The sequence below is a fragment of the Miscanthus floridulus genome, chromosome 15 (genome assembly GCF_019320115.1).
Source record: "Miscanthus floridulus cultivar M001 chromosome 15, ASM1932011v1, whole genome shotgun sequence".
Lineage (NCBI taxonomy): Eukaryota > Viridiplantae > Streptophyta > Magnoliopsida > Poales > Poaceae > Miscanthus > Miscanthus floridulus.
In genome coordinates, this window is record NC_089594.1 from 16,789,067 (window position 1) to 16,859,918 (window position 70,852).

General features: G+C 46.6%; 4 protein-coding genes and 2 non-coding genes across 7 annotated transcripts in view; 3 read left to right on the forward strand and 3 right to left on the reverse strand.

Annotated features, from left to right (window-relative positions):
- Window positions 1–4,826: 4,826 nt before the first annotated feature.
- Window positions 4,827–7,216, forward strand: LOC136508534 (uncharacterized). The gene is made up of 5 exons (XM_066503221.1): window positions 4,827–5,222; window positions 5,504–5,568; window positions 6,224–6,284; window positions 6,477–6,623; window positions 6,732–7,216. Exons 1-5 carry the CDS (start codon window positions 4,832–4,834, stop codon window positions 6,869–6,871), a joined length of 804 nt encoding a protein of 267 aa, XP_066359318.1. The 5' UTR covers window positions 4,827–4,831; the 3' UTR covers window positions 6,872–7,216.
- Window positions 7,217–14,600: 7,384 nt separating this feature from the next.
- Window positions 14,601–21,783, reverse strand: LOC136508176 (V-type proton ATPase subunit C-like). Of its 2 annotated transcripts, XM_066502803.1 has the most exons (11): window positions 21,517–21,781; window positions 21,324–21,392; window positions 21,068–21,195; window positions 20,810–20,909; window positions 20,089–20,156; window positions 19,704–19,845; window positions 19,334–19,450; window positions 15,835–15,960; window positions 15,223–15,306; window positions 15,064–15,143; window positions 14,601–14,972 (listed from the first exon to the last, which is right to left on the reverse strand). In XM_066502803.1, exons 1-11 carry the CDS (start codon window positions 21,637–21,639, stop codon window positions 14,876–14,878), a joined length of 1,134 nt encoding a protein of 377 aa, XP_066358900.1. In that variant the 5' UTR covers window positions 21,640–21,781; the 3' UTR covers window positions 14,601–14,875. The 2 variants fall into 2 exon arrangements, with proteins under 2 accessions (XP_066358900.1, XP_066358901.1); XM_066502804.1 differs by lacking the exon at window positions 15,835–15,960 and having other exon boundaries at window positions 21,517–21,783.
- Window positions 21,784–28,293: 6,510 nt separating this feature from the next.
- Window positions 28,294–29,008, reverse strand: LOC136508792 (small ribosomal subunit protein uS9-like). The gene has a single exon (XM_066503564.1). It carries the CDS (start codon window positions 28,911–28,913, stop codon window positions 28,464–28,466), a length of 450 nt encoding a protein of 149 aa, XP_066359661.1. The 5' UTR covers window positions 28,914–29,008; the 3' UTR covers window positions 28,294–28,463.
- A 1,847-nt stretch (window positions 29,009–30,855) lies between these two features.
- LOC136509751 (small nucleolar RNA snoR99) lies at window positions 30,856–30,956 on the forward strand. Its single transcript, XR_010772492.1, has one exon. It is a non-coding gene; the product is annotated as a small nucleolar RNA snoR99 (small nucleolar RNA).
- A 35,549-nt stretch (window positions 30,957–66,505) lies between these two features.
- LOC136509752 (small nucleolar RNA snoR99) lies at window positions 66,506–66,603 on the forward strand. Its single transcript, XR_010772493.1, has one exon. It is a non-coding gene; the product is annotated as a small nucleolar RNA snoR99 (small nucleolar RNA).
- A 1,729-nt stretch (window positions 66,604–68,332) lies between these two features.
- Window positions 68,333–70,852, reverse strand: part of LOC136508245 (probable arabinosyltransferase ARAD1) — a 3,031-nt gene continuing 511 nt past the window's right edge. The window contains exons 1-2 of the mRNA XM_066502886.1: window positions 70,317–70,852; window positions 68,333–69,091 (exon numbers count right to left, since the gene is read on the reverse strand). The exon at window positions 70,317–70,852 is cut by the window's right edge and continues 511 nt beyond it. Of these exons, the coding sequence (XP_066358983.1) occupies window positions 68,579–69,091; window positions 70,317–70,852 (1,049 nt within the window). The 3' untranslated portion in view covers window positions 68,333–68,578. The remainder of the gene's footprint in view (window positions 69,092–70,316) is intronic.

Consider the following 70,852-nt stretch of genomic DNA (forward strand, 5'->3'; position numbering starts at 1 on the left):
TGAATCACTGGATCGATCTGAAAACTTTGTAAAATGAAATAGAATGACATTTCACCTATTGGCCCTGTTCTGTTCGGCTGCTTGTAAGCACAGTGGCGGCTGCAAAGACCGGTTGCCGATCAGGCTCAATATCTTTAGGAGAAAAAATGAGTTACAGCGGCATATCATCGTAATTAATCAGCACATAAAACACTATTAGGCATCGTTTGGTGCAGCTCTGCTCTGGCTCCTCACTACAGTGCTCCTGTGCAACTACTGTAGCAGAGCCGGAGGATCCACTCCATCCTGGCCCCGCTGGCTCCTTGTCTATGTAGGTGCAGGAGCTGGAGCTCTTTTTATGCTACGGGGTTTATTGGTGCCCAACAGTATAGCTGTAGGAGGAGCCGGAGCTCTACGGAGCCTATCTTTTTTTTTTTGAGGGGCTATTAGTATCCACTTGCAACGCTATGTACCATGTTGATGTCCACATGTCATAAATAAATATTAAATAATACCAACAATTTTACGTCCAGTACTCCAGTTGCACAAGCACATTTTTAAAACCTTGCGCTACTTTCCTCGATGACTGGCACCACGCAAGTCTACATCTAACCCAAGTCTTTGCTCATGGCGGTTGGCGGGCGACAAGAGTCACATGCAAATTAATTGTCATGTTCGCTTGGCTGATAAATCATGGCTGAAAGTACTGTTAGCTAATTTATTATAAAAAAAAATAATATTCGTTGGCTAAAAAATATGGCTTATAAGCCAAACGAACAAGACGGATATTCGTGCATCAAGATAGGTGGGCGGGACATCTATTTTGCGCGATTAGCTGCATCCGGACCACATGGAACTACATTTCAGAATATGAAAGCAAAACATATGCCGGCCCACCATGTGCGTCGCCGTAGTCTTCGGCCCCCATATGGTAATAAAATTTTTTATCTACTACTAATAATTTGTAACTAAGAATCCAGCACATAAAGGATGTCACCAACTTATTATATCTTGTTTTGTTTTTCATCCCAAATTATATAATCTTTCTTATCATTTATATTCCCTCCGTACCAAAAAAAACAAGTTATTTTAGTTTTGTTTTAAGTCAAATTTAAAAAAAAAATAGAAAAGTAACAAAAAGGTATATTATAAAAATATATTTCATGATAAATGATAATACTTATTTGGCATAAAAAATGTTGGTACTTTTTTGTACAAACTTGCTCAAATTTTAAAAAATTTGACTCAGGATAAACCTAGAATGACTTTTTTTTTTCTTGGATAGAGTCAGTAACCTAGGAGAATATAGCTTATTATTGAATTATAATAGATTTTTTGAAAAAACAATGCGGGGCTACCCCACCTGAATAATTCGATTAATTGACCAGACACTGCTACTGGCCGGCTTTCCATCTTGAGCATTGGTACCGGCCAGAACAAGGCCCAGTACTAATGTGAGCATAAGTACCAGACCTAACGGTCACATTCCAAGAAGCATGTAGTACCGGTTGGTAATACGCTCGGGTCGGGTCAGCGTGGGGCAGGAAAAAAGACGTTACGTTTTTCTTGACGCGACACGGATCCAACGGCCGGATAATGACCAGGTCATAGTTGAATAGTTGATGCTCCCCGGAGAGGAGCAGTCGAGCAGATGACACAGCGGAAGAACAACTGGCTGTGAACTCTTTTACATGATGCGACAACAAAAGAGCAAGAGAGGTGATATATATAGAGAGAGAGAGAGGAGCTAGACTGTACTGCTAGACATGCAAGAGTCATTGGATTGATCTAAAAACTTCATCATAAAATGATGAATGAGAATGACATTTCACCTAGGGCCTTGTTTAGATTGCTGTTAGGAATCAGTATTTGGCACTGTAGTTCTTTCGTTTGTATTTGACAATTATTGTCCAATCATGGTCTAACTAGGCTTAAAAGATTCGTCTCATAATTTACAATCAAACTGTGTAATTAGTTATTTTTTTATCTACATTTAATACTCCATGCATATGTCCAAAGATTTGATGTGATAAAGAGAGAGCGAAAAAACTTGGAATCTAAACCAGGCCTAGGCCTTGTTCGGCTGCCTGTAAAAGCAGTTGCTGCTGGCTGTCAGCATAGTGGCGGCTGCAAAGACGAGCTACTGATCAGGCTTTTGGAGAAGAAATAAGTTAGAGTGGCATATCATCATAATTAATCAGCACAGAAAATATTGGCCCCGTTCGCTGCTCTGAACTTTGGCTGAAACTGGCTGAAAAACACTGTTCCGGCTGAATTGTTGTGAGAGAAAAACACTGTTCCGGCTGAAAAAACAAGCCGAACAAGCCAAATTTAAGACAAGCGAACGGGATTGTGTTTAGTTGGAGGGAAAGTTGGGATTTAGGGATTGTAGCACTTTCGTTTTTATTTGACAAATAGTGTTCAATCATGGACTAATTAGGCTCAAAACGTTCGTCTCGCGATTTCCAACCAAACTGTGCAATTAGTTTTTTTTCGTCTACATTTACTGCTCTATACACATAGCGCAAGATTTAATGTAATAGGTACTGTAGCACTTTTTTGGAAGTATTTTTGCAACTGAACACGCGCTTAGCATCCACTTGCAACCTTATGTGCATCAGTGCATGCAGCTGGGGTACGCTGGGCAGCCAGCAGGCAGACAGCACTGGAGGGCATGCATGTTCTGTCAAGGCATCAGGGCTCCGCGCTGGGAGATCGATCGATCATCAGGCAAGCAAACTCGAGCAATGCAAGAGGCCTGTTTATTGTTGGGACTCGTACCTGCTGGCTGCCCAGCGTACCCCAGCTGCATGCACAGCTACTACCCCACCTATAAAGCTGCGCGTCCACCTATAAAGCCGATGCATATGAGCCTCCTCTCTCTCTATTTTTGTTTATTTTTTCTTTTGTGTTCTATTGATACACGCCGAGACACTGCTCCTACCCCACCTATAAAGCTGCGCGTCCGTCCGTAGGTGCGGTGAGGTGCGCGGCAGCGCCCGCCACTGCTCTACTCCTGCAGCCGCTGCCCGGCCACTGCACCGCACCCACCACCCACCCCGTCTCCAGCCAGCCGCACACACGCAAGCACAGGCCGCACCTTGAGCAACTGCCCGCCGCAGCGATATCGGTGGCGCGGCAGATCCTATCATATTTTCGGTTAGAGTCTCGGTCGGCGCCACGTCATATCTCTCATCACGTCACTATGCATAGCGTGGCATAGATGTTTCGCTCCGTCAGGAAAATACGCGCGGCAAAAAAGTGTTAGATTTAGAAAAAAAAATTTAAACAGCATTAGATTTAGAAATAGTTTACAAAAAGTGTTAAAATTAAAAAAAAATCGCTGCAGCAGCCACAGCCGACAGAATTGCAGCAGAACACCGCAATTATAATAGCAGCAATTTTATTTAGCCTGTTCGGTTGGCTGGTTCGTGAAGAAGTACTGCTGGCTGGTTTGTGTGAGAGAAAAATACTGTTCTGGCTGAAAATTTACGATCGTTTACGATAAGCCGCAGCCAAACGAACAGGCCGATTACGTCCAGTTGCACGCTTTTACAATAATAGTGCACATAAATGTTACTAGTTTTTTTATAAACTTGGTCAAATTTTAAAAAACTGACTTTGGCCAGATCTAGAATTACTACTTTTTATATAGAGTAAGTAACCTAGGAGAATACTGTCTTTGTTCCTAAATAAATCAATTCGTAAAATCTGTGCTAGTCAAATTTTTTTAAGTTTGACTAATTTTATAGAAAAGAGTAACAACATGTATAACGTAAAAGAAGCACATTATGAAAATATATTCTATGGTACATCTAAGGATATTAGTTTGGTATCATAAATCTTAATGTTTTTTTCTATAAATTCAGTCAAAGTTTTAAAAGTTTGGCCTAAGATAATTTCGAAAATCTATTTATTCAAGGACAGAGATAGTATAGCTTATTGAATTATAATAATTTTTTTAATCAACATGGGAGGTCAGATATCCCACCTGAACAATTCAATTAATTGACCAGACACTGCTACAGAACTAGCTTTTTCATCTTGAGCATCGGTACCGGCCAGAACAAGGCCCGGTAATAAGACCCTGTTTGTTTTCATGGGAATAGAAACTAGAGACTAAATTTTATTCATTTTTAGTCTTTTTAACTAAATAGGAGAGACTAAAACAGGGACTAGAGACTAAAAGACAGAAATCCCTTAGGGTGAGGTTTATTGGGATTTATGGGGCCAAATTGACACCCTATACCTCTCTTCGGTCCCCACCTCTTTCCGTCCCCCACTTTGCATTAAGGGTATTTTAGTTTTTATTCAGCAGCTTTAATGTCTTTTTGTCCTCTCTAGTCCATTCAAACAAATATACGCCTTGTTCGTTTGGGCTTGTTTGACTGATAAGCCATGGCTGAAAGTGCTGTTGGCTGGTTTGGTGTGAGAGAAAAATACTATTAGTTGGCTGATAAGCCATGGCTTATAAGCCAAATACAATCAAACGAATAGACTGATAATTATGGACTACTGTTTAGCTCATGTTTTAGTCTCGGGTCCTGGGACTACCCTGATGTGAGCAGGCCTAACGGTCACGTTTCCAAGAAACACGTTAGTAGCAGTTGGTAATACGCTCGGGTCGGGTCGGGCGTGGGCCAGCAAAAACGACGTTACGTTTTTTTCTCGACCCGACACGGATCCAACGGCCCGGAAAATGACCAGGTCATAGTTGAAAAGTTGATGCTCACGTTGGGCCCCGGCGAGGAGCAGTCGAGCTCGAGGAGATGACAGAGCGGAACGACTGGCTGTGAGCCCAGCAGGATCGGATTGCGCCCACGTCGCGCCAAACAACCAAACCAACGACCTGATGGAACAAAACCAAGGCCACCGCAGCCGTTCTTCTCCGGCTCCGGTACATTCCCTTGGCCACCCTGCCTGCCCTGACCTGATGGAAGCAGCAGTGGTTGCCACCACCTCCTCCATGCTACTGGTCTCCGGCCCCAGGAGATCATCGCCAACAACAACCTTGCCTTCCCCCTCGTCGCTTCGGCCTCCCTGCAAGAGCTGCTACTCCTTCACAACCTCCACTGCAAGGCAGCAGCAGCATCTGGTTTGCTGCCTCGCAGCTCCGAGGCTAGGCAGCAAGGGGAGTAGCAGAAGCAGAAGCAGAAGCAGTGCGGGGTGGAGGTGTTCTTCTAGTGCCACTGGCGGCTCATCAACCGCCGTCTCGACAGAGAAATGGATACTTGACCCTGCAGGTCAGGTTTAAATTTTGCTGAATGTCTGAAACTCTGAATGCAGTACAGAGCCAACACGGCTCGTGCCATTTACTCACTCTATTATTCTCCTCGTATCATTTACGTACTACTCACTTTTATCATGTTATTAACTCATTATTCTTTAACAGCTAGCATGGTTAGTAGCACCACGTTTTGCTTTCAATAATTCGTATGCCCACTGCGGTGTGTCTATGGTGTGCTAAAATCTCGTTGCAAAGCGGAGCTCAGCAGCATTATGTTCTCGTGTTACCGATTTTCAGGTGATGGTGATTGGCGTCACATCGGCTGCAAAGTTGCACGGCCTGGTGCGATCGAGATAGTCTCAGTGAGTACTCTCATTCTCTCCATATGTCGATGTATATATCATGCATTGTGCTTTTATTCAGCATAGTAGCTATATCCTCAAACTGCTGCAGTGTGTGTGTACAATTCACATTATGAGCAGCTTGGCAGCCAAAGCATATGCCTTTATTATCTAAAAAATAGCATGTATATGCACTGTAACTGCAACATGATACAAGTCACCTTGAGAGTAAAGATTTTTATTTGGCGTCCAATATGTAGGATGCTGCCCTTGTTTGTTTCCTCCTCCTAAACTTTAGTCCTTATCATATCTGATGTTTGACATATGCATGGCGTATTAAATATAGGCTGAAAAAATAACTAATTGTACAGATTACGACTAATGTGCGAGACAAATTTTTTAAGCCTAATTAGTCCATGTGTTTGACAATGGTGGCGCTACAGTAACACATGTGCTAATGACGGATGAATTAGGCTTAATAAATTCGTCTCGCGGATTACTAAGGACTTATATAATTTGTTTTATTATTACTATCCGAACACACACCCCTAAACTTTAGCCCCTGGATTTAAACAAGCCGAGCTTGGCAGCGATAGCATATAAATACTGTACGCACTGTAACTACAAACACGTTACTAGTCACCTTTGACAGTTAGAATTTCGGTGTTCGTTTCAGGATGCGGTAACCGTTGGCCGAGTTGCTGACAAAGCTGACATCGTCCTCCCCGTTGCCACAGGTCAGTTGTTGCCAGAGTTCAGCCACTGACTCTGTTCGTACTCTGTCAATTCAGCATGGTGCCGATGATAAGCAACCGTGGATGTAACAACGCAATGGAAATACATGTAATGCCTTGCCAAGTTCCGTTCAGGAGCCAGGAGCCAGGGCCAAACAAGCAGCAATCTGATCATGTATATTGCACTGGCTGCAGTTTCAGGCACGCATGCTCGGCTGGAGAAGAAGGGCGGGAGCCTGCTGGTGACGGACCTGGACAGCACCAATGGCACCTACATCAACGAGCGCCGGCTCAACCCTGGCTTCCCCGTGCCCATCGACCCCGGCAGCCTACTCATCTTCGGTTTGGATCCAACGATTCCCGTCCAATTCATCAATTATGTGTGCTCGAGAAGTAGCTCGCTCTTGGTTGTGAACTGTGGAATTTGCATTCTGCATCGATATCTTGCAGGTGACATCCACTTGGCGATGTTCCGTGTAAGGAAGATGAGAGTTGAGGTGCCCACTCCCAACGAGGCCGAGGGAGCTGAACGAGAGACCAAGACCGAGGTAGTATCGGCTGCAGCAGTTGAAGATACTGCAGCAAGCTAGCTAGCAAGCTGTCTGTCTCTATCTGAACTTCTCGACTCAAGAGTTTCCACAATGCCCTCTGGCAGTGGAAACAGACCCAGAATGTTCAGAATAAGCGCACAAACGCTGTGGTGCTGTCTGTCAGGACGCAGGAGCGAGCTCCAAGAAGAGTGCCAGTCATCTGTAGCCAGGGGACAAGGCACAAATCTGGTTGGATGTAATAAAAACATACAATGGCATCAGCTACGGTTCCACCTGAAATGAAGCAAAGGAAATATATATAGAGTAACGCATCAATGAGCATGTGTCATTATCGAGTGAAAATGTCACAGAACGAATGAAATGTAACTAATGTTTTTCCCCCCATGTCTGATCCAATGGAAGGTAGAATGGTGTTGGGATCAGAAATGAGAAACTTTCGTTTGTTCTGACTTCTGAGTAGTATAAAATCAAACAAATGAATTGAATTTGATGACATGGGGTTTGTACTTAATATAGAATTAAATTGTCTTCTCTGTGAAATGTTACAGGGCGATTCAGCAGGTTTCAGGTAGGCTATCGATCCCTGGGCTATTCTGGATGGACCTCTGATTCGCCTACCAGACCAGCAACAGCCACCTTCGTTCGGAATTCCAATAAATACTGTAATTCAGATGTCGCAATAGTGAAAAGCAAGACCAAGATGTGACTTAACAACGCAATGACTGCAACTCAAAACACTTAAACTACCCATGGACATTGCCACAAAGCACCTCTAAGATGCTCCTTTCTTCTCTCTTTGTAGACGATGCAAAAGCAGCAGACTGGTGCAAGAGATAAGATCAGACAGGACATGAAAGATAGAGTAGACTTGACCAACACAGAGTCAAAAGACAGCAGAGCAAATTACCAGGAATGTATGGTGCCATGGTGGCAGACCATATCTAAGAATGCTCTCTACACAGATACGCACAGCACAGAAGTGCACCCAGGAACTGAATAACTACACAAAAAATAATTACAATCCTTTAGGGAACAGGTTCTTATAAAAAAAAACTTTTAGAAAAAAGGACCATCCTCCTTAACCCAGTCCTGGGTGTTAAATTTACAGGACCATCCAGCTCTACAGCTAGGACACAAGAACATAGATAAAACTAGTGCTGCTCATACCTTCGTTGGAGTTAGCCACTGCAACAGGCAAGAACTTAGTAGAAGAGAAGTTTAGGAAACACGTCCCAATGTTTCAGCAGCTGCCTGATCAGTGGCTCAGTGTAGGGTTCCTTTCACTGGATTTCACTAGCATTCGCTAGCACGAGATGGCTCTGGGGTGCCTCTCCATTTAACGTTGTTGCTGCACACAGGGGCATGCTCTGCAACAGTGATTACTGTTGCAGAACACCACCTGCTCTGTTGCAGCACTTAATGAACCTGTCCTTTGTTAGATAAGCCTAGCATCTATATTTAGCACTTGCATGTTTCCTTTCAGTTTCAGCACACGCACGAGCACCGACTTGTGGTTGCCGTGCGGATAGGAAGTGGTGGCCGAGAATAGCTTGCCATGAACACGGGCATGCAGCCATGGGCGACGTTCCCGGTGCGTGGGGATGGACGCGCAAGTTCCGCGTCGCGTGCGCCGTGGCTGTTATGCTTTGCATCGTTGTTTTCACTCAATAAATAGCAAAGAAGAACCCCCAGAAAAGCTGTTTTTCAGGCAGCACAAATATTCAGTGTCCAGTGTCTCGCGTGCGTTCACAGGTGTTCATCGCGTTCGAGCTCACCGTTCGTTCGCTGAGTCCTCGCCGCCGGCATTCGCCGCGGTCTAGAACTGACAAGTGGCATCAGAGCTAGGACGTAGGGACTCGCGGCCGCCATGTCGTCTCCATCCAAGCCTCGTGGCCGCTCACCCTCCAAGAAGAAGGACGGCTCTGGCGGCTCCGGCACCAAGACGCCGAGGCGCTCGCCATCTCCAAGTCGTTCTCCACCGCGCCGTTCACGCACCCGCGACCCACGCCGCTCGCGGACCCGCGACGCACGCCGTCCGCGGGAAATCGTGGTCGAGCGCATCGTCCGAGAGGGTGGCAGTTCCGGCACCTGGCCGCAGCTGACGCGCACCAACTACCATCAATGGTCGCTGCGGATGAAGTTGAGGCTGCAGGCTCGCCATCTCTGGGACGCCATCGAGTACCCCGACACCGCGGAGTACGACGTCGACCGGAGTGCCCTCGACGCCATCTGCAGCGCGGTACCAGAGGACATGGTGCCCGCGCTCGCCACCAAGGACACCGCCTACGACGCCTGGGAGGCCATCAAGACGTTCCGCATCAGCGACGACCGCGTGCGGAGATCAACCGCCCAAACCCTCCGGGCGGAGTACGAGAACATCACGCTCCACGCCGACAAGGCCATCGAGGAGTTCGCCCTGCGTCTCACCAACATCACGCAGCGGATGGCAGCCCTCGGTGATCCGGAGCCAGACCATCGCGTGGTGGCCAAGTACCTGCGCGTCGCTCGTCCGCGGTACAAGCAACTGGTAATCTCAATTGAGACACTCCTTGACTTTTCACAGTTGTCAATCGAAGAAGTCACCGGGAGGCTCAAGGCGGCCGACGACGTCGAGCCATCGCCGCCACAGAACGCGAGCGACAAGCTGCTTCTTACAGAGGAGCAGTGGATCGAAAAGTACAAGAAGAAGGGGCCAGAGTTCTCCCGCGGCGGCTCCAGCTCCGGTGGTCGCGGCAGAGGCCGGGGCAGAGGACGGGGGCGCGGCTCCGGCGAGCCTCGTCCGCCGCCGGACTCTCCCTGTCCGCGCTGTGGCAAGAAAGGCCACTGGGCCAGCGACTGTCGCAACAAGAAGAAGGAGGAGCCGGCCCATCAGGCCCACTTGGCCCAGGAGGAGGAGGAACACACCCTGATGCTCGCCTGCGACACGGCCCAGGAGGAGGTTATTCCCCTCTCACCACCGGCTCGTCCACCAGTGCAGATCACGCCGGCGCACTCTGCTCCACCGCCGCCGCCCGCTGAACTACACCTCATCGAGCGGAAGGTCGTCCCCAACCTTGACGACGAGGTGGACCGGGATCCGAAGCGATGGATCCTGGACACCGGAGCGTCAAATCACATGACGGGATCACGCGCCGCCTTCTCCGATCTCGACACCGCCGTCACGGGCTCGGTGCGATTCGGGGACGGTTCCGTAGCGCGGATCGAGGGCAGCGGGACAGTTCTGTTCTCCCTCAAGAATGGGGAACATCGCTCCTTCACCGGTGTCTACTACCTGCCACAACTCACCGCCAACATCATCTTCGTCGGGCAGCTGGATGAGGGCGGATTCCAGGTGCTCGTGGAGGACGGCGTCATGCGCATCCGTGACGAGGAGCGGCGCCTGCTGGCCAAGGTTCCTCGCGGGGCCGGATGACTGTACGTGCTCGACGTCACGCTGGCACGCCCAGTCTGCCTCGCAGCACGCACCGACGACGAAGCCTGGTGGTGGCACTCGCGCTTCGGGCATCTCCACTTTGCCGCCCTCCGCAAGATGGCGAGGGAGGAGCTTGTCCGCGGTCTGCCTCAGCTCACCCAGGTGGACCAAGTGTGCGAGGCCTGTCTCGCCGGCAAGCACCGGCGTGCCCCGTTCCCTCAGCAAGCCCAGCGGTGTTCCACCGAGGCGCTCCAGCTGCTGCACGGCGACATATGTGGGCCAATCACGCCGGCCACACCAAGCGGCAACCGCTACTTCCTTCTCCTCGTCGACGACTACTCCCGCTACATGTGGGTGTGTCTCCTTCCCACCAAGGACGCTGCTGCAGAAGCCATCAAGCGCGTCTAGGCGGCGGCGGAGAGGAAGACCGGCAAGAAGCTTCTGGCGCTTCGGACGGACCGGGGTGGCGAATTTGCCGCCACCGACTTCACCGAGTACTGCGCTCACCTCGGCGTCCGGCACGAGCTCACGGCGCCGTACACACCTCAACAGAATGGCATCGTCGAGCGTCGTAACCAGTCGGTCGTCGGCACCGCCCGGAGCATGCTGAAGGCGAAGGGGCTACCTGGGGTGTTCTGGGGAGAGGCGGTCACCACCGCTGTGTACCTCCTCAACCGTTCCTCTTCCAAGAGCATCCAAGGGAAGACACCGTACCAGCTCTGGACCGGCAGCGCCCCCAACGTGTCGCACCTTCGCACCTTCGGGTGCATCGCCCATGTCAAGGTAAACACGCCGCATCTCCGCAAGCTTGATGATCGCAGTCGCAAGATGGTGTTCGTGGGCTACAAGCCTAGATCAAAGGCGTACAGAGTCTATGATCCGACGACCCGGCGTGTGCACATAAGCCGGGACGTGGTGTTCGACGAGGCAACTCAGTGGACATGGTCCGCTAAGCATGACGGCGAGTCGAGGGACTTCACCATGGAGGACCAGGCACCAGTGGAGGCAGACGCGGTCAGCACCACCACAAGCACCACGCCGCTCACCACTTCGTCGACAACGACACGTTCTGCTTCACCAACATCGCCCGCAACTCCGCCGCCGAACGAGTACACGGCGGGAACACCAGCGCAGGGTTCAGCGCCCGCGACGTCGAGACCGGCCCCGTCACACGGGGTCGAATTTGCCTCTCCACCAGGCTCCTCCCTCAGTGAGCAGCTCGACAACGACCACGACAACGACGCCCCGCTCCGGTTTCGCCGCATCGACAACGTGATCGGCTCTGCACCGATACCCGGTCTCGTCGCACGGGACCTGGAGGAGCGTCTCCTACTCGCGAGCGACGTCGAGCCGACTACACTGGAAGAGGCGCTGCGTCATGAGTGCTGGAGGCACGCGATGCTGGACGAGATGACATCCATCGAGGCGAGCGGTACATGGGAGCTCGTCGAGCCGCCGCCGCGCATCAAGCCAATAGGCCTCAAGTGGGTCTACAAGACTAAGAAGGACGCGGCGGGCATCGTCACCAAGCACAAGGCGCGACTTGTGGCCAAGGGCTACGTTCAATGACAGGGCATCGACTTCGACGAAGTTTTTGCCCCTGTTGCCCGCCTGGAGTCCGTGCGCTTGCTCCTAGCGCACGCCGCCTGCGAGGGATGGGCAGTCCACCACATGGATGTCAAATCCGCGTTCCTCAACGGCGTGATCCAGGAGGAGGTCTACGTCGCGCAGCCGCCTGGGTTCGTCCTGCGTGGCCATGAACAGAAGGTGCTCCGCCTTGTAAAAGCCCTGTACGGTCTACGCCAAGCCCCCCGTGCCTGGTACTCCAAGCTGGACGAGTCCCTGCTCGCACTCGGCTTCAAGAGGAGCATGTCCGAGCATGCCGTCTACCTATGAGGCTCTGGTGCGCGGCGACTGGTGGTTGGGGTCTACGTCGATGACCTCATCATCGCCGGTGGCCATCAGGACGACATCGACACTTTCAAGCAGGAGATGCAGTCCACCTTCCAGATGAGCGATCTGGGACTCCTGCGCTACTACCTCGGCCTAGAGGTGACACAGACGGCGGAAGGCATCACTATGTGCCAGAGCGCGTACGTGGCCAAGATTCTGGAAATGGCGGGCCTCACCGGGTGCAAGCCTACCTGCACTCCCATGGAGCCACGCCTGAAACTCAGTAAGCAAAGCACATCCCCTGCTGTTGATTCAACTCGTTACAGAAGCATTGTGGGATCCCTGCGTTACCTCGTGAATTCGAGGCCGGACTTGGCATACTCAGTGGGGTTTGTGAGCCGATTCATGGAGAATCCGACCACTGAGCACTTAGCAGCTGTCAAGAGGATCCTCAGATACATCTCTGGGACCCTTGATCATGGCTGTCATTACCAGAGGAGGAAGAAGGAGCAGTCCCTGCTGATCGGTTACAGCGACAGCGACTTAGCAGGGGACGTGGACACTCGGAGGAGCACCACCGGCGTACTCTTCTTCCTTGGCAACAATCTGATCACCTGGCAATCCCAGAAGCAAAAAGTGGTGGCCCTCTCATCATGTGAGGCCGAGTACATGGCCGGTACCACTGCTGCGTGCCAGGGAATTTGGTTGGCGCGGCTGATTGCAGAGCTCAGAGGCGAGAAGACCGACGCCGCCAACTTGAAGATCGACAACCAGTCCGCCATCGCCCTCAGTCGCAACCCTGTCTTCCACGACCGCAGCAAACACATCGACGTCAGGTACCATTTTATTCGAGAGTGCGTCGAGGATGGCAGGGTGAAGATCGAGTTCATCAGGACAGAGGAGCAGCTGGCGGACATCGCAACCAAGGCTCTGACGCGGGAACGCTTCTGTGAGTTGCGCTTAGGAGGAGATTTGTTAGATAAGCCTAGCATCTATATTTAGCACTTGCATGTTTCCTTTCAGTTTCAGCACACGCACGAGCACCGACTTGTGGTTGCCGTGCGGATAGGAAGTGGTGGCCGAGAATAGCTTGCCATGAACACTGGCATGCAGCCATGGGCGACGTTCGCGGTGCGTGGGGATGGACGCGCAAGTTCCGCGTCGTGTGCGCCGTGGCTGTTATGCTTTGCATCGTTGTTTTCACTCAATAAATAGCAAAGAAGAACACCTAGAAAAGCTGTTTTTCAAGCAGCACAAATATTCAGTGTCCAGTGTCTCGCGTGCGTTCACAGGTGTTCATCGCGTTCGAGCTCACCGTTCGTTCGCTGAGTCCTCGCCGCCAGCATTCGCCGCGGTCTAGAACTGACATCCTTCAGTGCAGCCTTGACCCTTGAGTGCACTTGATGAACCCATTGTGTGTGGAAGGCCATCGTCTCTCAGGCATGCAACACCCTAGTCCATGACGACCGGAGATACCCTGTAGATCGAGTATTGTCTAATCTGACCACGACGCATGCGAATCGAGTTATCACCAAGCAATGTCTTGAGCTCTGAATCCTTCACCTTCTGCATAATATACAGCAGATTATTCATCAACAATATGTTCTGCAGGGCTTCATCCTCATACAGCCTCGATTTCTCATCAATCTTGCACTGTAGGTGTGTGATCAGCATGAGCATGCAATGCCCCAATGGAGTCATGTTTTGACTATCAACCACAGTCAGCTCAGTATCCCATATTCTAGAAGGTTATTTAGCGAGCCATTGTAATCCGCAAGCAGCCGCACATAGTTCATGACATAGCGGGTAGAAATCTAGTGGGTGGAGTATTTCATCTCTAATGAGACGCTCAATTCTTCCCCTCAAAATATGGCTCAAACGACAGTGCCATAATTTCGATGAAGTCTCATTATCATTTCTCTCACGCTCGTACTGACATTTGTAGATGAGGATGGATCAACATTATTCACTGCATCACTTTGGGAAGTAAGATAAAGTTTGCCTTGTCCTAGGCTCAAGCTTTATCCCCGAGCCATCTTTCCTCGGTTGGAGCCCCCAAGCTATGAAGGACCAGCTTTCCTCGATTGGAGCCCCTGATGGAGGCTTAAGCCCCGAGGGTTTCGATCGGTATTCGACGGGGATGCACGAGTGCACCCACCGGATGTAGCCCAAGCCCTTGGCTGATTCAGTCTGAGGTTAATCACACTGTGAAGGTGCTAAGTAAAGGATTCATGTAACCCTTGTATTAGGTATTCATCAACATATATCCTATATGTGCTTTTGGTTATCCTAACGTTTTGGGTTTGATTAAAATATTTGAGAAATCCTAGAATTTTTTTTTCATTCAAAATCATTCTTGAAATTCTTGGACACGGTAACCTGGACACGCATGATTCGAAACTTTGGGAAGCCATTTAGAGAAAGCCTCGATGGTTAAAATCCAAATCTCAGTGACCAACGATCTGAATTATTTGACATGGCTTTATTAGAATAACAATAGCCCAATGTTACGAGAACAAGTATTACATGGTGATCGATCTATTTCAGTTCTCTCAAAAGCTACATTATTGATCGGCTTATCTATCCAATAGAAATTACATGATAAGATAAAAGTGACAAATAAAGAAAGAATTGGCGTATCACTAGTAATATACAGAACCATTCGATTGTTTTGATTGCTCGAGGTAATAGTTGCTCCAAAATATTGGCAAGCCACAGACATTGGGGACACACTAGACTTAGACAAAGTTTACGGTGAATGAGACGTAAGGATGGACCTCTGATTCACCTCCCAGACCAGCAACAGCCACATCATCTTCGACTTTCCAATAAATACTGTAATTCAAATGTTGCATTTTATTAGTGGAAAACAAGACATAAGATGTGACTTAATAACGTAACTACTACACTCCAAACACTGAATTACCTATGGGCATTGCCACAAAGCTCCTCTAAGATGCTCCTTACTTGCTTCTCGCCCTTTGTAGATGGAGCAAGAACGGCAGACTAATGCAATAGAAAAATCAGACAAGACATGCAAGATAGAGTTGAGCATCACAAAGAATCAGACAGCAGAGCAAATTACCAAGAATGATGGTGGCAGACCATATCTAAGAATGCTCTCTACAAAGATACGCACAGCACAGAAGTGCATCCAGGAACTGAATACCTGCACAAAAATAATTACAACCCTTTAGGGAACAGGTCCTTATGAAAGAACTTTTAGGCAAAAGGGACTTAATCCAGTCAAACACAGGTGGAGTTGTTGTCAGGCAAGCAAGATAAGCATGAGAAAGAAACCAAATCAAATATTAGCATATTGTATAACCACAACAACAAAGCATTTGATCCTCAATAATTTGGTCATTTTACTCAAGCAACCATCTAAAAAAATCAAGTGCACAAGCAAATATCTAAAATCTAGCCAAGGCCACAGGCCCAGTAGTGAGCATTTTTGTATGATGAAAAATAGGAGTTTCATAGACCTAAACCCATAAATCAGGACACATTCAGTGTCTAGTGACACCAAATATTAACATAATGGCTTTCAATATAAACATATGGTCTAAAATCAAATTCCCATTCAACGTTTCAGACATTCACAAGGAAAACAAAACCAGTTGCATTTGTAAGGAAAGAAATGATATTGTGGGTAGGATCATAGGACCACTGGAATATGTTGGGAAAGGCTAAGTACCTCGCTGTAGCTGGCATAGCACCATTGCAGAAGCGAGGTCCTCATAGCTTCCTGGTCTTGCAGTAACTTCTCCATCTCCTGCTTTCTACTTTCTTGTGCTTCAGGACTATACTCAAAATCACGAATCTGGAACAACAACAACAACAACAACAAAGCCTTTAAGTTCCAAACAAGTTGGGGTAGGCTAGAGTTGAAACCCAACAGAAGCCATCAAGGTTCAGGCACGTGAATAGCTGTCTTCCAAGCACTCCTATCTAAGGCTAAGTCTTTGGGTATATTCCATCCTTTCAAGTCTCCTTTTATTGCCTCTACCCAAGTCAACTTCGGTCTTCCTCTGCCTCTCTTCACGTTACTATCCTGACTTAGGATTCCACTACGCACCGGTGCATCTGGAGGTCTCCGTTGCACATGTCCAAACCATCTCAACCGGTGTTGGACAAGCTTTTCTTCAATTGGCGCTACCCCTAATCTCTCACGTATATCATCGTTCCGAACTCGATCCCTTCTTGTATGACCGCAAATCCAACGCAACATACGCATTTCCGCGACACTTAGCTGTTGAATATGTCGTCTTTTCGTAGGCCAACATTCTGCACCATACAACATAGCAGGTCTAATCGTCGTCCTATAAAACTTGCCTTTTAGCTTCTGTGGTACCCTTTTGTCACATAGGACACCAGACGCTTGCCGCCACTTCATCCACCCTGCTTTGATTCTATGGCTAACATCTTCATCAATATCCCCGTCCCTTTATAGCATTGATCCTAAATATCGAAAGGTATCCCTCCTAGGCACTACTTGACCTTCCAAACTAACATCTTCCTCCTCCCGAGTAGTAGTGCCGAAGTCACATCTCATATACTCAGTTTTAGTTCTAATAAGTCTAAAATCTTTGGACTCCAAAGTCTCCCGCCATAACTCCAGTTTCTGATTCACTCCTGTCCGGCTTTCATCAACTAGCACTACATCGTCCGCGAAAAGCATACACCAAGGGATGTCCCCTTGTATGTCCCTTGTGACCTCATCCATCACTAAAGCAAACAAATAAGGGCTCAAAGCTGACCCTTGATGTAGTCCTATCCTAATCGGGAAGTCATCCATGTCTCCATCACTTGTTCGAACTCTAGTCACAACATTGTTGTACATGTCCTTAATGAGCCCGACGTACTTCGTTGGGACTTTATGTTTGTCCAAAGCCCACCACATAACATTCCTTGGTATTTTATCATAAGCCTTCTCCAAGTCAATAAAAACCATGTGTATGTCCTTCTTCTTCTCCCTATACCGCTCCATAACTTGTCTTATTAAGAAAATGGCTTCCATGGTTGACCTTCCGGGCATGAAACCAAATTGGTTCATAGAGACCCGCGTTATTGCTCTCAAGCGATGCTCGATAACTCTCTCCCATAGCTTCATAGTATGGCTCATCAACTTAATTCCTCGGTAATTTGTACAACTTTGAATATCCCCTTTATTCTTGTAGATCGGTACCAATATACTTCTCCACTCATCAGGCATCTTGTTCGATCAAAAAATATGGTTGAACAGCTTGGTTAACCATACTACAGCTATGTCCCCGAGGCATCTCCACACCTCGATTGGGATACCATCCGGTCCCATCGCCTTACCTCCTTTCATCCTTTTCAACGTCTCTCTGACCTCAGATTCTTGGATTCTCCGCACAAAGCGCCTATTGGTGTCATCAAAAGAGTCATCCAACTGAAAGGTTGTGTCCATATTCTCACCATTGAACAATTTGTCAAAATACTCTTGCCATCGATGTCGGATCTCATCCTCCTTTACCAAGAGATGCTCCCTTTCATCCTTAATGCACTTAACTTGGTTCAAGTCCCGTGTCTTTCTCTCACGAACCCTAGCCATCCTATAAATGTCATTCTCTCCTTCCTTCGTACTCAAATGTTGGTAAAGATCCTCGTACGCTCTACCCTTTGCCACACTTACAGCTCGCTTTGCAGTCTTCTTTGCCACCTTGTACTTCTCTATGTTGTCCACACTCCTGTCTTGGTACAAGCGTCTATAGCATTCTTTCTTCTCCTTAATAGCCCTTTAGACTTCCTCGTTCCACCACCAAGTATCTTTAGCCTCGCGTCCCCTTCCTTTGGTTACTCCACACACCTCTGAGGCTACCTTCCAAATGTTGGTTGCCATCTTGTCCCACATATTGTTTATGTCGTCTTCCTCCTTCCAAGAGCCCTCTTTGATAACCATTTTCTCTAAATACCTCTGACGTCTCCCCTTTCAGTTTCCACCACTTTGTTCTTTTAATTTTAGCTTGTTTATCCCTACGGGCACGCACCTGAAAACGAAAATCTGCCACCAAAAGCTTATGTTGAGAAACAACACACTCCCCTGGTATCACCTTGCAATCCAAGCATGCTCGTTTGTCCTTTCTTCTTGCGAGGACAAAGTCAATCTGGCTACAGTGTTGTCCGCTACTGAAGGTCACTAGATGAGATCCTCTCTTTCTAAAGAAAGTGTTGGTTATCATCAGGTCAAAAGCTACCGCAAAGTCCAGAACTTCCTCCCCCTCCTGATTCCTACTACCATACCCAAAACCTCCATGAACTGCCTCGAAACCTGCGCTTGTAGTACCTACATGCCCATTAAGATCTCCTCCTATAAAAAGCTTCTCACTACTAGGTATAGCTCTAACCAGGTCATCTAAGTCTTTCCAGAACTGTCTCTTAGCACTCTCGTCGAGGCCTACTTGGGGGGCATACGCACTAATTACGTTCAAGACCATATCACCAACGACAAGCTTGACTAAGATAATCCTATCTCCTTGTCTTCTCACTCCCACCACACCATTCTTGAGGCTCTTATCAATCAAAACTCCTACTCCATTTCTATTCGCGACTGTCCCTGTGTACCAAAGCTTGAAACCTGTATTGTCCACCTCTTTCGCCTTCTGACCCTTCCATTTAGTCTCTTGAACGCATAATATATTTACACGTCTCCTAGTCGCGGTATCAACTAATTCTCTTAACTTACCTGTAAGTGACCCTACATTCCAACTACCTAAACGGATCCTAGTTGGTTCGACTAGCTTCCTTACCCTTCGCACTCGTCGACTCTGATGCGAAGACCCTTGCTCATTTTTCACTACACCCGGGCGCCGATGTAGCGCGCCACTAAGGAAGCGACGACCCGATCCTTGGTTACTTGACACCATGCCCAGATCACGACACGGCGCGTCACGGGGGTGACGACCCGGCCCTTGCCCATTTAACACCATACCCGGGTTCCGATATGGCGCGTCGCTAAGAGGGTTACGCCCCAACGATTTTCTTTCGGGTTTCATCTCCATTTAAGTGGCTAAGTTTTTACATTGGCTCGCCACGCCTAACACAACCCTCCTCCTTTACCAGGGCTTGGGACCTGCTATGCTGGGACACCTAAAACTTAGTGAATGACAAAAGACTAAAGATGGGTTGCCAGATTAATGTTAAAAAGCATAAGGCGTTTAAGGAAACCTTACCTGAAAACCCTTCTCGCGAGCATGAACCTTAAAGTTGTCAACAACCTTAGCAAAAAGTGTTACAGTGTAGAGGGCATACTCATTGTCTTCATAGAGCTGTTTAGATGACCTGGGTACCTATAAAATCATGTTCAGCTCAGAATGAAAGGGGTGCTGAATACTAAATATGAATATACACAATGAAATAAGGGATACAGTTTAGAGCAACTTGACAGCTTTTTTATGAAAGTAAGATCCTCCTAAGGGCAGATTAAAACAGTATTCAATTCCTATTTTAAATGAAAGTTTGAAGGAAAACTTGCCAATTTAGGAGGTTATAAAACAGGCTGAAAATCATCATAAATGAAGCACAACAGAAAATTAACATTACCACAAATGTGTCGAGTGACTCATAGCTTGACAACCATTCTTTTTGGGAGTACTTTGGAACAATAGCAAGAAGTGTTACTAGATGCTCTGAGCTGATCATGTCCTCTGGTTTTACCAGATTGGAAAGATCACGAACTGCTACGCTGTCACAGAAGAAAAGGCAAATTAATCAGTGCATAACAAGAAACAGTTTACCTCACTCTGCTTTCCCATTTGCATTACTTAAAACAACAAAGGAATTGAATAATGGTTGGGATCACAGCTAACATAAGCATATATATATATATATATATATATATATATATATATATATATATATATATATATATATATATATATATATATATAAATCCTCCAAAAAGCTAGTGATAAAAGTATGGCAATACCTCCCACTTTGCTTTCTGTTGATTGCACTAAGCTGGCTCCTTACATTGTTATATTCCGCTGCTCGAACCTAGAAAATAGAATATTTTTTAGTCATTGTAAATTCAGTTTCCAGCCAACAATATTACAAAAACCATCATCGTGTAATACCACAATGAAATGAAGGTCATAACTTGAGACCAAACCCCATGTGGGAATACAGCTGATAATGAGCAGGGAAAAATAAGAATCGTAGATAGAGATGGGAAGGACTAATCACAGGCAGATAGATATTCAAGGGGTAAGTTATACATGGGTTTGCTTTATCCTGAGAAAATCTGGCATCAATTTCTCATTACTTTGGACAGTAGTTGTGATCTGTAAGTTTGAATAGGAGTGTGTCGACTGAATGCTAGTAAAAGGAGAAGTAGAGTTAATGGTCGAGTAACTAGCGATGCATCATTTAGGCACCTACTCCGTATTATGGGAAACAAAAAAACACATGAAACCACAGAATGCTCCAGTAACAGCACAGGGCTCCTTTTAATTAAATCTAGATATATAAAACTACAGAAGTCCGCGGTGAATTATAAAAAGCAACCTTAGTCTGTATCCAATAGCATGCTAAACAGATGCAGTGAAGTGGTGCGCACAAGTCTGATCATTATGTGAGGTTAATATTGGTGGATCTTTACAGAACATTCTGACTCAGCATCAGAGTTGTATTACTAGAAACAAACCAACCTTCATGTCATCCTCGATCTTGGCGACCTGCGACTGGATGCTGCCGACGATCTCCTTGAGCGGCGACATTGTGGGGTACTTGCCCTCGTCCCACACGAACCTGCACGCACGCACAAGCACAACCCAAACAAACAAGCTAGCTTTTGAGCCACACACACGTTGGGGCAACAAACAAACCACCCATCCGAATCCGATCGGCGGGCTGGACAGACAGGACAGGACAGGACAGGACAGTAGGCAGGTAGCAGCAGACCTGACCTGGTGAGGTAGGTGTCGACGGGGACGCCATCGACGGTGAGGGCCCCGCTGTCGACGCCTCCGGCGCGCTCGAGGTCCTCGATCTGCCTCCGGATCTTGTGCGACACGCCCTCGACGAACACGTTGGACTGGCGAAGGCGAGGGAGGGCAAGTGAGGCAGAGTGCCATGGAACTAGTCTAATGCTCGGGGCAGCAGCGAACTATAGAAGAGAGGGGAGATGCAATCGAAGGGGCTGGGCGGCCCAAGCATACATACCTTGACGAGGTCGTCGCTGAGCGCGAGGAGGGAATCGAGCGTGCCGACGCGGAGGTCCGGGACGTTGAACTGCGCGGCCAGAGCGGGAGGAGGTCAGGTCAGGTCAGGTCAGGCGAGGCGAGGTGTGTATTCTAGATGATTCGTTTCCGGCGAGGGAGGGGAGTGAAGGAGGGAGGGAAAGCGACAGGATTACCCGGTACAGCGGGGTGTCGAAGGAGTGGCGGGAGATGCCGTCCTGCAGGCTCGACCAGAGCGAGGTCGCGGTGGCGCCGGGAGTCTGCACGGGGAGAGAGACGATCCAGTAGCGGGTCGCCATCGCCACCACCGCCGTGGATCACCTGGTCTGGTCTGCGATTCTGATGGTGGCGATGGATCTCGTCGTCTCGGCGAGGCGAGGAGGGAAGCGGCCGGGCCCTCCTGTTGGAGGGAACGCAGGCCGGGCCCGGTATTTAGCAACGTGTCCGTTCGATGGCCGAGCTCGTTGTCGGCAGGAGCACGGGTCGGAAATACCTGATGCACCGCATGGCTGTGTCTGGAATCAAGATGGAGAAGGACGTTTTTTTTCTATAAAAACTCGTAAATATTAAACAATAAAACCAAATACAAACATTTGGAAGCTCCCATCCCAAGAACTAACTTGTATAGCTCCGAAGTTACGACAAGAGAGTCAAGGTAATGGCTCTCACAAGTTACAATGAGCTCATTGGTAAAGGTACACATTGGCGAGCTTATATAGGAAAAAGGACATCATAAAATTGTTAATGCAAACATAAGGCTATCCGTACTCGTCGACCTCTATTTCCATCTCTAAAAAAAATATTTTATTCTAGTCATCGAGATTCTCTACTCTATATTCATTTCTCCGCACCCGTATTATCTCTATCCCATACTCTATACCCACTATTTCCTATTTTATTTCCCTCACTCCCCTTTTCTCTCTCCCTAACTCTCTTTCTTTCTCTTGCTACAGTGTTTAGCGCTGTACGGACTGACCGCTGCCTGCAGCGGTGCGCTGTGCTGCCGGAACGCGCGACAGCGTTTGCAGGCACGTTTGCAGGGCTGCGGTGCAGCTGTCGAGACGCGCGCGCGTTTGCAGACGCTTTTACCGCTCTGCGGTGCGGACAGCCTAAGTGACGAATCCAACGAGGGCACTGAGCCACAAGAGACAAATGGCCACTGTAAAGATATCGAGGATCCTTCTTGTCACACTGCAATAGTACAACAGGTGCTTCTCTCGATATTTAATAATATTGATCTAGGCCTGGTTTAGATCATAAATTTTTGCAACCTAGATATTGTAGCATGTTTCGTTTGTATTTCACAAACTTTGTCTGATCATGGACTAACTAGGCTCAAAAGATCCATCTCGTGATTTACAACTAAATTGTGTAATTAGTTATTTTTTTTACCTACATTTAATACTCCATGCATGCGTCCAAAAATTGATGTGATAGAGAGAGAGTGAAAAAACTTGGAATTTGGAGGTGATCTAAACAAGGCCCTATTGTCTTTAAGGATTTGATATCTTTGAGTTGAAGATATAAATGAGCTTTACTGAACTCAAAAAACTGACATCACGACTACCTTCGTTAAATCTGAGGACCAGATGCGACCTGCGACAAATGTCAGAGACCAACCCGAATGATAAGAGACGCATCGCCACTTTCATGTCTACTAACAATTAAAAGAGCAGAGCTTTGAAGAACCTTGTATACTCCATTCGTCATTTCGTCTTGAAGAGAGTTCCCGGCTTAACAGGTGTGCGTTGGATCAAAGTATATCTGGCACCTCTATGGACAGAAGCAAGAGTACTGAAACGACCAACTGACACGCCTTGCTCGGTTGATGGTTTTTGCGGCTGATAAGCCGGCTGATGCTGTTTTATTGTGAGAGAAAAATAATGTACCATGACTGTGACTGTTAAGCAGTTCAAGCGAACATGGCGTCAGACTCTGGAGGCTTAGGTGGGTCCCGCAAGCAAGTACACCCCAAGGCGTAATACTCTGGAAGTGTATGATCAATGGCCCTGTATTATTGAAGTGAGGACATAAATTCTCAGAGGTAAAATCTTTAGATTTGAAAACTGTTGGATGTTGCATGATGGGTTCTTACCACTGGTTGAGCAGTGCTGGTCTACTTCTCCAAACATCCAAGATCAAGCAAAAATTTTGACAGCCAAATTTAAGAGTCTGAGAGGTACTTTAAGATCTTGGCAGAAGCAACTCTCCAACCTGAAAGCTCTAATCTCTTCTGTCAAGCTGGTTCTTTCTTTTCTTGAGTTGTTGGAGGAATGGAGGGATCTTACAATTATGGAATGGAACTTTTAGAAGCTTCTTTGTGATAAATTGGTCAATCTCCAGCATCAACAGAGGATATATTGGAAGCAAAGAGGTGCTATTAAATGGATCAAATTAGGTGATGAGAACACTAGTTTCTTTCATGCCAATGCCTCTATAAAGCATAGAAAGAATCTAATTACTTCTCTTCAAGATCCCACTGGCAACCTTGTTCAAGATCATCATCCGAAGGCCGACATTCTCTGGAAAAGTTTCAAAGATAGGCTTGGTGCCACAGAATTCCATGAAATGTTCTTTGACCTCCCTTCTCTCTTTGGCCCTGGTCCTAATCTTCACTCATTAGTGCAGCCCTTTACCAATTAGGACATTGTCAGCATTGTTCAAGCCCTGCCCTCAGATAAATCTCCTGGGCCTAATGGGTTTAATAACAATTTTATCAAAAAGTGTTGGAGAATCATTAAGCATGACTTCTACAAGCTCTGCATGGATTTCTATTAGGGTAATCTCTGTCTTAGAAGCATTAACAGTTCTTTCATCACCCTGATCCCCAAAGTCGATGGGAACATTTCTGTAAATGACATTAGACCCATTTCCCCTCCTAAATTCCTCTGTCAAAATCATCACCAAGCTGTTGGCTAATAGATTCCAACCTCACATAACCAGCTTAGTCCACAAAAATCAATATGGTTTTATAAAGACCAGGTCCATCCAGGATTGTCTGGCCTGGTCTTTCGAGTACCTCCATTTATGTCATAAGTCCAAGAAGGAATTGGTTATTCTCAAGTTAGATTTTGAGAAAGCCTTCGATAAGATTGAGCATGAAGCTATCATTCAGATCATAGAGGCAAAGGGATTTGGGGATAAATGGATTGAATGGATGAGACTGATTTTCAGTTCTGGTACCTCTGTTGTCCTGTTAAATGGGGTGCCTGGTAAAGTGTTTCATTGCAAAAGGGGTGTGAGGCAAGGAGATCCTCTTTCCCCATTGTTATTTGTGCTGGCTGCAGATCTACTCCAGTCTATAATTAACAGAGCTAAAGAACAGGGTCTTCTCAAGTTGCCAGTTCCTCTGCAGTATACATCAGATTTACCTATATTGCAATATGCAGATGACACATTAATAATTCTCGAAGGTTGTGGCAGGCAGATCTTTGTCTTGAAGGCTCTTCTCAATTCCTTTGCTCTTTCAACTGGGTTAAAAGTTAACTTTTAGAAGTCAATAATGGTCCCTATAAATACAAGCCTTGAGAAGCTAAAGCATCTTTGCCCTCACCTTTGGATGTTCTACTGGAAGTCTGCCTTTTACCTATCTTGGCTTGCCATTGGGCTCCACCAAGCCAAGGATTGATGACTACCTGCCCCTAATCTCAAGATGTGAAAAAAGACTGGTTAGCAACTCCCTTTTCCTTTCTCATGATGGGAGGCTTTAGATCACAAATTTTGTTTTCACTGCTCTTCCTACCTTTTTCATGTGCACCTTTGCACTGCAAGGCACTGTGATAGAGCAGATTGATAAATATAGGAAAAGCTGCCTTTGGAGAGGTAATGACGGTAATAACAGAGTGAATTCCAAAGCTGCTTGGACCTTAGTCACTAAACCTAAGGAGCTTGGAGGTCTGGGAGTTCTTGATATCATGACACAAAATGATGCTTTATTAATCAAGAACCTACATAAATTCTTTAACAAAATGGATATTCCATGGGTGCACTTGGTTTGGGAGAAATACTACTCCAATGGCAGACTACCCAATCATATTAGAAAGGGATCCTTTTGGTGGAGAGATCTCTTGAAGGTGCTGGACAAATTCAAAGGTATGGCTTCAGTTAATGTTGCAAGTGGGAATAGCTGTCTACTTTGGGATGATTTGTGGACAGGAAATGTTCCAAAGCTGGAATTTCTAGAGCTGCACTCCTTTGCCAAGAAGCCAAATATCTCTTTTGTTCAGGCCAGAGCTCAGATGGATTTGGCTTCCCTCTTTAGCTTACCTCTCTCTGTTCAAGCCTTTGATTAGTGGGCACTGCTGGAGTCTATCATTCAGAATTTGCCAGAAACTGAAGACAGTGATGTCTGGAACTACATCTGGGGTTCTAATGCTTATTCTTCTTCAAAAGCCTACAAACACTTAATGGGAACCTGCAATGTTCATCTAATTTTTAAGTATATTTGGAAATCTTGCTGTCAACACAAACATAAAGTCTTCTTTTGGCTTTTGGTTCAAGATAGGTTAAGTACAAGGAATATTCTAAAAAGGAAGAATATGCAACTCCAATCTTTTGACTGTGTTCTCTGTGATGAGTCTTGTGAGGAGACTGTGGAGCATCTATTTTTGAAATGCAGGTTTGCTAGATCCTGCCGGAATTACATTGGGGTGATTGTTTCAAGTTCACTGAATCTTAGTTGGGAGGCTCCTTCATGGAGATAATGTTGGAGTATCTGGACTGTCAGGAATAATCTCATCTTTAGAGGTGAAGCTGCCTCCTTAGAGCGCTCCAAGTTTCTGTTCAAAGAGAACTTCGGCTTGGTTATTCTTTGCGCGAAGAAAAAATATCTTCCTTTCATTTCCTTATGGCTAGAGCAGCTTGTGTAATCTGTCCCATTTTCTTTGTTTCTTTTTTTGTATTTTAATTCTCTTTTACTGCTGCTCTCGACCTGTCTCCTGAAACTTTGTTCTTCGCTTTAATTTTTTCCGGTAGGGATCGGACTTCGATCCCTCCTGTTCTCTCTCTCAAAAAAAAAGTACACCCCAACGCAGGCATGGTCCGACGAACTCGCTGAGGTGAGGTGTCGGCAGTCGACGACCTGCCGGCTGCCGTGGTGGAGGCAGTGTGCCCGACGCTGGGGAGGTCGGCCATACCGGGGCCCCGGCCCGCACCACAGCCGTCTGGATTCAGTCTTACGTTTCCTTTTGAAGTATATACTACTCATTTTAGAAATCAGATTCAATCTTCTTGTTTGGGTGTAAATGGAAATCTTCCTGTTTGGGTGTAAATGGAACTATTTTTCTCGGAATCAATCTCAGTTGCCGTCTGCATGAATGAATTGGAATTAAATCTCGAAAGATAGTTCTCTAAGCATCTTCTCTGCCATACAGAAATGACGAAGCTCACATGATGCATCAGCTTCGTCAAATCTCTCCACCAGTAACTCAGAAATAAGCCCGTACACAGGAGTCCAGTGCAAATGCATGTGACGGGAACACTTTGCAGACAATCAGAATGAATTAGGTTTCACACATTATATTAGCATTGCAGGCTTAGAATCACAGTATATCCACAAAATAAACTCATTCAGGAATAAATTACAGCTCAACATGGTCCAACTCATTCAGGACTGAATTACAGCTCAACATGATGCAACTCACTCAGGAATGAATTACAGCTCAAGATGATGCCTTCATTTTTGTGTTAATATAAGCCAGCTTTAGCTCCAACTAGCAGAATGAGCTATCAGATAACACATAAACCAAGCATTGGGCATTTCAAACTACAAAAGTTACAAAAGGCTAGAATTGAATCAAAATGCTCAATCACCCACATGCAAGAACCGATCCACCAGCAAGAGCATCACTAGGCAATGCAGGCAATCAATAAATCCAATGAAACAGGATTAAATAGACACAATTCCATGTCCACTATTTAGTCTAGCAAAAGATAAATTACATACAGGCTTGCAGCCATTTTCCCTATCTCAGCAACATGGTTCGATGAATATGTTACAAATAAAGCCTCACACATTTTTTATCGTATCATATATGATACAACAAAATCCTAATCATATGTGATACACCAAAATCCTAAACACATCAACACATCAACAGATATGAATTGTGTCACAATAGAGCAAATCAATCAAACAAAGGAAAGATGCCTGACCAATCAGAATGTAACCATTTGGCAATTCAAAATGCATTACATTACATGCCACATTCATAACAGAAGGGCATTTGTTAAAAGGCATCATCTAATCAAAATGAAACCATTTGGCAAATCAAAACATTGATACTTTACGATTTCTTTACTATCCATTTTCAGTGTAACTTCACATGGGCCGCAGGAGTACAAATTTGTTAAAAGGCATCATATAATCAAAATGAAACCATTTGGCAAATCAAGCATTGATACTTTATGATTTCTTTACTGTAAATTTTCGGTGTAACTTCACATGGGCCGCAGGAGTACAAACTAAGGCTCCATCGATACAGATTCCTAAACAGTTAATACCAGATGGACTAGTGTGTGAAGGATTAACATTTCCTACCTATATCCAACATGATCCAAACATCACTTAAACTAAGAATCACTCATCTAGCAAATATGAAGACAAACAAGCAAACCACACCAATCATGCTGTCCATCCATAAATAACACATGAATTAGATAAGAATCCAAGTAAACTTTAAACACTACTCTTGCCCTTAAATAGCATAAATATAAACAAAACAAAAATAAGGCCTGAGACACCTACAAATTGCCAATCATGCCAACAGAGTTATGTGAAGTCATATCGTCTAATCAAGTCAGCTAAACATTAACACAACCAATCAGCACAAATGAGCATAAGAACAAGAATGCATGCTGCAAAACTGAAAGGCAACCAGTACATAACATAAATTTATGATAAATATATTATAAATTCCTTAACACATGTAACAAGCAAAACAAAACTTCAGAGGTAGTCTTCAAAATTTCTCACATTTCATATCACAATGTCAAAAACGTTTTTGCCAAGGCTTAAAAAGTCTAAAGATGAAGGTAACACAGCATCTAATATAGATCATAGGCAGCGAGGTGGCATGTTGGGACAACACAGGCAACGGTCCGGCAAGCGCGGGCAAGCAAGCGCTCAACGGTAGGACTTCTGGAACCTGGCGCGGGCGCCGCGACCACCGAACTTCTTGGGCTCGCAGCGCCTGGGGTCGGCGACGAGGAGGGTGCGGTCGTAGCGTGCGAAGATGTCCTTGACCTCCTTCTTGGCGGCCTCGTCGACGTACTTCTGGTAGTACGCGACGAGCCCCTTGGCGACGGCCTGGCGGATGGCGTAGATCTGCGACGTCTTCCCGCCGCCGCGGACGCGGATCCGCATGTCGATGTCCTTGAACCTGGACCGCCCCGCCAGCAGGATGGGTTCGAAGGCCTTGAGGCGGAGCATCTCCGGCCGGATGAGCTCGATCGGGACGCCGTTCACCTTGATCAGCCCGCGCCCCGGCTTGGTGTAGGCCACGGCCACGGCCGTCTTCTTGCGGCCGAAGCACTGGACCGTGCCCGCGGCCGGGCGCTGCAGCACGGTAGCCATGGTTGCGGGGATCGCAGCGGCGGCGCGCTAGGGCTGCGGCGGCTCGGGGAGGTGGCGGCGGATTAGGGGGAGCGAAAGGAGGGGAACGCTTTTATAGCTTGGATTAGAAGCGTTAGGGTTTTGTGGGATCGCCGCCGCTCGGAGAATGACATGTGGGGCCGAAGGGTTTAGTTTATGGTGTCTGGGCCTGTGTAGTTCTTGGGGGCCCATTATATGGTGAGGACTTGTTGGGTTGGGCCTTGGAAGGGAAACTGGTGACTTGTGAGGCCCAAGTTTTCGTTCTGATAAAAGGCCAAGGGGGGAGGACGAAGAAGCTAGGGTTTCGGCCCTCACGAACACTACTTGATCTTATCCGAGCGCGCCGTCCGGCGGCGCCGCGGCGGCCGGAGTCGCCTCCCCGTGGCCGTGTTGCCCTCGCCGACCTGCAAGGGTTAGTGGGTTGGTGGCGCGGTACGTCGGAAAGAGGCGGCCCGGGCACCCGTGGTTGCTGCCGGCGACGAGCGATGACGACTACCCGCGGTCGGAGCGCGCGCGATGATGGCCGCGCGGGTTCACTCCAAAACACAAAACAATTCGTGATGTTCTGCTTTCCTTTGATCTGTTCTTTTTCGAAAAGTTAGAAGTATTTTTATTTAAAAATATTTTTTTTGTCTCTTGAATGGCTTCTGTCTTCTGTTTGTGCTTAATCGTTTTATTAGTGGGGTCTGATTCTATATCACCTTCGCGTCATTGGCAAAAGTGATGTGATATTTGCCTTGTACTTTTCCTCGGTTTAGTCGATTCTGTTATTGCGGGTGGCCTTGGATGATTGGATCCTTGTTCGTTTTAGTCGGCTCTGTTATTGGGGGTGCCTTTGGATCCTTGTTCGCGATGAGCGAATCTTATGTTCTGGTTCGTAATGAGTCAATCTTATGTTCTGGTTGCTTTGTTGCGTTCTGCTGTACTACTGTGAGATGGTGGATGTTAAGCTACGTTTGCATAAAGATTTTACTGATGTAAACGTCTGCATATCATTAAATTTGTCTACCAGCATCAATAGTTATTGCACTTGCTTAATAAGATTAGCTTCTACCACCTGTTGCAATCCTCTGCACATCTGAAATTAATTCATACTGTTGCATTGATGGTTATCCTCATGGTTAAACATTTAGAATGCACTTGTGGCCATGTGTATCGCGATGAATTTGCTCAATGTATGATGTATGATGTTTGGCTGCCTTTGCTCATATTAGGTGCTACACTGCCAATCAATCAATTCAGGTGTCTGTTAGCTAGCATAGAAAAGCAGCTAATAGCTTTTTGTTGGTAAGGCTATTAGCTAATCTATTAGTTTGGTCCTGTTTGTATTCTCTGTCTAATTGTTAGTGGTGTTTAGCCTGGTACTTAGCTAACCTTTAATTAGCTAGGTAGTTCATTTTGAGCTATTAGTTATGGATCTAAACAGGCCCTAAAGGAACTCGGCCTTGCTTGACAAGTTGACATGATTATGCATGTTTTGTGGTCATGAGGATCATATGATGAACCACCTTTGGTCCAGTGTTGATTTAGCGGCTGGCATTAATATGGTATTGAGCTCCATCCTCAATTTTGGATTAGCGAGGTGGAAGTTTTGGGTACAATGTAGAACTTATGTTTGGGACTTTACGTCTACCCCACTGGCAATTGCATAGTGCCTGTGGGATGATACCATATTCACTGTGAGCTGATATTATGTTTTCCGCTAATCATTAAGATAAGGATCGGAAATTTTCATACATAGTTTTATGTGCCATGATTCAATCTGTACTGATCATTTGCTTGCTGCAGTTTTTGTGATTCTTAAGATGGAACACAAAATTGCTTATTTAACCACCTTTGCTTCTAACTTGTCCATTAGGCTTTAAGTTTATCCTGACATTTCATATATTTGGGACTTTTAAGTTGCCCCTATGGCTTTTATGCTGTGCCTGTGGGATGAACATGTCCCAACATTTACTCCATTTTTTCACTTTGTCAGCTAGTAGCCATACATGTTTATAGCTGATCATTAAGAATGGGAAATGTACATTCTCCATATTATCCTGGTTATATATGTTCTGTTTACCTGCTTGAACACAGCTTGTTGAAGTGTCATGTGTTTTGGAGTAATACGCTGCCCTGATGGCAACAACAGTGGCTGTGGGGTGAGCAGGTCCCAATGTTTACCACCATTTGTCCCACTTAGTTGCCATCCATACATTATTAGCTGATTGTGAAATGGAAAAGTTAACAAATTTATTATGCTAGGTTGTCAGATGCATATTCTTTTGTTTAAACTTTGTTGAACAATTGGATCATAATTTGTCCTGCAACTTGCAAGTAATGTGCCCTATCGTTTATTTGTAGCCTTCTGTTTTCCCAGTTTTGTACCTTGAAAATGTGATTTCATGGTGGCTGATTTGTGCCCTTGTGATTGTCGCCTCGGAGTCCTATGGGTCAACAGCAAGCCTGTGCTTGGTTATAAAGCTACAAAGAGGATAATATGTTGAACTTATTTGCCTTGGTAATATTTTAGGCTTACAGGTCCACTTGCTGCTGCTGTGATTCTGATGCTAATTGACTTGATGGCTCTCAATGAAGCAGAAAGATGTTGCTGCCTTGCAGAATGAAGTTGGAGTTAAATACATGGAATGGATATTTGGTATTGTTATCCTGTAGCTGCAAAATTTAGAAGCTGTTAACAAATTGTTATTATTTCTCTGGGTGATATGGCCCCTGCTGTATTTTTAATTCTGACTGATTCGGGTGATATGGCGCCTGCTGTATTTTTTAATTCTGACTGATTCCTCTTTCCCAAGTGCAGATTCAGTGTGATAGTGGTGGCATTCTGCTGCTATGTTAACATGTTCACTGTAAACAAATTGCTTGCTGGAATGAGTTAGAATGTCTGTTGCTATCTGTGTACATGTGAACAAATCGATTTTCATGATTGTCAAAACTAATTAAAGCTAAGCAAGAACGAAGGGCTTTTATATATTTATATGCTGTGCCTGTGCGCTTTGTCTGAAACATGTAGGTGAAGCCTTAACCAACATGCTCCTTTCCCCCTCTTTGAACTTGGAATGAACTTGGTGTATTGGCTTGTAGCATAATGAGTTGATGACATGTGAGTGCCCAAACTTGTGAGTGCAATATAATGTTTCAATAGGAAACATGTATCAACAGAACTTCAAAGTCTTCAACTCGTCCCGTCGTCCACTGCACCGCTCGGTCGGACACGGCCTTGTGCTCCGCCACCACACCAGCTCAGGAATTATTCGCCCTGGTAGTTAGGACTCGCTTGGAAGATTTTGCAGCAACCGGCAGTTAACCGCAACATGTTTAATAATGTGATCCAAAAATTCAGAATGTTCACTGTAAGGAAAGTTGTATCTTCATCTTCATGTTCACTGTAAGGAATGTCAATGTCAAAGGGTTGAAACATGGGGAAGATGTTAATTATCAATTAATCTCTAGAACCTAATAGCTTGAGAAAACAAACATAAAACAAGAGTCTTTCCGACATAGAGAAGATTGAGGAAGCCTGTGTAAACCTCAGTGAAGATTATCAAATTACACAAACTTCATCCGGTGGTTCAACTTTCAAGCGTTAAAACAAGGAAATGGATATAGATTAATCAAGAAAGGGACTTATGCATAGTTGAACCACCTACTACCTATATAAGATTCCAAAAGTACAAACACCAGAACCTATATCCATTTTAGTTGAGAAAAAAACATTTGGTGCATAGGTACATAATAAGTTTATGTTACTAGTAACTAGATGTATCAACACCGACTAGCCAAAGTTTAACAGTAGTAACCTGTGCTATCAAACACATCAACATTTGAACTCACAATTACATCAGGATTCATGAACACGCTATGTTCATTGATTCCCTCTCTACTGATCATTCACTTGCCATTGTAATCATATAATTCTTAAGATGGAACACAATTGCTTATTTAACCACCTTTGCTTCCAGTTTGTCCATCAGGTTCAGTTAACCTGACATATCATATATATTTGGTACTTTTAAGTTGCTCATTGTCGACGAAATATGGTCGGCAGTCTACCTAGGGGTATGCCCAAGGTAGTAGATTGTCGGCAGACAGATGCGCAAGCCACAAACAAGACGGTGACGCAAGACAGACACGAGGTTTTATCCAAGTTCGGCCGCCGCGAAAGCGTAATACCTACGTCATGCGTCTGATTGTATTGTTGTATGTCAATGAGAGGTTTTTTAGAGGGGTCCCCTGCCCGCCTTATATAGTCCGGGGGGCAGGGTTACAGATCTAGAAACTAATCCTAGCCAGTTACAATTGTCATAGGTGGCCGGATAAGAACTCCTATTCTAACCGATCAGGATCTTGCTTGATCTCCAAATCTGTCTTGATTCATTGCGCGGGATTCCGAACAGGTTGACTGGGCCGCGCGTCGTCTTCTAGTGGACCGGACCCCCTGATCCGGGCCGGCCCAAGCCTAGCCGTAAGGGTATAGGGGTTAATACCCCCACAGCTAGTCCCCGAGCACCATGTATTATGCTGCGACACGCCATTTGATCTCCTTCGACTAATGCAATCCGTCTTCATGTCGTCTTCAACTGATTGAAACATTGACCAATCAAATGCGCCAGCATTCTGATCAGAACAGAGAGCAGTAGACCACGATTATAGCCGAAGATTCCGGTTGTCCGAAGAATGCATGGTGCTCTTAAAGAAAAAAGAAAAAAGATTTCTTTCCTTATCAAGTGTGCCCACTTGTATTTCCGATAAGAAATGTAAGTGACCCTTGTACAGTAGTAATCCTGACAATCAGTCAAAGCGTAGGGGTCGATTAAATAAACACATTCACCGTAAGGTGAAGTGTGCCCACTTAGTCCCCGAGCCTGGTAGTAGGTGACGCAGGCACGTGGTGCCAGGGTCTAAAAAGAATTTCTACTGAAGTTAAGAATCCAATCGTCGTACAATCAATACGAGATGCACCGGCAGGTACATCGTATCGATGTAGTCCCCGGGCTTGCTGGAAGGCGAAGTATAAGCCTTGTAGCAAGGTCCAAATAAATGCCTCTCAACTGTATGTGAGTACACATCACATGTAGCCGAGGAGAGCAGTCGCCGAGCATTGTTCAGAACAGTCCCCGAGCATGGTAGTGGTCGGAGCAGTCCCCGAGCACGACAGTGGTCTGGACAGTCCCCGAGCACGGTAGTGGTCTGGGCAGTCCCCAAGCACGGTAGTGGTCTGGGCAGTCCCCGAGCACGACAGTGGTCTGGGCAGTCCTTGAGCACGAGACATGCGGCGAAGAAACGAACGCCACTTGTACTATTATTTGGTGTATTTATTTATCTTCTTACTCTGTCAAGTCCAATCTGACACGTCGGGTCACAAAAAATAGACGGGTATAGCATGTCATACTGCCCTCTTGTCCTTTCAAGCAAACAGTCACTTGGCACCTGTATGGAGGTGCGTCGGTGTGGGCCCTCTCACACTGGCAACGAAGAGGCGCATACACTGATAATGAAGAGGCACATATATTGGCATAGATCTCGAGGTTGTGAAAACAACCGTCTACGACGCGTGCGCATGTCTCCTAAGAATCTCGGATAGGCGAAATGGCAGAACTCTTGGTTATTTATAATATAGAATTGGTAAGTTACTTTTTACCGAACCCCATTACCATTCGCCGTCGCAGCCTTCTTCTTCCTCTTGCCAACCCTAATACCTCCGAAATCATCACCAATCACCCCTCCACCGTATCCACCTTCATCAGCAAGGGCGGATTCATGGCGAAGAGTGACGCCCAGAAGAAAGCTGGAGTCATGGCGAAGGAGTGGTGGAAGTCAAGAAGCAACGAGCAGACCATCGAAGACCTCGTCATCATGGGAGTACTCCACAACAAGGAACTCGTAGGATGGCACGCGCCGGAAGGCGAGGGGTACCCTGATCCACAACCAGGTGAGATTGTGGTTTTCAAAGATTTCTTCAAGCGGGGTTTTGGGATTCCAGTGCACCCTTTCCTTCAGTGGCTCTGTTTGTATTACGAGATTGGGATTTGCAATCTGCATCCCAACTCGATTCTTCTTGTATCCACCTTCATTCATCTTTGCGAAGCATATGGTGGCTTCCAGCCCCATTTCGACTTCTTTCGCCATCTCTTCTGTCTGCGGAAGAAAGGAAGCGGTGGCTCGAAGATAGCTGGAGGTGTGTACCTCAATCTATGTGATGGGATGAAGGCCCAGTACTTGCACTGCCCTTGGAACACGTCGCTGGACGACTGGTACAAGAAGTGGTTATACATCCACGAAGAGCCGAACACGATCACACTGTGCGACGTGGGGTTCATTCTGGAGAAGAAGAACAGCTGGTCAGAAAAGCCCGAGCACCTAGAACAGATCCAAGAACTACTTGGGATGATCCCGTGGAGGAAACTGGATGGTCCGAGCGTGGTCGGTGTAACACCCCGGTGTTATGCCAGCATTTAGGCACTGCAAATCATGCATATCATGCATCATCAAGCATCCTAATCATACATGCCTAATCATGTAAATAACAACTGAAACACTGCTTCGAAACATACGAAACATGTTCGTGAAACGTAAATGTTGCATACCCTTGTTTAGAGTGGTTTTGCCCTGATTATGCTTGCTAGGTTAGTAGAACTTGTTTGGTTATGATTGTGAATCATCTAGAATTGTTTAGCACAATTTTTGGAGCAAGGTTTGTATTTAAATTATTGCCAAATTTTGCTTTTAAAAATAATTCTCCAAAATTAGGGTTTTGAGTTAAAATTGACTTTAATTTTAGAATTCAAAATCTATCAAGAATTTGGCTTTGGTCATAAAAGCAAAGTTGTAGAGAATTACATTCTAATCAATTTTCATTTTTGGTACATTTTCAAAAGATGTCATTTTCTTGCTCAAAATGATATTTGAAAGCTGGTATTTAAAAATTTCTTGAAAATATAAATTGAAAAAGGCTTTTCTCATTTCGCGGGCCGCCGCCTCGTTTCCGGCCCACGACCGAAGCCGGCCCAGCAAGCCTGCCACGCCGTGCGCCTTGCCTTGGCCTAGCCCAGCCCAGCGCTGCGCCTGGCCTGCCTCCGTGCTCGCCCGCTCGCTGACGCGCCGCGCCACGTCCCGACCAGCGGCAGAGCACGCCCGCCGCGTGGCGGCCATGCGCTGTCGACGTCGCCGCGCGTCGCAGCCGGCCTGCGTCCGCTCCCACGCGCCCGCCTACATTTGCTGAAGCCGCTACGCTCGCCTTCACTCTCCCGCGTTGCCTCTCTTCTCCGCCCGCGCCGAGCTCGCTCTCTCTCCCTCGCCACGGCCACCGCGCCATTCCCGCAACCGCCGGGCGAATTCGCCGCCCCTCCTCCACCTCGGCCAGCAATCAAGCACCAGCAGCTCCGCCTCGCTCTCCGGCACTTGGTGCTCGCGATTGTGCCGTCTGATTGAGCCCAGGTAGCGCGATCTCACGACTCGCCACCGTCGGCCATGTCGCCACCATGCTCAGCCGCCATGGAACTCCCTCTTCCTTCCCTTCTCCACCCTACCTAGCTACCTGCCCACATTCGCCAACTCCTCGCGAACCTCATGCACTCGCCTACTTGCCCTGACCCGGCCGGAAATGGCCGCCGGCCCCGCTGACCGAGCCGCGCCGCCGTGAGGTCTCGGCGCCGGCGTGGCCTTCGCCTCGGCCGAGCTGGGCCAAGAGGCCATGGGCCGAAGCCCCTGCCAGGCCGCCTCTCTTTCCCTTCGCTTGGGCCGCGCAGGCCGAGTGTGGTCGTGGGCCAGCTGATTCCCGCTGGCCGGCCCAGTAGCAATAGGATGATTCGTTTTCAATTTTTCTTTATTATTTGAAAAGAGAAGTGATTTGGAAAATGTTTGGAAACTCAAAATTGCTCTAAATCTGTTGAAATAAATTTTGCTAGGTTCCTTATCACCAGATCTACTTGGGAAAATTATTGCATGTCGTTTTTGAGATACTTTTCTGTAAGACTTTATTTAATCATGTATATTGCTGATAACTTGAAAAATGTGTAGAAAAACCTATAAGCTTCAGAAAAATATGATTTCCAAGATTGTTAACCTTCTTATGTAATGTACTTCCTAGGAAAAATATGTGTCATGCATGTGCTGTAGAAAAATTTTGAGGTGTAGTTCAAGTACCTTTAATGGCTGATTTTTGTTATTTTTGCTAGAGAGCAAACTTTGTATAAAACATGCATGTAATAATTTTTGTACAGTGATTGTATGCTATGAAGATCATAGGAAAAATACTAACTCTGTTGTTTGACACTTTTCACAGTACAAAGTATTTTCATGTTCATAATCATGCCATAGCTTGTTATTTTTGTATAGGCTAATCCACTCATTCAAATACCATGAAAATCTGATAGTAGACTACTTAGGGTAGTACTGTGCTATGGTAATTTTCTAAGATTTTTCTAAGCAATAAAAATAGATATTGCTATTCAAACCTATTATTAATTAGGGTTTAATCAAGTGTTGCTTTAAGTATGATTAAGAAATTAGTGAAGCTTTGGTGTATCTTTGAAGCATTTAATAAGATGTGTTGATTTAGCATAGTAGTAGTAGAAGAGAATGCAGTAGATGACATGTGCTTGTAGTATATGTTCTTGGATGATGTTGACTACCTTGCATTCAAATATATATCCATTGTATTCATCTCATTCGATGCACCGATTGCATAAGCGCTTACGCAAATTGCATCATACAGGATCGCAAACCGAGAACCCAGTCATCATACCTGAGGAGCCCGAGGAGCAGCTCGAGGTGCAGCCGCAGGAAGTGCCCGAAGCCGATGAGGAGAACGTTGAGGAACTTCCAGAGTGCCCCGATCACCGCCCGAGCTCCTTCGAGAGAGGCAAGCCCCGGAGCATTTTCTCCCGGTTTGCAATTTTTAATTAAATACTTTACTTTAATTGATGCATTACGTTCAGGAGTTGTTTGCAACCGTTGCTGCATTATACCTTGTTTACCTTTGTTATACTATAACCTTGTTACCCTGGTATCCGCAGTCGAGTCAATGCTTAGCTGGCTTAGACCGGTAGAAGTCGGGTGATTTCCTGTCACCTGCGAGCTATAGGTGGTTACCTGGATCTGCTTGGATGACTATGAAGTCATGGTATAACTAAGTGTTAAATGAAGTTGAGACCGGATGGAGACTTGCAGAGTTTTGGACTGTAGTGCTTTCCGTCTGTGTCGATTAAGGACCGACCATTGTTGGGCCTCGAGTCATGTTTAACGCATGCCTTACATTTAGCTGGCCGGATAAAGTACCTTCCGACCGCGAAGCTGGGAGATTATTCGGGCCGAGTAGATTGCCCGCAGCGCACTGTGCCGGAGCAGGTGTGGTAGGACACGGGGGCGAGATGATAAGACCAAAGTGCAGTCGGTCGGCCCACGGGTACATGTGGTTCCTAGCAAACTCGAGATTCCTGGATAGTTGACTCGGTGATCAATATCTCACTTTAGCGGGTGAGTGAGGTTTGTGTAAGGAATAAATCACCAGCTGGTTAGGAATCGATTCGAATCGCCATCGCTCCTGGACAGTGAGCACTTGACTTGAGTTACTTTATCGTAGTAATGTTGATGGAACACTTGGACAGTTATAATGAATATGACATTATGGAAGTTGTTTAATGATCACTGGTTATCATTATCTGCTTAATCACATGTTTGCTCTAGTATAGGTGCAAATCTAGTCGACGGGTTAATAACAATTAACTTGACAATAATGCTTTTGAAAAGGGTCTTGAAATGCTAAAAATGCTTCTTTTTGCAAATGAGTCAGCTACCCTACTATAAAGCCCTTCATAATCCTTGGTGTCACTTATTTTCAGTTCTGTCGGGTAAGTCTAGCTGAGTACCTTCTCGTACTCAGGGTTTTATTCCCACTTATTGCAGATGGGCAGATGTATTACGGCTACTGTATCAACTGCCTTTATCCTGCGATGGGTGATGCTTAGGACCATGGGCATGGTCATTCCTTACGTCTCATCTGATGCTTTTGTTGGAGATGATCATTCGCTGGCACTGTATTTGAACTCCGTGTGAGTATGTGTGTGGTTTGAACAAATGGCTTCCGCTACTTTTATTCGAACTTGTTTTGTAATAACTATGTTTAAACTCTGATATATCTAAGATGCAAACTTTTATGTAATATGTGATGGTGACCGCTAAACTAATTACGATCTTGGCTGGAATGGAAGTTGGTTTGAAATCCTTCATGATTTCATGGACTACCGGGTTATACGGGCTTAAGTTTGCTAAATCGTCTACTCTGGCGGATGATTTTCTTACTTAATTTCGTATAATTGGTCAGTTCTGTTACATCTGGCATCAGAGCATGGTTTAGCGTGTTACTGTTCACAAGTGTATTTAAAACAAAAAGGCATTTGGAAAACATGATTTTCAAACTATAAAGTGTGCCAGTGGTCATATCCTTTATGCCCAGTTAAGGACTTTAGGTGGCTTAATTAAGTACTGACTTGGGGTTCTTGCATCATATTTCTCTTTCGTCGCTCATACGGCGTGCTATTGTATGAGTGCCACTTGTTTGAGTGGTAATGTATGGATCAATTGCCTCTACGCCTCGGTAAGTGTGAGTTGTGAGAGCATGATCGGATACACCGCCGATCTAGGGTGAATGCTTATATGATGCTGGAGTAATTACATGTTCTACGCATGTTTTACAAAGGTATCTCATGTGTGGGTCTTCCATCTGTTGAGGCGATGCCATCAATAGGATGATGGTTCGGGTAGTTACTACCGTTGTACACTTATCTGGGGATTCGTGTAGAGCGGGTAGATAAAAAAAAATTACTGCTTTTATGCATTCATTGGGAATTGGGCTGAAATGAATCTTCTACAGGTACATAACAACGCTATCGTGTAGAACGTATTAGCTACATATTTGAGAGATCGTTTGTTTGCCACCAAATTCGTCGTTAGAAATTATTTATTTCCTAAGTTTGTGAGAACGTACGGCACGTACATACATCATATTACTTGTGCATTTCATTCATGTCATGCATTCCTCCCCTTATAAATTGATTATCTCCTTTTGATAAAAGTTGTATCACCTAAAATATGTTTTCCCCGGGGTAATGAAAGAACTTTTGCTACAGATGGTCTGTACGAAGCAGACCGCCCGTAAGTCCACCGGAGGAAGAGCACCTCGATGTCCGTTGGCCCTGAGGGAGCACCGCACCACGGACACCTTCTTGAGCGAGTTTGGCATGCCGACTTTGCTTTGGAGAGTGCTCCATGATGTGGGGTACCCAGAGGGTCAAGAGCCAGTGTACTCCTAGAATGAGAGCCAGTTAGCAGAGGATGGACTTGCAGTGGTAGAGATCACGGTTCCTGCTCTCGGTGATGCTCCAGATTGGGATGGTTGGCATTTGGAGTTTGAGGGTCGCACTCCCACTGAGGGTGCAGAGGGAGCAGCCTTCCATGTCATCAGGGATATTATGAGCAGATTTCCCAGTGAGCTTGCAGCAGCTCTAGCTGGCACCTTTCCTAGGGTTGATCCTTGTGATGCCATTTGGGTTCAGCCTCAGGGAAGTGCCTTGGTTAGAGGTCCAGCTAAGGGACAGGCTAGCAACAACCATTCTATGAGTGCTATGTTCACCGCCATCAGAGCGTATGAGGGTCTCGAGAGTACCTACTGGACTTTGATTGGCTTGCGTGGTCAGGATAAGCTCAAGGGGAGAAAGCAGAAGAAGAGACAGGCACGTGCTATAGCTAGTTTGTAGGAGCAGTTGGCTGATATGAACTTACAGCGAGACCAGGCGGTTGAGAGAGGTGATAGAGCTATGCAGCGGGTGCATACGTTGACTCAAGCCAACAACAATGCAGACCGCATGATTGGACAGTTGGTTCAAGAAAGGAATGAAGCCAAGGACGAGAGGGACCTTCTGCTACAGAGGGTCGATGAGCTAGAGGAATACAACGGCAACCTGCACGAGGAGTTTCACGCGCTCTACAATGGGGTTGGCCCATATGCTCCACCAGACGCCGCTGGCATGGACATCGACGACGACAATGAGGACGAGCCTGTAGTTTCACTTGGGGGCGATGGTGACGTCTTCGATCCCGACGATGGCCCCAAGGAGTAGGCTAGTTGCCTTGTGCTAGTATCTAGGTCCTGTCACGATGACCTTTCTTTTGTTGGCATGTAACCTAATGTGTTTTGCTTCGAACTTATGAGACTTGGCATGTGGTTGGAACTTGATTACAAATGCGATATCTGAACGCATAAAAGTCCAGTGTATGTATGCTGGCAATTTGGTTGTATGGACGCGATGTTTGCCGTTGAAGTAATTTGATTAAGTGCTGTTGTTTTAATTGGGATGCGATTGTTGCGCCTTTGTTTTATTGTATAAATTTATTCTCTCCAGTAAATTCAGTACGGCATAATTTTTCCTTCACTCGTAATTATTACAGCCTCACTCAATCATTACTTGTTGTTGAAATATGCAGATGACAAACACTCGCCGAACCACGTATGAGGCCGCTGAGACCGGTGCTAACAGTGCGGGGACCGATGGTGGTGGTGGAAACCACGGCAACAACAATGAGCCTCCCCATGAACCGCATTTGCCACCTCCTCCCCCGTTTACCCCTGAAATGTTCCTCGCACAGTTGCTCAGGAGTCAGCGCAACGCGGAACAATCCCAGAAGAACATGGAGGATTTTCTGCGTACCATCGCCAACAACGTTCAACGTGGTAATAATCAGGGTGGTGGCCTTGGGGTGAACCAATATAGCAGCTTCAAAGATTTTATGGACACCAGGCCGCCAGTATTCAAGGAAGCAACAGAGCCACTCGATGCTGAGGAATGGATCAACACTATGGAAGATAAATTCCGTGTGTTGAGGATGACTGAGGTGTTGAAAACGGAGTATGCTGCACTTCAGTTGCAAGGACCAGCGGGAATGTGGTGGAAGCACCATCGCACCACCTTCCCTCCAAATGCTCAGATTTCGTGGAGAGAGTTTGCTGAGGCCTTCCGTGGAGTTTATATTCCACCCGGGCTGACCGAGATGAAGTTGGGAGAATTGTTGGCGTTAAATCAGGGCACCAAGACCGTGACGCAATATCTGCATGCCTTCAACAACTTATGTCGCTATGCTCCTGACATGGTTGACACCGATGCTAAGAGAATAGCCAGTTTTAAGAGGGGACTCAATCCAAAAATGATGAAGCATGTTGGTACCAACAACCGTGTCAGATTCAATGACTTCATCAGCAACTGTCTGAAGCAGGAGAAGAATAACAACGCCAGCACCGCAGCCAAGACACACAAGAGAGCCCTTGAAGGTGGTCCGTCCCAAGCTAGAGGACCTACAGGAGGTCATCCTCCATATCGTCCATCGGCACCTGGCGCTAGGTTCAGGCCACCTCAGCAAAGAAGTCAGAATTTCCGTGGACCCCAGAAGCCTTACAAGATGGCAGTACAGCCCAACAAGGCAGCCGCAACTGTAGTACAAGGCAGTTCCAAGGGAGCTGTGGGATCTATCGGGACAGTGAGGGGACCCTGCTATAACTGTGATCAACCCGGCCATTTCTCGAGGTTTTGTCCATATCTGCCCAAGAAGAAGCAGCAGACTTATAATGCTAGGGTGCATAGTACGACTGTGGATGAAATTCATGAGGGAGAGCCCATCACTGCTGGTAAGTTTCCTGTCAACGAAAACCTTGCAGTTGTTCTATTTGATTCTGGATCATCGCATTCTTTTATGAGTCAAGCATTTGCACAGAAACATGAACAACTATGCACAGAATTGGGTTATGGTTACCGTATAAGTTCAGCAGGGGCTGATGTTTTGAGCAATCGGATGGTTCGAGGGGCAACCCTTGAATTAGGTAGCAGGAAGTTCCGAGTAAACTTGATAGTTATGCCTGGACTAGTTTTGGATGTCATTATAGGGATGAATTGGATGAAGGATTGGGGAGCAGTCATAGATACTGGAAGTCGAGTACTTACCCTTAAGGATCCCCTGGGTGAGGGTACTTTCCAAGTACCATTGCCTCGGAGAACAGACCTTATAAGTGTTACATGTGCTACGGCAGTCATTCTTATTCATCAGATTCTGGTAGTGTGTGAGTTTCCAGATGTATTCCCGGATGAGCTACCTGGTCTTCCGCCGGATAGGGAGATTGAGTTTGGAATTGAGTTAACCCCCGGAACAGCTCCGATTTCAAGGAGACTGTCGATGCGGGGCCCATAAGGTTCCCCATGGAGAAGAGAGAAGAAAACCTAGTCCAAATAGGATTCTCTACATGTAATCCTATTAGGACTAGTTACAAGTAATCCTACTAGGATCTCTACTTTGTAACCGACTAGGACTCCCGCCTCTCCTGGACTATATAAAGGAGGGCTTAGATCCCTAGATCGGCAGAGAAGATAAGATACACATAACCGACACATAACCGACAGAACTCACAACCACAACATACCTCGCAACACAACAAATAGCGCAGGGCACAATATACTATCCACACCAGACTGGACGTAGGGCGCCGTGACTTTCCGGCGTGCCTAACTAGTATAAATCATTGTCTTCCTGCGTTTACCATCGAGTTCCTGCAAACGCCGATACCCCCCGAACAAATCACCGTCCCGGGTACCCCGTGACGGGTTGCCGGTGGTAAAACATCGACAGCTGGCGCGCCAGGTAGGGGTTCTGGTGCTTTGTGTTCGAGAGCTCGGTGGACCTCAAAATCAAGATTCGTCGCACCGCCGTATTCACGTTCAGCATCGGCATCAATTCGTGCGAGCACGAGACCTCTTCGTCAACATCTACTCCGACTTCGTCAACTCAGCGAGATCCCAGTAGAAGCGCGACTGTATCACGTTCCTACTACACGCCAACCAGCATCAAACATGACTAATACAAGTACAAGTCGGACTGCAACTCAGACTCCATCACAACTCAGCTATATGCGGATTCAAGTCCAACTCCGACACAAGAAGAGTCCTACTCCCACACAAAGCCGACAACGTGTGGGCCAATTATGAAGCAACATATCCAAGAGATAAACAAGCTATGAGATTGGACAGAAAAGGATAACGACATGCAAGTCAGTCAGGATATACGGAATTAATGGATCAACCCGCGCATACACGCGCACACCCCCGTCTCCAAGTCAACTTCGTATACGAATACATCACGGACATGCAAGAAGCTAACAAAGGAAGCAAGCAAGCAAAGCCAAAGGTGTTTGTGCATTGATTTATACATACGACATACTCATACGAGAGAAGGTCAAGAAATACAAGCTATACGGTCAATAAAGAGAAGACCACCTACAGCAAGCCGACAAGTCACGAGCAAGCAACCAAATTCTGGGAACCCGGCAACACGTTCCGAGTTGTTTCGAGTACTCGACATGACAGTCACTCGTTTGGTTAAACTCATCAGCAAACAACTCGGACGAGCTGTCCGACGACTTCATCATGCTATTCGACTACATCAAGCAAGTTGTCGACCCCGCCTCCATCAGCTCGGATGCTACGCCAACAACTCGGCTACAAACTGACTACTTGCCACACCGACCAACTACCCGGCTGCGGTGGTCAACAACGCAGCCACGAACCAAGCTAAGTCACATCTCATTTTTTATATATTCCGGATATTATTCGTATGTCTCTATGGCCATATCATCTTCCCTTAACCGCTGTTAATTTTCTCGGATAGTAAGCCTTAATTCGTGAAGCTTGTTTTCTCAAATGGATGGTCACGTCAACGAACCTCTGAACCATACGGATGGTCACGTCAAAGAACCTCTGAACCATATGGGTGGTCACGTCAATGAACCTCTGAACCATACGCGAGATTCAAGTGCTTAAACGTAACAGGCTACTACCCAGGAAATTAACCGACCTAGCAAGGGAAGACATAAAAAATCATCATGCGAGCAAACATAGTGCTCTAAGTAAAATCATCATGCGAGCAAACATAGTGCTCTAGGTCTTCTCTTAACGGTCACTGAATTCCTCAGGTAGAACACGCCTTAATCCATGAAGCTTGTCTACTCACATGGACGGTCACGAACCGAGTGCCAGGCTCACATGGTCACGTCATGAACCTCTGAACCATACGCCAGAGATTCAAGTGCTTAAACGTAATAGGACACTAACTGAGGAATTTGCATGGCCTAGCAAGAGCAAGACGCAAAAAGTTTATATGGATTTCATAATGCAGGGGCCTGCCCCTGATTGATTATTCAAATATGGGACATGCTCCCCACTTCATATCCGAAATGTCATTTACAATATATTTTTATGTTTAACATGCAGGGGAGCTACATCGGTACCATGAGATCAGGAAAACACGCTCCTGAGAGCTAGTCCAGAAACAACCTGGACGAAGCGCAAACAACCCCGAAGAGGTGCTGCAAGTACCAAGACAAATTCAGAAAGAACCCGGATTGATCAGAAAACAACCCGGATGAGGTACAGACAAGATCAGAAAGAACCCGGATGAATCAAAAACAACCTGGAAGAACATTTCAGAAACAACCTGGTTTGATAAAAAAAGAACCCCGACAAGGTGCGGCAAGAACCAAGATAAGCTCAGAAAGAACCTAGATTAATAAAAAAAGAACCCCGACAAGGTGCGGCAAGAACCAAGACAAGATCAGAAAGAACCCGGATTGATCAAAAAAGAACCCCGACAAGGTGCGGTAAGGACCAAGACAAGATCAGAAAGAACCCGGATTGAAGAAAAACATCCCAGATAAGTTGGGAACAGAAATCAAGACAAAAAAGAACTTGGATTGATAAGAAAACAACCCGGATGAGGTACATACAAGATCAGAAAGAACCTAGACGAAGTGCAAACAACCTGGAAGAGGTACATCAAGAACCAGAGAAGTCTAGAAACAACTCGGATGAATAAAAAACAACCCGGATGAGGTACATACAAGTTCAGAAAGAACCTGGAAGAAGTGCAAACAACCTGGAAGAGGTACATCAAGAACCAGAGAAGTCTAGAAACGACCCGGATGAATAAAAAACAACCCGGATGAGGTACATACAAGTTCAGAAAGAACCTGGACGAAGTGCAAACAACTTGGAAGAGGTACATCAAGAACCAGAGAAGTCTAGAAAACGACCTGGAGGAATAAAAAACAACTCGGAAGAGCTTCATGGCTTAGTCAAAAACTAAGCTCGGGGGTTCGGCATTCGCTTCAACTACGCCCGGGGGCTCGGATTCAAGGATGAAAGTCCAAGAATACAAGTACTCAAGACTACGACAACACATCAAGACCCTTCATCCGATTTCTATTATAAAGAAAAGTACTCGGAGAAGGCTCGGGGGCTGCGGGATACATAACCCCAAAAAATTTTTAAAGACAAGAATCTAGACCCTCCAACTTTTGCAAGCAAAAGCAAGAGGCTCGGGGGCTACACTCAATGAGTGCAATTTTTACGAAAAATTGCACCCACCGAAAAAGAACTCGGAGCAACCAAGAAGACTAAAGGGACCCTCTGGCTTCTTGTCCCAACAAGCAAAAGGCTCGGGGGCTACACTCACTGAGTACACTTTTGGCCAAAAGTGCACATCAGCCGAAGAAAAGACAAAGAAGACCATCTCAAGATCTCGCTTCAAGAAAGAACCCGGAACAAGTCTACAACAACCCGACCCTTGAAGCTCAATCATGAAATGCCCGAGGGCTTGTCGATGCGGGGCCCATAAGGTTCCCCATGGAGAAGAGAGAAGAAAACCTAGTCCAAATAGGATTCTCTACATGTAATCCTACTAGGGCTAGTTACACGTAATCCTACTAGGATCTCTACTTTGTAACCGACTAGGACTCCGCCTCTCCTGGACTATATAAAGGAGGGCTTGGATCCCTAGATCGGTAGAGAAGATAAGATACACATAACTGACACATAACCGACAGAACTCACAACCACAACATACCTCACAACACAACAAATAGCGCAGGGCGCAATATACTATCCACACCAGACTGGACGTAGGGCGCCATGACTTTCTGGCGTGCCGAACCAGTATAAATCATTGTCTCCCTGCGTTTACCATCGAGTTCCTGCAAACGCCAATACCCCCCGAACAAATCACCGTCCCGAGTACCCCGTGATGGGTTGCCGGTGGTAAAACATCGACAGAGACCCTATCGGATGCCTCTAGATGAGTTAGCTGAGCTGAAGAAGCAATTAGAAGATTTATCAAAAAAGGGGTTTATTCGGCCAAGCAAGTCTGAATGGGGATGTCCTGCCTTGTTTGTGAAGAAGAAGAAAGAGGGAACATTGAGAATGTGCGTAGATTACAGGCCACTCAACGCTGTAACCATAAAGAATAAATATCCCTTGCCTCATATTGATGTTCTGTTTGACCAGTTAGCCAAGGCCAAGGTGTTCTCAAAAATAGATTTGAGATCCGGTTATCATCAGATCAAGATTAGGCCACAAGATATACCGAAAACTGCATTTTCCACCAGATACGGGTTGTATGAGTATCTTGTCATGTCCTTTGGCTTGACAAATGCTCCTGCATACTTTATGTTTTTTATGAATACAGTTTTCATGCCAGAATTGGATAAGTTTGTGGTGGTGTTCATTGATGACATTCTGGTGTACTCCGAGAACGAGAAGGATCATGAAGAGCATCTGAGAATTGTCTTGACTAGACTTAGGGACCATCAACTATATGCTAAGTTTAGCAAATGCGAATTCTGGTTGAAGAAAGTTCCTTTCCTTGGTCACATTCTGTCAGAAAATGGAGTTTCAGTCGATCCAAGTAAGGTGCAAGAGGTTATGAATTGGAAAGCACCGACCACAGTTCCTGAGATTAGAAGTTTCTTAGGACTAGCGGGTTATTACCGTCGCTTTATACCAGACTTCTCGAAGATTGCCAAACCGATGACAAGTCTGCTACAGAAGGATCACAAGTTTGTGTGGATAGAGGAGTGTGAAGCAGCTTTCCACACTTTGCGGAAACTGTTGACCACTGCTCCTGTTCTAGCACAACCAGATATCAAGAAACCATTTGTTGTGTTTTGCGACGCATCGAAGACTGGATTGGGCTGTGTTCTTATGCAAGAAAGGAGAGTCATTGCCTATGCCTCACGTCAATTGAGGAAGCACGAGGTCAACTATCCAACACATGATCTTGAACTTGCTGTAGTTGTGCATGCCCTAAAAATTTGGAGACATTATCTACTTGGTAATATGTGCAACATTTTCACAGATCACAAGAGTCTTAAGTACATCTTTCCCCAACCAGAGCTGAACATGAGACAACACAGATGGTTGGAATTGATCAAGGATTACAACTTGAATGTGCAATATCATCCTGGAAAAGCCAATGTAGTGGCAGATGCTTTGAGCAGAAAGTCACATTACTTGAATGTGCAGCCATTACTTAAAGATGGGTTCGATCTGAAGCATCCTGTTGTGTTACATTGTATTCAAATTAGTTGCTCTTTGGAGAGTAAGATAATAGAAGGCCAGAAAACCGACAAGGGAATATTTCACATCAAAGAGAAAATAAAAGAAAAGTCGTCTTAGCACTTTAAAGTGGATGAACAGGGCGTGTTGTGGTTTGACGACCATCTTGTGGTTCCCAAGGATCGAGAGCTTAGGAATAAACTCATGGATAAAGCTCACCTTTCTAAGCTATCTATCCATCCCGGAAGTAGTAAGATGTATCAAGAACTAAGATCTCGTTATTGGTGGGGACCAAAATGAAGAAAGAAATTACAGCATATGTTGCCAGATGTGACACATGTTGTCGAGTGAAAGCTATTCATATGAAACCTGCCGGTATGTTGCAACCCCTATCAGTCCCTAGTTGGAAGTGGGACGATATAAGTATGGATTTTATCTCGGGTTTGCCCACTACTCAAAAAGGACATGATTCGATTTGGGTAATTGTGGACCGTCTTACCAAGACCGCTCATTTCTTGCCTGTCAAAACAGAATATCGACCACCTCAATATGCCAAGAAGTATATCGCAGAAATTGTGAGATTGCATGGTATACCAAAGACCATAGTATCTGATAGAGGCTCATAGTTCACGGCTCACTTTTGGGAACATTTACACAAAGGCTTAGGAACTAGTTTGATTCGTAGTACCGCTTATCATCCTCAGACAGATGGTCAGACTGAATGAGTAAATGCTATTTTGGAGGATATGTTAAGAGCCTGCGTATTGTCTTCTAAAGGATCATGGGAGTCATGGTTACCATTAGCTGAGTTTTCTTATAATAATAGTTATCAAGAAAGCATCAAGATGGCTCCCTTCGAAGCTTTATATGGCAGAAAATGTAGAACACCATTGAATTGGGTCGAGCCTGGAGATAGAAGGTATTATGGCATTGACTTTGTAGAAGAAGCCAAGAAGAAAGTTCATATTATTCAGCAGAATATGAAGGCGGCCCAATCATGACAGAAAAGTTATGCGGACAGAAGAAGGAGACCCCTTGTGTTTAAAGTTGGTGACTATGTTTATCTGAAGGTCACGCCAATGAAGAAGAAAAGGTTCAGAGTCCGAAGAAAGCTTGTCGCGAGATTCGTAGGACCATACAAGATCCTGGAACAAAGAGGTCCGGTAGCCTACAAGTTAGAGTTACCTGAGACAATGAGTACCGTTTTCCTAGTTTTCCATGTATCACATCTCAAGAAATGTTTGCGTGTTCTGGAGGAAAGAATAGAACCTCAAGGCATCCAACTCAAATCAGATTTGGTGTATCGTGAGCAACCAGTCCGGGTGTTAGGCACTAAAGAACGTGCTACTCAGAATAGTGTGGTGAAAACATACAAGATACAGTGGGATCATCATGATGAGGGAGATGCAACTTGGGAAACGGGAGAGTATCTACAAAAAGCTTATGAAGATTTTTATAACAAATGGTTCATAACCCAAATCTCGGGACGAGATTTTTATAAGGGGGGAGGGCTGTAACATCCCGGTGTTATGCCAGCATTTAGGCACTGCAAATCATGCATATCATGCATCATCAAGCATCCTAATCATACATGCCTAATCATGTAAATAACAACTGAAACACTGCTTCGAAACATACGAAACATGTTCATGAAACGTAAATGTTGCATACCCTTGTTTAGAGTGGTTTTGCCCTGATTATGCTTGCTAGGTTAGTAGAACTTGTTTGGTTATGATTGTGAATCATCTAGAATTGTTTAGCACAATTTTTGGAGCAAGGTTTGTATTTAAATTATTGCCAAATTTTGCTTTTAAAAATAATTCTCCAAAATTAGGGTTTTGAGTTAAAATTGACTTTAATTTTAGAATTCAAAATCTATCAAGAATTTGGCTTTGGTCATAAAAGTATAGTTGTAGAGAATTACATTCTAATCAATTTTCATTTTTGGTACATTTTCAAAAGATGTCATTTTCTTGCTCAAAATGATATTTGAAAGCTGGTATTTAAAAATTTCTTGAAAATATAAATTGAAAAAGGCTTTTCTCATTTCGCGGGTTGCCGCCTCATTTCTGGCCCACGGCCGAAGCTGGCCCAGCAAGCCTCCCACCGCGCCGCGCGCCTCGCCTTGGCCCAGCCCAGCCCAGCGTCACGCCTGGCCTGCCTCCGCGCTCGCCCGCTCGCTGACGTGCCGCGCCGCGTCCTGACCAGTGGCAGAGCACGCCCGCCGTGTGGCGGCCATGCGCCGTCAACGTCGCCACACGTCACAGCCAGCCTGCATCCGCTCCCACGCGCCCACCTACATCTGCTAAAGCCGCTGCGCTCGCCTTCACTCTCCCGCGCTGCCTCTCTTCTCCGCCCACGCCGAGCTCGCTCTCTCCCCCTCGCCGCGGCCACCGCGCCATTCCCGCAGCCGCCGGGCAAATTCACTGCCCCTCCTCCACCTTGGCCAACAATTAAGCGCCAGCAGCTCTGCCTCGCTCTCCGGCACTTGGTGCTCACGATTGTGCCGTCTGATTGAGCCCAGGTAGCGTGTTCTCGCGACTCACCACCATCGGCCATGGCGCCACCATGCTCGGTCGCCATGGAACTCCCTCTTCCTTCCCTTCTCCACCCTGCCTAGCTACCTGCCCACATTCGCCAGCTCCTCGCGAACCTCATTCACTCGCCCGCTTGCCCTGACCCGGCTGGAAATGGCCGCCGGCCCCGCTGACCGAGCCACGCCGCCGTGAGGTCTCGGCGCCGGCGTGGCCTTCGCCTCGGCCGAGCTGGGCCAAGAGGCCATGGGCCAAAGCCCCTACCAGGCCGCCTCTCTTTCCCTTTGCTCGGGCCGCGCAGGCCGAGTGTGGCCGTGGGCCAGCTGATTCCCGCGGGCCGGCCCAGTAGCAATAGGATGATTCGTTTTCAATTTTTCTTTATTATTTGAAAAGAGAAGTGATTTGGAAAATGTTTGGATACTCAAAATTGCTCCAAATCTATTGAAATAAATTTTGCTAGGTTCCTTATCACCAGATCTACTTGGGAAAATTATTGCATGTCATTTTTGAGATACTTTTCTGTAAGACTTTATTTAATCATGTATATTGCTGATAACTTGAAAAATGTGTAGAAAAGCCTATAAGCTTCAGAAAAATATGATTTCCAAGATTGTTAACCTTCTTATATAATGTACTTCCTAGGAAAAATATGTGTCATGCATGTGTTGTAGAAAAATTTTGAGGTGTAGTTCAAGTACCTTTAATGGCTGATTTTTGTTATTTTTGCTAGAGAGCAAACTTTGTATAAAACATGCATGTGATAATTTTTGTACAGTGATTGTATGCTATGAAGATCATAGGAAAAATACTAACTCTGTTGTTTGACACTTTTCACAGTACAAAGTATTTTCATGTTTATAATCATGCCATAGCTTGTTATTTTTGTGTAGGCTAATCCACTCATTCAAATACCATGAAAATCTGATAGTAGACTACTTAGGGTAGTACTGTGCTATGGTAATTTTCTAAGATTTTTCTAAGCAATAAAAATAGATGTTGCCATTCAAACCTATTATTAATTAGGGTTTAATCAAGTGTTGCTTTAAGTATGATTAAGAAATTAGTGAAGCTTTGGTGTATCTTTGAAGCATTTAATAAGATGTGTTGATTTAGCATAGTAGTAGTAGAAGAGAATGCAGTAGATGACATGTGCTTGTAGTATATGTTCTTGGATGATGTTGACTACCTTGCATTCAAATATATATCCATTGTATTCATCTCATTCGATGCACCGATTGCATAAGCGCTTACGCAAATTGCATCATACAGGATCGCAAACCGAGAACCCAGTCGTCATACCCGAGGAGCCCGAGGAGCAGCTCGAGGTGCAGCCGCAGGAAGTGCCCGAAGCCGATGAGGAGAACGTTGAGGAACTTCCAGAGTGCCCCGATCACCGCCCGAGCTCCTTCGAGAGAGGCAAGCCCCGGAGCATTTTCTCCCGGTTTGCAATTTTTAATTAAATACTTTACTTTAATTGATGCATTACGTTCAGGAGTTGTTTGCAACCGTTGCTGCATTATACCTTGTTTACCTTTGTTATACTATAACCTTGTTACCCTGGTATCCGCAGTCGAGTCAATGCTTAGCTGGCTTAGACCGGTAGAAGTCGGGTGATTTCCTGTCACCTGCGAGCTATAGGTGGTTACCTGGATCTGCTTGGATGACTATGAAGTCATGGTATAACTAAGTGTTAAATGAAGTTGAGACCGGATGGAGACTTGCAGAGTTTTGGACTGTAGTGCTTTCCGTCTGTGTCGATTAAGGACCGACCGTTGTTGGGCCTCGAGTCATGTTTAACGCATGCCTTACATTTAGCTAGCCGGATAAAGTACCTTCCGACCGCGAAGCTGGGAGATTATTCGGGCCAAGTAGATTGCCCGCAGTGCACTGTGCCGGAGCAGGTGTGGTAGGACACGGGGGCGAGATGATAAGACCAAAGTGCAGTCGGTCGGCCCACGGGTACATGTGGTTCCTGGCAAACTCGAGATTCCTGGATAGCTGACTCGGTGATCAATATCTCACTTTAGCGGGTGAGTGAGGTTTGTGTAAGGAATAAATCACCAGCTGGTTAGGAATCGATTCGAATCGCCATCGCTCCTGGACAGTGAGCACTTGACTTGAGTTACTTTATCATAGTAATGTTGATGGAACACTTGGACAGTTATAATGAATATGACATTATGGAAGTTGTTTAATGATCATTGGTTATCATTATCTGCTTAATCACATGTTTGCTCTAGTATAGGTGCAAATCTAGTCGACAGGTTAATAACAATTAACTTGACAATAATGCTTTTGAAAAGGGTCTTGAAATGCTAAAAATGCTTCTTTTTGCAAATGAGTCAGCTACCCTACTATAAAGCCCTTCATAATCCTTGGTGTCACTTATTTTCAGTTCTGTCAGGTAAGTCTAGCTGTGTACCTTCTCGTACTCAGGGTTTTATTCCCACTTGTTGCAGATGGGCAGATGTATTACGGCTACTGTATCAACTGCCTTTATCCTGCGATGGGTGATGCTTAGGACCATGGGCATGGTCATTCCTTATGTCTTGTCTGATGCTTTTGTTGGAGATGATCATTCGCTGGCACTGTATTTGAACTCCGTGTGAGTGTGTGTGTGGTTTGAACAAATGGCTTCCGCTACTTTTATTCGAACTTGTTTTGTAATAACTATGTTTAAACTCTGATGTATCTGAGATGCAAACTTTTATGTAATATGTGATGGTGACCGGTAAACTAATTACGATCTTGGCTAGAATGGAAGTTGGTTTGAAATCGTTCGTGATTTCATGGACTACCGGGTTATACTGGCTTAAGTTTGCTAAATCGTCTGCTCTGGCGGATGATTTTCTTACTTTATTTCGTATAATTGGTCGGTTCTGTTACAGTCGGAAACTTGATCAGCCGAAGGATCCAGCTCTGCCAGAGGAGGGTACATCCTGGCTACGAGTACCAAGGTAGCGCAGACCCAACGAGGACCAGGCAAGAGGCGCTTGACAAGATCGAAGTCAAAGCCAAAATTGGAGAGCTATTTAACTTAGCTGATCCAAATTATGTCAGATTGAGCGACATCGAGCACGCTTTCAAGCTCGCCCGACCTCCACCAAAGGTAAATTATGCTGCCTTGTACCCGTAGTTTTATGTTGTAACAGAAACTTACTGTGTTATCTCCTTTATGTTTCCCAGATTAATGGTCGTGATAGAGCAACAGTGTTCATATCTCCACCCCCTGGAGTAGATTGGCCGCAAGTTGCCGACCCAACCACCTAGACCAGCGCTAGGATCGAAGACGTCGACTGGGCCATGCTCGGAGTTGGGGAGGAGGCAACGGCTAGAGCTGCTAGTAAGCGGCCGGCGGCCAGCAAGCATCGTCAAGCCATCTTTACATTGTCAGACGATGAAACAGAGGATGCAGACATCTTTCGACTCATCCCTCGAAAGAGGAGGAGGCAACTAGAGTCGATGGAGCAGGGTGGCTCCTCCGTGCCAGTGGAACTTGCATCGCCGACCACTGTAGTGCAGAGGACAAGCGGCAAAGGGGTCGAGCATCAAGCCCCAGCGCCAGTGCTGGTCGTAGAGGGAGACCAGGTGGTGCCCGCAGAGCACGTGGAGCAAGCACGGCCGAAGAGACGCGTCTTCGCCACATCATTCCGCGCTTCCGAGCTGTAAGTATTTGTAACCTTGATGTAAGCTTACAATTTATATTGAATATTGTTGTCTCCTGAACTTATCTCTGATATATTAGGTCAGCGTCCACCGAAAATCCCAACCAACTAGCTGGGAGTGGCATGGCTCCGCCAGCAATGTCAGAGAAAACAGCCCAGCAGCCAGCTATGGAGGAACCTATGGCAGAAAGTCCACCGAAGCCTCAGCAGATGAGCGGCCAGACAACAGTCCCCGAGCAGGTGGTCGAGGGGAGAGCCGAGCCAAGTACAGGTGCTCCAAGCACTAACCCTGCTGAGGGGGACACTTCAGCGCCAAGGGTAACAGACCAAACCGAGGAGCAGCAGCCGGAGGTGCCATAGAGCACGTTTGCCGATGCTACGGCTCGTGGGAAGGCCATAGTGATCGCAGAAGCTACAAACTCCGAACCAGCGCCTCTACCCAAAGAAGAGGCCGAAGAGGACGAAGTAGAGGAGGTCCTGGGCCGTCCCCAGGACAAACGACAACATGCATATGTGTCACGCTGGTGGAACGACCAATGGGTTGTTCATGAGGAAATCCCAGAGGTCGAAGAGACCATGAAAGTTGAACAAGCGGCGAAACGTCTGGTGATGGAAGTCCAGGTATATTTTGCTTGACCACCTGATCCCGCTATCCAGTCAAACTGTCTAACTTAGCTTTTTACATGTAGGACTTGATGAAGACCGCAAGGTACCAAAAGAAGTGCTTCAACCAGATTGAGGGGATCACAGCAAGCAATAAAGAACTGGCGGCCGAGGTGGAACGCTTGTGCCACCAACTTGAAGCCACCAACCATGAGAGGATGGAGCAAGAGGCACAAAAATAGAACCTGGTCGTCCAGCTCAGTAACAAAGAGTAGGAAAAAACAAGTAAGTTGTCACTTTATCACAACAAGTGCATGACACATGTTGTTGCATTGTTGGTAGTCACAGCTGTAGTGCAGGCTTAGAAGCCGAAGTAGTCCGTCTCCAAGAGGAGAATAGCCGTGTGGTCATAGAGTGTGGTCGCCTAAAGGAGGACAACAAGAAACTGGCGCACGACCAGTCGCAACTCCGGGACCACACAACCAAAATGAAGGAGGAACTGAAGAGTAAGTGTTCCAGACCACCTTGCTCACTTTTGTTGCCCGCCTTATCTTGTCACGGCATGACGTTTTAATGTCTTGTGTGATTTACAGTTTTAAAAGTCAATGCCAAGAAGCATCTGGAAGCCGTGATGAAAGATCGTGACGGCTGGAAGGCGCGATGCCTAGAGATCACCGAGGATCGGGACACATGGAAAAACCAGTGCCAGGAAGTGGCAACCGGTATTTTGCCGGTCCTCAACCTTATCAACCCAGCGCTTATAGAGGAAGTGCCAAGGATGCCACAGCTCAGACTGGTCGATAGATGCCAAAAGGCATGGGGATGGTTCCAAGAGTTCGTGAAGGAGGCAGGTGAGTACACAGGTGCACATGTGCTAAGCATGGTACGTGCTCACTATCCCTTGATCGACCTCAAGCGCCTGGAGGCTGGATACCCGAAGGAGGTAGATCCAGACAAGGCTGAGGAGCTTCGGATGACCCAGCTGGACTTGTCGGCAAGAATAATTGGCGACATTAACCTGTGTGGAGGCGGGACAGCACCTGTACAGGGTATGCCATCAACAAGTCAGCTGGAAACGCCATTAGTTTTGAGCCAACCGGTGAAGCCTGCGGTCTCGACCAGCCAGGCATCGGCGGGGCCATCTTCTTCAGCTCGACCAGTACAAGAGTCCCCGAGACTCGAGCACAATGTCAGGCCCGACGAGCAGCAGGTGCCGCATAACCCGACCAAACAATAGTATAGGCTATAGCTATAGAAGAAGATGTAGTTGTGTTATTGTAAACTTGGACCTTTTCAGGCAAGCTTGAAATAACGTAACTGTATATCATCATAAGCTTGTTTGTTTTGTGAAAAACATATTTAAGCTTGAATCTCGCGTTGGTGTAACTAAGTGAGAACATGTTAGCGTTCTGTTTAGTTGTACCAGTTTAGTCGACACATCAACCTGATAGGTTTGTATGGCCCTAGTTTGTCTTGTGGTCGGAGTGTGAGGAGCGTAGCCTATGCACACGTAGACGCAGACAAGTCAAACCAGAGGGGACCTGCCGATCACCCGCAGCGTAGAGAGCAGATCTCATGCACGTGTTGGGAGGAACCGGAGATAGGGCCTGCTCTGAAAACCCAGGAAGGAATGGAGGTCAGTTTTGACTGGTTAAGTTAGAATAATAATGGACTTTGAGGTGACACATTAGAGTGGTCGGAGAAATCATAGTAGCTTTATTGAATTAAATCAAAAGTATAAGAGGAGTACATATCTTAGCAGTTAAGCATAGAAACGCCTAAGCTTGTCGATGTGCCATGAATTGGGTATGTCCGTACCATCCAGGTGAGCTAACATGTAAGACGTAGGTTGTGTAACTTCCTTGATCATGAAGGGCCATTCCCATGGAGTTGCGAGTTTGTGGACACCAGCCTGATTCATCTTCCACTTCAGGACCAGGTCCCCGACCATGAAGGACCGCTCCTTAACGTTCTTGTTGTAGTACCTACGCAAAACAGCAAGGTATTTGGCTGTACGTACGCAAGAATCGAGCCGCTTCTCTTCTGCACTATTCACTTCTAGCTCCCTCGCTTCATTGGCCTTGTCCTCGTCGAAGTTCTCTACCTGTGCTGATCTGAAGGTTATATCTGCTGGGAGCACTGCCTCAGCACCATAAACCATGAAGTATGGTGATACGCCGGTATTGCGACTGGGCTAGGTTCTGAGGCCCCAGACCACGGCTGGTAACTCTTTGAGCCATCTTCCGAGAGCTTTGTCATTTTCTCTATACATCCTCTTCTTAAGTGCGTCCAAGATCATACCGTTTGCCCGCTCGACCTGTCCATTAGCTCTAGGGTGTGCCACCGAGACGTATTTTACCACTATGCTCCTTTCATCGCAGAAGTCCCAAAAAGCGTTCCCGGTGAACTGAGTACCCAGATCAGTGATCATGTTGTTGGGTATGCCGAAGCGGTGGATGACCTGGTCGATGAACATGATGGCTTTTTCTGAAGATGCCTGTACCAGAGGCATGTACTCTATCCACTTAGAAAACTTGTCGATCAGCACAAAAACACATGTAAATTTCCTAGGAGCTGGCTTGAAGGGCCCGATCATATCCAGTCCCCAACATGCGAAAGGCCAAGAGGCTGGTATTGTCTAAATCTCATGTGCTGGTACGTGGACTCTTTTGGCGAAGAACTGACAACCCTCACAATGGCGGACTAGCTTCTCTGCATCGGCTACAGCTGATGGCCAATAAAACCCTGCTCGGAAGGCCTTGCCAACCATTGTTCTGGAGGCTGCGTGGTTGCCGCAGGAGCCAGAGTGGATTTGGTCCAGGAGATGTTTGCCATCCTCCTGGGTTATACACTTTATCAAGATTTCCTCCTTTGCGTTCTTGCGCCACAATTTGCCATCGACGAGCAGATACTGCTTACTGCGCCGCATCAGGCGTTCGTTTTCTGTCCGATCAGTGTAACCACTACCATCTGTTAGGTACTTGATGAAAGGTACTCTCCAATCAGGCTTCTTAGTGGTCGGAGGTGGTTCGATGGTGTTTGACGCCGGAACCGTAGCCACCAAAAGCTGGTCTGGAGGCTTGTCGACTGTGGGAACTTCCTCTTCGATGGAAGGCGCGAGCAAGTCTTGAACAAATACGCCATGTGGGAATTTAGCTTGGGATGATCCTAACTTTGACAGCGCATCTACTGCTTGATTTTTGTCTCGGACCACATGTGTGTACTCGATGTCGTAGAACTTGCCTTCTAGCTTTCTGATCGATTTGCAATATGCATCCATCTTTTCGTTGGTCGTGTCCCAGTCCTTATTGAGCTGGTTGATGACCAGAGCCGAGTCTCCATAGACATAGAGACGTTTAACACCGAGCTCGACCACAATTCACAAACCATGTAGGCATGCTTCGTACTCAGCGGCGTTATTAGATGCTAGGAAATGAATCCTGAGGACGTACCAGAGCTGCTCCTTGGATGGTCACACAAAAAGGACTCATGCTCCTGCGCCATCGATGTTGAGAGAGCCGTCGAAGTACATCTTCCAATACTCATCGAGCCCCTGAGAGGCAGGTGTGCTTAAATCTGTCCACTCGATGATGAAATCGACAAGTGCCTGAGATTTGATTGTATTTCGGCTTGCAAATTCCAACAAGAAAGGGCATAGCTCCATTGCCCATTTAACGATGTGCCCATTCACATCCTTGTTGCTAATGATGTCTCGCAGAGGGTACTCAGTCATGACCACCACACGATATCCGTCGAAGTAATGTTTCAACTTTCGGGATGTTATCAGTATGGCGTAGATCAATTTCTAAATCTGTCGGTACCTGGTCTTGGATTCATTGAGTACCTCACTAATGAAATAGATTAGTCGTTGTACCTTGTAGATGTGGCCGAGCTCGTCGCGCTCGACCACCATGGCAGTGGAGACCACTCGATTAGTCACTGCAATGTAAAGCATGAGTGTTTCGTCTTCTTTGGGAGCAGTGAGGACCGGAGGTGACGTAAGGTATTGTTTCAGCTGTGTGAAGGCAGCGTCTGTTTCCTCCGACCACTCAAACTTCTCGGATGCTTTGAGCAGTTTAAAGAATAGTAATCCTTTTTCGCCTAATCTTGATATGAAACGGCTGAGAGCGGCCATGCATCCGGTAAGCTTTTGAACATCCTTCACCTTTTTGGGCGGCTTCATGTCCATGACAGCTTTGACTTTCTCCGGGTTAGGGCGTATGCCGTCGTGACTGATGATGTTGCCAAGTAGTATGCTAGAAGGAACACCAAAAATGCACTTCTTTGGGTTTAATTTCCATTGGAATGTGTTAAGGGCTGCAAAGGTGCGTTCCAGGTTATCAACAAGGGTATGTGCTTCCTTGATTTTGACAACTACATCATCAACATAAGCCTCGATGAGGTCGTCTTTTATCTCGTCTTTGAGGCAGACCTGTATAGCGCGTTGGTAGGTAGCCCCGGCGTTCTTGAGCCCGAACGACATGGTCGTGTAGCAGTAGGCGCCAAAAGGCGTGATAAAAGATGTCTTGATCTGGTCGTCCTTTTTGAGAGCGATCTGGTGATAACCAGAGTAGCAATCGAGAAAGGAAAGTAGCTCGCAACCGGCCGTTGAATCTACGACCTCATCTATACGAGGTAAGCCGAAGGGGTCTTTAGGGCAGTGTTTGTTGAGATCAGTGTAATCAACGCACATTCTCCATTCATTATTCTTTTTGCGTACAAGGACCGGGTTGGCTAACCACTCTGGATGATACACTTCTTTAATAAATCCAGCTGCCAAAAGCCGTATAACTTCTACCCTAATCGCCTCCTTTTTGTCATGAGCGAACCGTCGTAGCTTCTGCTTGATAGGTTTGGCCTTGCCGTCGACATTTAAGGAGTGCTCGATCAAGTTCCGAGGTACACTGGGCATATCAGCAGGTTTCCATGCGAACACGCTCACATTGCTCCTCAAGAACCTAACGAGCGCGTCTTCCTATTTAGGATCCAGGTTGGCCCCGATAAGGGCCGTTTTGCTGGGATCACCGTCGACCAGCTGGATCGTTTTGTGCTCTTTGGACTTGACGTTCTTGCGTGGGGCCTCGAGGTCTGGGATCTCCAGGTGGTCGGCTGGGGTCTTCTTGGCGTCGAGCGTGGTCTCGGCCATGCGAATAGAGAGGTCGTGAGCCTCTACTATTTTGAAGCTGTCATCCTCGCAAGTGTAAGCTGCGTACACATTGCCCTTGAGAGTTAGAACCCCCTTCTCAGTAGGCATCTTGAGCACCAAATACCTGTAGTGAGGTATGGTCATAAACTTGGTGAGCGCTGGTCGACCAAGGATAGCATGGTAGGTGCCTTTAAAGTCGGCGACCACGAAGTTGACATAGTCGGTGCGGAAGTGGTCTGGGGTACCAAATTGCATAGGTAGCGTGATCTACCCAAGAGGAGTAGAGCTCTGTCCGGGGAGAACACCCTAGAACTGTGCCTCGTACGGCTTGAGATCAACCGAGGTTATCTTTAGAGCTGGCAAACTATTCTTGAACAGTATATCAATGGAGCTGCCGCCGTCAATCAGCACTCTGTCGAAGTGGACCCTATTGATGCAAGGATCAAGGACCAGGGGGAAACGTCCTGGCTCCGGTATTGCAGCCCATTGGTCCTTTTTGCTGAAGAAGATCTCGCGGTGAGACCAAGGAGGGAGCCGCGGATCGGCGATGAGGTTGTCAGTGTTGGCCACGTTCAAGTAGGCATGGGCGAGCAGCTTGCGTTCCTGTTTGGTTTCGATGGACACTTTGCCTCCAATGATGGTGTGGACACGATCGGTTGGCTTGACGTACTTGTGACGGGGATCTGCGTCTTCATCATCGTTGTCCTCGTTGCGCTGTTGAAAGGTCCTTGTTTGGTTTTGGTAATTGAGTGACAACTTAGGTGGACTAATTGTGTTTATGTGAGATACACAGGTGATTAGTCCACAGGTACATGTGTATGAGCAACATATGCCATGGAGGTGAAAATGGCTTGGAGATGTTGCAAAGCTCACACATGTGATGATGAAGGAGCTTATTGCACATGAGACATGACATTGAGTCATGTGATCAAGGTGGAGAAGATCAAGACAAGACTTGGCTTGATGGACCAATTGTAAGCGTGAAGGGCAAGTCAAAGGCTTTGGAGTGATGGACTGCGTGGCGGTAAAGCTTGAGCAAGACTTGGCGCCGATGGACGATGGCAACGGTGAAGAGCAAGTGAAGTCAAGATCGATGAACCAATATGATCACGTGATGATATGAAGTGGATCATATCATTGTTGATCGTGTTGGTGCATGTGTTGCATCGACATTGAAGGAGATGGAATGGAATGCGCAAGGCAAAGGTATAACCTAGGGCATTTCATTTCACCGGTCATAGGTGTGTAGAGAAGTTTATGACCGGGTTTAGGATAGATGGCCGTACTATCAAGAGGGGCAAACTTGTTTGCATATCGGTCATCTAGTGCCACTCGAGTGATCTAACTTTGCATAATCGCTAGGATCAAGTGGCGTGGCAAGTTGAGTGGCTAACATCCTTTGGGAAATGATTGTGAAAAGCTAACACACATACACATGGTGGTGTACACTTGGTGATGTTGGCACATTTACAAAGGAGGTGGTGTTTGCAGGCGCTTTCGGGAAAATGGAATGCCTATTTTCTATTGTGCCGGATGCAAATTCTTGTGGTTGGCACATTAGAGCAAGGGTGAAGAAGATAGAAGTGAAAATGAGTTGATCGCGAAGATGCTGGCATTGGTCAACTGACCAGACGCTGGATCTAAAAGCACCAGACGCTGGCAGGGTGCGTCCGGTCAGGCTGACGTACGGTGACATAGAAGCTAGCGTGTGACCGGACGCTGGGCTGCGTCCGATCACATGCGACCGGACGTGTCCGGTCGAAGAAATACGCCTCGGGAAGCTTACTGGAAACGACCAGACGCTGAGGTCTAGCGTCTGGTCAGTTGAAGCTGCTACGTCCGGTCAGGTCAAGTGACCATTGGAATCGGGACATGTGGCCGTCTGCGGGGGACCGGACGCTGAGGTCTAGCGTCCGGTCAACACGACCGGAGCGTCCGATCGGCCTGATTTTTGCCCAGTGAAGGGGTAACGGCTAGTTTAGCCCTTGGGGCTATAAATAGAAGTGGCCTTCGGCCATGGCTGGAAGGGAGCACCTTGGGGGACTTTGTGTCCATGCTTGAGAGTGCTTAGGAGCCCTCCATCTCACACATATTTGATAGCGATCATCCGATTGTGTGAGTGAGCGATTCTAGTACGATTGCATCGTGAGGTTGCATCGAGTGGCACTAGGTGATCGAGTTGCAAGCTGGTGGTGCTTGTTACTCTTGGAGGTTGCCACCTCCTAGATGGCTTGGTGGTGGTCTCCGTCGAAGCGCGCAAGAAGCTTGTGTGGCGCTCCGGAGAAGTGCTTGTGAGGGGCATTGTGCTCGCCCCGCGGGAGCCACGAAGAGCAACTCTAGTAAAGCGTGTCATTGAGCTACCCTCACTTCTGGGGTAGGTTCTTGCGGCGCCCGACGTGCGGGCTTAGCGGGTGTGCTAATTAGCCGCCGAACCACCAAGTGAGCGGTCGACACAACGGGGACTAGCGTGTTGGCAAACATGTGAACCTCGGGAGAAAAATCATCATGTCAACCTTATTCTTCCCGTTGGTTTGCATCCCCGTTACACAAGCTTGCAATTACTTTTATACATATTAAGCTTGTGTAGTTGCTCTTGTAATTAGATAGTTTGTGTAGCTTGCTAATTACCTTCTTGCTTGTGTAGCATAGAAGTAGCTCCCTTGCGTAGCTAATTTGGTTTTAGTAACCTTGTTAGTCACATTGCTTAGTTTGTGTAGCTAAGTTTTTACGCTCTCTAATTAGGCATAGGTTGTCTTGTTATTGAGCATTGCTAGTGAGCTTAGTTAGCTTTATGCTTTTGCTTACTAGCATGTGTAGGAGCTCCCTTGTTGCTTAAAGTACTAGTGGCATATGTTTGTGTAACCTTGCTCCTAGAATTGGTTAGATGAGCTCTAGCTAGCCCGGCACCTTTGTTGCTTGATTAGTATCTTTGGAAGGTGCTAGAGAACATAGATAGATGGGTGTAGTCTTGGCTAGACCAATAGTTATAATTCCGTACTTGTTTCGGTTAGCCGACGCGATTAATTTTAAAAAGACTATTCACCCCCCCTCTAGTCCGCCATCTCGACCCTTCAGCTGTTCCCCTGCGTCGTTAGGCTTGTCGAACGTATCTGGAGCCTGTTGACGCGTGTAGATAGACTTGAGAACGCGGCAATTCTCCATGGTATGGTTTGACTTGGGGTGGAGCTGGCAGGGTCCTTTCAATGCTTTGGCGTAGTCTTCTTTGTAGTTGCGACGTCCGCCACCTTTCTTAACGGTGTTGACCTCGCCGTCGTCTTCCTGAGCATGCTTGCCCCTGTAATCGTCACGGCGATTACGCCGCTGATTATGCTGGTCGCGGGGGTCATTACGTTGGTTGCGGCAATCAAAATTGTCGTTCCGACCACGGTTGCCGCGGTAGTCGTCGCAGTGTGGGGGGTGGTCGGAGTGTGGAACCCTTGCTGCTTCTTCGATGATTATCTTTTTAGCGTCGTCGGCGTCTACGTATTTCTTGGCAGTGGCCAAGAGTGCTGTGACCGATTCGGGTCTCTTGCGGAGGAGCTTGTCCCGTAGGGCGTCGTGGAAGCGGAGACCAGTGATGAAAGCCTCAATTGCCTCGTTGTCGGAGATTAACGGGACCTTGATGCGCATCTCTGAGAAACGTGGGACGTACTCACATAGTGGCTCATCTTTCCGGTCTCGAATCCGCTGCAGATCATATTTGTTGCCGGGTTACTCGCAAGTGGCAATGAAGTTGTCGATGAAAGCTTGCTTGAGCTCTTGCCAAGAATTAAAGTAGTTCGCCGGCAAGCTGACCAGCCATTGGTGACCTGCATGACCGACAGTGACTGGGAAGTAGTTAGACATGATGTGCTCATCAGCCATGGCTGATCTGCACACGGTTTCATAGAGCATGACCCATAATTCGGGGTTCTCCTTGCCATCGTACTTCTAAAGTTTTTTGAGCTTGAAGTTCTTGGGCCATATGACTTGGCGAAGATGCGGAGTAAACTGCTTCAAACCCGGAGGGCCGTGGGCAGTATCATATTCCATACGGCAATAGCTTTCGTGGGATGCACGATTGTTGGCTCTTTGGTTGATGCGATCGCGCAGATCGCGTTCTCCGAGGTAATGGCGGAGATCGTTATTGCCATCACGGCGATCTCGGTTGCCCCCCTGATTAACCCTGCGACCGTGGTTATCGCGGCGATAATCGCGGTTGTCTCGGCGGTTGTCGTCCCGGAAGTCGCGACGGTTGTCATCCCGGCGGCGGTTGTCATCCCGACCACCATCATGGCCACCGTTTCCGCCTTGACGGTTGTCTGATGGGTCGTTGTTGCGCGAGCCACGTTGGTTGGGTGGCTGTGAGCGACTTGAGTACTGGCGGCTGTGGCTTGATTCGACTGACACGGATGGAGCCCGGGCTTGATTTACAATTTCTGCGGTCTGGGCCATAGCAGCCGTCAGGTAAGCTTGTATATCATCACGAACTGCCTGAGTTTCCGGGGTATTGGGTAGTCGTTGCATTGTCGCCATAGCAACGGCTACGTTGGCGCTTCGAGTCCTGAAGACCTGCTTGTCCCCCACCCTATCAAAGGCGTTGTTAAGATCGCGTGGCTGGACCCTTATGCGTCGGGCCTCCTCTTCCGCCCCGGCTTTGATTTGTCGGCGATTAAACCGATCAATATTGTGTGCTTCGCGTGCTAGCCTTTCTTGTTCCGTCTCGCCAACTGCCGGTGGTTTGTCATTACTGACAACATTGATCAAATCTCCTCGCCTTGGTGGGAAGGACGAGAATCGCGGGTATCCTGGGGCGTGGTCTAGGATATCCAGATCTTATTCAACGCCTTCATCGTTGTGATGCTGGAGCTCGGTGCGAACAAAGGCATTAGATGCGATGCCGGACGAAGAGCTTGAGCCACCCTCTTGAACTGTGTGGACCGATCCTTCTTGATAATCCTCAATCGGGACCATGTTGACGAAGTTGCGTGGCTTTGGCCGAGGTCGATGTATAAAATATAGATCCGAGCAGTGTTGTATATTGTACGCGTAGTTGGAGGCAACGTTTCGCAGGCCGTAGGGCTGGACCTGGTAGTTCTCCATCGAGGCTTCGTACTCGGAGAGCCGGAGACCCGTCGCGGATGCTGGCCGGTGACAAGCGGAGCACCCCTCAGGAGTAGATGTGACCACGAGATCTGTACCGAGTCGTGCAGGATGACTGGCCCGAGCCGGTCGGGTAGATCCGTTGTGGGTTACGGTTACCTGCTCATTAGGTTGACTTTGAATTGAACTTACCAGAGCTAAGGTTTCAGCAAGTTTGGTGCCGACCCGATCGATGGAGTCGAGCAGGTCGGTGTTGTCGATCTGCTTCCCTTTGTAGCAAGGAAGCGGACGACGGGTTGTCGGCGTGGCTGAAGGCGATGCGGACGTGGTCGGAGCCAGATCCACCGTGGTCGGAGCCAGATCCACCGTGGTCGGAGCCGGGTCCACCGTGGTCGGAGTCAGATCCACCGTGGTCGGAGCCGTAGCCGATGCAGGTGAAGCAGTGGTCGACGCGGATTGAGTCTGCGCCTCCTCCGTGATCATGGCGATGAAGTCGTCGGGGCCAGTGGTCCAGGTGATCTGGCCGACGGTGAACGTGAGGCCGTTCGGCGTAGCCACGGAGCCAGAGATGATGACCATCTTGTTTGCTTGGAGAGCAGTACGCACACCCCCTACCTGGCGCGTCACTGTCGACGAAATATGGTCGACAGTCTACCTAGGGGTATGCCCAAGGTAGTAGATTGTCGGCAGACAGATGCGCAAGCCACAAACAAGACGGTGACGCAAGACAGACACGAGGTTTTATCCAGGTTCGGCCGCCGCGAAGGCGTAATACCTACGTCATGCGTCTGATTGTATTGTTGTATGTCAATGAGAGATGTTTTTTAGAGGGGTCCCCTGCCCGCCTTATATAGTCCGAGGGGCAGGGTTACAGATCTGGAAACTAATCCTAGCCAGTTACAATTGCCATAGGTGGCCGGATAAGGACTCATATTCTAACCGACCAGGATCTTGCTTGATCTCCAAATCTGTCTTGATTCATTGCGCGGGATTCCAAACAGGTTGACTGGGCCGCGCGTCGTCTTCTAGTGGACCGGACCCCCTGATCCGGGCCGGCCCAATCCTAGCCGTAAGGATATAGGGGTTAATACCCCCACACTCATATGGCATTTATGCTGTGCCTGTAGGATGAACAGGTCCCAACATTTACTCCATTTTTCACTTTGTCAGCTAATAGCCATAAACGTTTAGCTGGTCATTAAGAATGGGAAATGTACACAATCCCGAATCCATACTATGTTATATATGTTCTGCTCGCCTGCTTGAACACAGCTTGTTTGAGGTATCACGTGTTTGGGTGTGCCCTGATGGCAACAACAGTGCCTGTAGAATGAGCAGGCCCAGTGAGGCAGTGTTTACCACCATTTGGCTCACTTTGTTAGTATCCTATGGGTTATTTGTCGCCTTCTGTTCTCCCGGTTCTGTACCTTCAATGTGATTTAATGGTGGCTGTTTTTTTTTCCTTGTGCTTTTGTTCAAGAGGAGTCGGGGAGGTGAATCGCCTCTCAAGCCCAGTGTTTTTGGTGATTCTCCTATGCTTCAACAGCAAGCTTGTGCTTGTCTTAAAGCTACAAGGAGGATAATATGCTGAACTTATTCTCCTTGGGCCCTTGGTAATGATATAGGTTTACAGAAATTTACTGGCAGGTCCACTTGCTGTTGCTGTGATTCTGAAGCTAATTGACTTGATGGCTCTCAATGAAGCCGAAAGATGTTGCTGCCTTGCAGAATCAAGTTTGAGTTGTCCTCGAGCTGCAAAATTTAGAAGCTGTCCATAATGACTCCATGGCTGCTGTATTTCTTACTCTGGAGTATTGACTGACGCCTACTGCCCGAGTGGAGATTCAGTGTGATAGTGGGGTCATTCTGCTGCTATGTTAACATAGGTGACCTTTTCAAGACCATGTGTCTTCGACATGGCCCTATTCGCTTCGCTGAAATTTGGCTTATACTGAAGTTTGGATGTGTGTTGCTATCCGTTTACATGTGAACAAATTGATTTCCATGATTGTCAAAGCTAATTAAAGCTAGATAGAACAAGAGCTTTTCCATGTTTATGCTGTGTGCTTTGTCTGAAACAAGTAGGCGAGGCCTGAACGAACATGCTCCTTTTCCCCTCTCGGAACTTGGAATGAGCTTGATGTATTGGCTTGTAGCATGATGAGTTGATGACATGTGTGACTTCTTCCAGATTTATGAAGGCCAAACTCGTTAATGCAACATCATATTTCAATGGGAAACATGTATTGTCAGTAAACTTCAACTCGTCCTGGCGTCCACTGCACTTCTGCACTGCTCAGTCGCACATCGCTTGGAACATTGCAGCAACCGGCAGTTAACGGCAACTCGCTTGGAAGATTGCAACAACCGGCAGTTAACGGCAACATTAGTTAATCGTGTGATCCAAAAATTCAGCGAAAGATTCAGAATGTTCACTGTAAGTTATATCTTCATCTTTATATATATGTTGCGAAGCATTCAACTTAAAGCGCTACGACATTACTTGAGGTCGATCATGGGTGTTGTGACCATGAAGTGAATCAGGGTGTTTTGTGGCCAGGAAGTGAATCACCTCTTAGTCCAGTGTTCATTCAGCAACTTCTCAAATGTACTCACAAGCTACCTGATGAGGATTGGTGATTCCCTCCGTCAAGCGCAAAGGTTCCAGATGCAACCATGTACTCACAAGCAACTTCTCAAATGAGCGCTGCAAGGCACTTGATGCAACCATAAGTCCATAACAAGCAAACTCTCAAATAAAAGAAGCGAACATGCTTTGGTTAACATTGGCCTCCTCTATCCTGGATTTCTTCACAACACAGAGTGAAATGATGGCTCCAGCATATGCCAGCAGCAAGATGGCAATTGAGGCTGAATAAGCTTTAGGCAAAATAAAATCTGCTACGTGCCAGAAGAATATCAGTTTCATCCCACAATGTTCAGAAACAGCAAAACTATTGTCACTCTTCCATGATTACATTTAACATACCTTACAAAACAACAAGCCTTTGACTTGACAGTATACGCTTCAACTGGGCCAACAAATCCTAAGGTAGAAACCTTTCCTAAAATAACCTGAATATTACAATCTATCTATTTTGTGCAACTGAGAAAACCTGAGAGCCTGTGTCAGTGAAATGTGTTACATTAGATTAGCCAACAGAGACAAGATTCACACACGCTTTTCTGTTTATTTTCCTCTGTCAGATCTTGAAAATCTACTAGATCTATGAACCTTCAGCTTAATTGTTGGCACCTTTCTAGACAATGCTTGCCAGATCATCTGGACTGCATCATCCTTCTGGGATGGATACTGATACTCAAAATGTTTATCCACCTCTTTGAGCCTATTCCACATCTTTGTCCATTGTTGCTTGCTTACACCACCGAGCAGTCTCATCAGGTAACCCTTTTTAACAGCATCAGACGAACGGACAAAGATGGAGAACTTTGAATAATCCAACACATCCTCATAAGGTAGCTCAATGTTGTCACTGATGATAACAGGGACACAGTGGCTCACTATCGCATCAAACAGGCGATTGGAAGAAGGGGTGTCCCCGGCAATGTTTAGGCAAAATTTTGATGAGTGCATTCCTTGGCTTGCTTTGCTGGCCCCATGGTCCTGGACACTTCCAAAGGAAAAGTAAACATCCTTTTCATCTTTGAGCATATAATATAGTTCCTGTCGAATGCTCCCTCCCTGGGTATGGATGATGCAACATATTAAATTACGAAACACCAATTGTCACTAAATGACAAAATCACTTAACATTCTTATCTTAAATAAGAAAATAATAACTAGCTGGCAGCAATTGTAATAGGTTCACACAGACGTTTTTGGCACAATAGTTTAGTTTCCATAATTCATACATGGTTCGTAAACAAAATTGGTTGGTACATTCCTGTACTAATACCATTTGTTAATGTCAAAACGTTGAAACATGGGGAAGATATTAATAATCTATTAACCTCTAGAACTTAATAGCTTGAGAAAACAAATATAAACCAGGAGTCTTTCCGACAAATATAGAAGATTGAGAAAGCCTGTGTAAACCTCAGTGAAGATTATCAAATTACACAAACTTCATCCAATGGTTCAAGCATTAAAATAAGGTGATGGATGTAGATTAATCAAGAAAGGGCATTATGCATAGTCTAAGATTCTAAAAGAACAAACACCAGAACATATATCCATTTTAGTTCAGAAAAACCATATGGTGCATGGCTACATAATAAGTTTACGTTACTAGTAATTACTATCAGCACAGGCCAGCCAAAATTGTGGCGCTTTCAAACAGTAGTAACCTGTCCTATCAAAACACATCAACATCTGAACTCACGATTACATCAGGATTCATGAACTTCAAAGAAACAGAACAACTATAAACCAGCTCCACATCCACGTGGATAGTCCCTTTTAGCAGTAAGAGTCATGAAGCCTACATCATTGTAGTCATAAGCTAATTTCACCAAATTCCAAATTACGCTACTCTTGCTGTATAGCTTGCTAGTTCCTGATTTATATTTGACAAAGCTAATTTCACCAAATTCCAAATCATGCTACTCTTACTGTATAGCTTGCCAGTTCCTGATTTATCTTTGACAAGTTTTGCCAAAAAGAGGAGTCTTGATCACAAAAGACATTTTTTTATGGTATTAGACTACTTATCCTAGTAGAACGCTTGATGCGTCATATTGGTTAACTCATATAATACTTCTCCTAGTATAGTGTTCAATGCTTGACTGCTTCATCACAATGATTAATTCATCGAACCATCTAACAGAATGCTCAATGCTTGACAGCTTCACAATGATGAACTCATAGAACCAACCAACTAGTGGAATGTTCAATGCTTCAAAGCTTCATAATGTCTAACTCAAAGAAGCAACAAAATTAATCGTCAGATTGCAGCAAGCACAATTACCTCCTTCCTGTAAATTGCTCCCCGGAAGTATAACAGGGTCGGCCGGTCATCAAACCCGGCCGAGTCATTGACGAACGTCTTAGCCATGTGCTTGTACGGCGCAATGACATCCTTCTCCAAGCTGGCCACCCTCGGGGGGTACCTCCCGAAGTCCGACAGCACGAAGACGGCGGGGGACAGCGCCGCCCGGGCGTGCAGCAAGCTGTTGGGGTGGTGCGCGACGATGACGTGATCGGCGCCACCGAACCTCCTCCACTCCGGCCGCGCCGTGAGGTACGCCACCAGCTTCTCCTGGAGTGCCCTGTCCCTGCTGACCTTGTCGGGCGGCACGGCCCGGGAGTGGCGGTTGTAGCTGAGGGACGCGAAGAACGGGACGAAGACGAGGTCGGCGTCGCGGGCGTCGGCGACCCGCACTGCGGAGTGGCGGCCGCAGGGGGGCGGCAAGGAGGAAGAGGAGAGGAGGAGGTCGAGCGTGAGCCAGTACTCCACGCTGTGCTGCTGGTTGAGCCCCCCGGGGTAGCGCGGCGGCGGCGGGG

Excerpts from the sequence above, each read along its gene's own strand:
- LOC136508534 (XM_066503221.1), top strand. The coding sequence starts at position 4,832 with ATGGAACAAAACCAAGGCCACCGCAGCCGTTCTTCTCCGGCTCCGGTA. Across the intron at positions 5,223-5,503 it reads ATGGATACTTGACCCTGCAG|GTGATGGTGATTGGCGTCAC; the intron begins GTCAGGTTTAAA and ends ACCGATTTTCAG. Across the intron at positions 6,624-6,731 it reads CGGCAGCCTACTCATCTTCG|GTGACATCCACTTGGCGATG; the intron begins GTTTGGATCCAA and ends GATATCTTGCAG.
- LOC136508176 (XM_066502803.1), bottom strand. The coding sequence starts at position 21,639 with ATGGCGACCCGCTACTGGATCGTCTCTCTCCCCGTGCAGACTCCCGGC. Across the intron at positions 20,910-21,067 it reads GTCGACACCTACCTCACCAG|GTTCGTGTGGGACGAGGGCA; the intron begins GTCAGGTCTGCT and ends GCGTGCGTGCAG. Across the intron at positions 20,157-20,809 it reads AGATCGAGGATGACATGAAG|GTTCGAGCAGCGGAATATAA; the intron begins GTTGGTTTGTTT and ends TCTATTTTCTAG.
- LOC136508792 (XM_066503564.1), bottom strand. The coding sequence starts at position 28,913 with ATGGCTACCGTGCTGCAGCGCCCGGCCGCGGGCACGGTCCAGTGCTTC.